Genomic DNA, 62851 nt, shown 5'->3' with positions numbered 1-62851 from the left:
CCTGTTGAAAGGTCCAGTCCATCTTCATCTTTTTGACAAGTTATCCTGAGCTCTCTGAATAGATTAATTGAATCGTTGAGTCAGTGACTGCACACTGACCATTTCCTCATCATGCTTTACAGTTAATATATGAGACCCATTTTATTGAAAGCTACCTTTGGTCTGGTGAATATATCTCCTTTTCACTCATCTGCACAGATAATTTGACTAAACTGGATTTTAATTTAGGGACGTCATGAGCTTTCCTCTATCACTTCTTATAAACAACAACCGGTGAACTTGTAAAACTGACTGTTCTGCATGAATCCTTTTATTTTAGGTAAACTCATAAAGCGGCCTTTTAATATTTAGCCTACATGCACTTGAAATTCACTTCACATATCTCTATGCATACTGCACATTAATATAATAATGTACAGTATGCATAGTGCAATCTACGTGAAAAATCGTGCTCATTGTTTTTTTTACACCCATCATCACTCTAATGCTGCTCGTGCTCGAAAAACCGGTCGGTCACGGTCAGCACGTGCCAGTGTTTTGCCACAAACTCCCGTCCGTCTCCTCCAGTCTTTGTACCTTCAAGACATTTCGCTGTGAAGGACTGTTTACGTCTCAGCGCTGTTGTGAATGCAAACGAGACATTTCCGGCGTTTCTTACTTCAAGTTAAAAGCTTTGAAATGGTGATCCAGCTTGATGCTTTTATTGTGAAGGAACTATCGGAGATGCACATAGGTGTGTTTACCGAACTTCAATAAGTTTTTCTTTTCTTTTGTCCTCAGCGCGGGTGAAAAACTCGGGCTGCACGTAACCGAAGCTGCTCACTGCAAAGGTCGGTGCTGGTAACCAGAACACGGAGGGCCCCCTCCCCCTCCACCGACTCATACAACTTTTTTGTCGTGTAGTCGTCGCCAAAAACCAAAAAAACATCTACAGCTTATACAAATTTAAATTACATACATACATTTAAATCCTACACTCCTCTTGCAGGATTGAGGAAATAGTTCGTACGTGCATGCGTGCATGGATATTTTATGGTATTTGTGTTCTTGTGTGTGAGGCTGCGTGTGCATGTGTGTGATGTGGACTCAGTAGGAATTTTTTTGTGGTTTTTTTGTATGTCTGGCTGGAGTCGTGCAGGGAACAGACAGGGTTGAAGAAGAGGTGGAGCAAGAAATGTTCTAGACAGTATTGCTAAGAACAACGTGTTCTTTCATCTGAAAATCTGAAAATCTTTTTAGGATCTCAGGATGGCCTGTGCACACGGACAGCTGTTTTCAACTGTGATGAACCCTGTCACTCCATTATCCCACTGTGCAAGACTAGTTTCTTGCACGTTAACTGCTGTAAACATGCACGTTTCAGTCAGCACAGGATAACTACATTTAAAGCACGATGTCAGCATCATCGGGAACATTATGAATCTCACATTAAAAATAAATCCAAGTAGGTCCTCTTTGAGTCGATTATAACAAGCGATTTTCAGGAGGTAGGAGTGTTCCTGCAGGTGTGTGCACGCGTGTCAAGCTGACATTGCTGACTGATGAATGCATCAGTTGTGTGTTTTTGACAATAAGTGCATGCATCTGCTTGTTTGCACGTGCATTTACTGTATATACTCATATCTGTCCGGGTAAATCTATGTTTATTGATCTGTGTTTACTAATCAATCCTGTCACTGTGTCACAGTGGACACTGTCTGAATTTTTATCTTTTTCGTTCTATTGGTTTTGTGTAAGAATATCAAGGCTGATTGCTGACCCCAGAATGTACCCATTGTAATCTTCTGACCTCTTTGGCTGAACATGAACAAACCTATGTCATTATTGCTGAAGAAAACTGTGGAAAAATCTGGTCAAGAAAGTGAAGTTATTTGGAAAGTACAAGCTCAACTCAGCTCTGAACAAATTGGATTACTGAATCAACAGCTCAGCGTGTTCAGATCATTTGGGGCCCTTGAAACATTTGTTTGTTAATCTAAATGGTCAGCACTGAAAACTCATCTTTTCTAAATGGTCAGTACTACAGTTGAGGTCCTTTTTGTTAAGACTTTATAACAATCTTATAAGAAATGGGAAGGATAAGATAAAAAATCATAGGTGCAGGCAGATGTATGTCATTGCAATCATCAAGTCATTCAATATAAAAATGTACTGAGGTAGCGTAAACCCAATAACCCTGTTCTAACTGGGTGTTTTCTACAGACCACCTTCCTTTATTGCCTCATCCTTCCTGATTTGATGCCAAGCCGTTGACCATTTCTCCTTTTATATTGTTCAAAGGAAACCTGAGCGAGCCAGCTGCAAGAAAGTCCTTGTCCACTGTCATATTCTTATATATAATTTCTTATATATAATATCTTATATATAATTTCACTGTTTTAGTGATGCATTTACACATAAGGAGCTTTTCAGTATCTGGTGTTAACTTTGCTATGCATGATTCATTTTAGTGTTCTGGATCATTTTGCACTAGTTCTTTAAAATCTTCATCTGCAAAGCTCTCATGAAGTGTAGCTGTAAGATGAATGTACTGGACTGAAAAGTGCAACAGTGGTGTCATTCACCACTCATCCACATCTTAGCTTTGACACAGAATTCAGCTGTGCTCCTGCTAACCTTAATGGTAGAGCTGCAGAGCAGGTCAAGCTAATGTATCACTAGCTTTGGCTTTCAGGTGCTGTTGTGTAATCCCTGCATGAATACGTGCAGCCCGTGTAAGCTGTGGGAAGAGGGAGTGGGAGGGTTAATGTTCACTGAAGCTTGATTCAGCAGTTGTCCTGCTCATATAAAAAGCGGGAATGGTAGAGACTCAAGTTCAAACGCTTCATCAGCGCTGAGAGTCCTGACTGCTTCTTTAAGAGATTTTTATCGGGACATTCATCTCCATTCAGCCATGGGAGTTGCATATAGCGTTGGAGAGTAAGTAGAACAAATCAGTATATCTATGAGCATTGTTATGCTGGGTGCTGGGTGATTATGGTGGTGCGAACTGCATTTGAATCAGACAAAGCTTTAGTTAGTTTCAGCTAATTCAAAGAAGTACACGTGCACTTAAAACTGCAGAAACGCAAAAGATTTTGATTGCACGTCAGATTTCAAGTGCATGCAAAAAGAAACTGTCATGTGAAAATGTTGAAATGAGTGTTCTTTATGTTGGATGCATACATTGTGACATACGCTGAACCAAAGGAAGCAGTCTTAGTCATTGAGTCACTGAGATTTCCTTTCAAGACTTGCTGGCTTGCAGCAAAGAGTCTGGCATGGTAAACCAGAGAGGGATGGAAGAGACTAGAGGGGATTTCTGAACTGTCAGTCATGTCTGATTGAAACTGTAGACAAAGCAGACTCCAACATGGACAGTTGGAAATAGTGATTTCTCATTCCCACACATGTTCCAGGATTAACTCAAAGATGATAATTGCTCAAAAAGGTTAAAACAAGTATAACTGTTGCAGTTTATTTCCAGGTACATCTTAGATTGCAGAGGCTTTTTTTTTATAGTTGTTATTATATTGTAACTTCTATGGAAAATGGAGAAAATGTAGCCTGTGTTGTTATTCAGTATGAGTAACTATTTAGTTTTCTGATATTGCCATGTCATTGTGCTTCTTAGCATTTTACTTGATCTCAGGAACCCTTTAAACTCTTTATCTAAGGTATAAGAAGTCAACCCTCTACAGCTATATAAGTATACTGGTAACCTAAAAACCTCCTAAATTTTATAATTTTTTTTTACAGGGTTGACCACCTCTACACATTCTTCGCGCAGTGGTCACCAGAGGTCTGCCACAAAGGCGACAAGAACCAGTGGAAACCGCATTACGTTATCAAAGACAAAAATCAGAACCACATTCTGGTTGTGGAGAAGGACATCGCAGCGATCAATAAGATCCTCAGCAAGCCCATCAACACCGCCGCTAAAAAGTGGGAGGTAAGATATACACAAAAACACACATTAGTATATCTCGAAGGTTAAACACACACCCTGCAGAACTCTCCAAGAATCAGCTCTCTGATGCTCAGGTGTTCTTACGGTGCTTAAAAATGTTTTTAAACCACCTTTCATTAAAACAAAAAAACCCAAATACTTTTTAGTTTGAATATTCATGGATAGTTATACTTTAGCTCTAAAAAAATATACATAATATTCATATTATGCATTATTCATTTGCACATACTGGTAGGTTAACAATTACAGAAACATAAAACATGATTTTGTTAATTACCAATACTGTTAATTTAGTGCGGCTGTGGCATAAACCTTATAATGGGTGGTGGCCTGACAAATTTGTTGGCAGTTATTGTTAAAAGTTAAAAGTGAGGCTGTGGGAATGCCCTCTGTCTATATATGGTCATCCTGTTTCCTTCTACAAACCTAACACAGATTTCGTTTTCCTGTTTAGTGAGAAAAGAAACTGTTCACTGTCAGAGTTGACTAATGAGCAAACGTCTGCTAAGATTTCCAACCAATAACACTTCAGACATTGAAAGGGAAAGTAACTCAGTGTATATAAAAGAGCTGCTGGATGGCAGTTTGGTTAGCAGACATGTGGTACAGCAGAAAGCAGCGCTTGACAGGGAAATCAGGAGCTATGAAGCGCCTACCAGAAAATATTAAGGTGCTATACATTGCCAGTGACTGTATGGAGCCTTATGTTGAGGTAAGATTACTCTGCTGAATGTATTCATGTTAGGAAGTGCAGTGAAGTTACTGTGGAGGTTCAAATGTTTTTCTGTCACCATACTTTGCTGCTTTGTTGTCATCCAGTAGTTCAGTTATTGTGGTACTTGTGCTCAGTTTTAAATAAATCAAAACTTTTTAATATGCAAGGCCCCTAAACTTTTCTCGAGTAACAAAAATGCGACAGCAGTGAGTATTACTGTGACAGTAAGCAGGGAGCGAATTTGTTTGATGACAATGAATATATCTTTGCAATTTTCTGCTTGCCTCACAGATCATCACTGTGAAAGACTCCAAACGCCGCCAGAGTCTGTGCAGCTCAGACGACTCTGAGGCAGAAGAACTCAGTTACCACGATGTTCTCCCTGTCCTCAGCGACCACAGCCTTCTGCTAGATGACCACCACCTGGAAAAAGTTAGTAAAACTAACTTTCACATTAAACTAGCTGGACATTTGGTGCAGATCACAATCATCAGAGGTTTTTCTCTGAAGGTATTGAGAAAATTATTATTAGTCTGTCAGGACATAATCTGATGAGCAACTCTTTGTCAAACAGCTTGCTGCTCAAATGCCAGCAAGGACCCAGGGTTATCAATGGCAGCTGGTCTACAGCACAGCCGTCCATGGGAGCAGCCTGAAGACTCTGTACAGGAACATGGCTGAGGTGGACAGCCCTGTGCTGCTGGTGGTCAAAGACATGCACAAAAAGGTTTGTATCCTGCTCTTTAGTCTCCAAGAATTTTCTGTACCAAGAAAATTAAACTGATTCCTCCATTACCAGCATCTCCTTTAACAAACTGGTGTCTTGGTGTATTTTCAGGTGTTTGGGGCTTTTTCTTCAGATCCATTCAGAGTCAGTAAATACTGCTACGGTACTGGAGAAACCTTCTTGTACAGCTTCAATCCCAACTTCCAGGTAAGAGTTGAACTTTTATTAATGTTTTACCTCTAGTCTATTTACAGGATGATTTTTCATGAAATTATTTCACTTATTGTAGAAATCTGCGCAGAGTTTAAGATGTTTTTATGTCTTTGTTATCTAGGTATACAAGTGGAGTGGGGTGAACTCGTACTTTGTGAGTGGAAACCGGGATTCATTGCAGCTCGGTGGAGGAGGGTAAGTTATGCAGTTATTTATTTATTTTCCTATCAGAGAGTTTTCAAAGATCTGATATTAAAGTGCTATTGTTCTCTCTGTCTTTAGGAGTGGCTTTGCCCTGTGGCTGGATGCTGATCTGTACCGTGGTTCAAGCTTTTCCAGTCCGACTTTTCACAATGCACCTCTCTCCACAAATGAGGACTTTATTGTACAAGACCTGGAGGTCTGGACTGTGCAGAATTGACTGTGAACATCTAAAAAGCCGAGCTAAAAACAAAGCAGGACCTGTTGTTCTGTGTGGAGCTCCCAGACTTCAAGGCGTGTAGGTCGTTTAGCCACTACTGTACGTATCCTGATGGAGCGCCTGCTGTCGTCTGTGCACATGGTTCAGAGTTCCTCTTGTACAGTATGAAGCCTGCTGACGGGGCTCTCGGGCTTTCTGCCTGCTGGAGCTGTGCCTATTGAAGATGAGTGCCTCCCTGTAATCGTGTAGTTCACGGTCATGCCACTTCAGCTGCAGGCTGCTCACCAGCACCTCTGTGCTAATCCCAGTCCGTAACTGGCACCTGAAGCTCAAAGACCTCCTAGACTCCTAGACAGCATTGAATGAAAAGTTTGCAGCCGCTGTAATGAGATTCAAGATTTAAGAAAGAATCTATTTTTATTTTATTTTTACATCAATGCATATTTATAAAAAGATGATTTTAAAAGGATTTTTTACAGTTTGCATCTTTGTTGAAGTGTCAGTGTGTTGTCATATTAAATTAAGTATTTAATAGTAAAATCACTGTAACACTGGTAGGACCAAAAACAGCTGATCTGGTTTTAACATTTTCCATGTAAGTGAGGACCAAAATAGGAGCGCTGAAAGTAATATAAGGACAACATTGCACTACAAAAGCTGATTGTCTGCTAGATGTGCTGCTTGAGGAAGAAGGGACCTTAAGTGAAAAATGTTCTGCTTTATGTAAATGAAGCAACCAGCCTGTGAAAAACACTTTGAATAAAACGTCAAACACATGGATTTGACGTCAAATAGACAGATGTTTATCATCTGTGCATTTAAATACGCTGTTCAGGAAATGGCAAAAAATGGTACATGACTGTCAGGCAGTGCTGGCACTGCCACTGTTTTCTTGTGAAATCACATTAAAAGTTTGTGTTTCCTGTTATACTCGAGTAGAGGTGTCATTTTTTACTATACGCACTTTCACCACATCACTGAGTTAGTTACTTGTTATGAGGAATACGAAGGGACTAAACCTTGTGTGTCATTTTTAGGTGATTTCCTTATTTTAATCGGAAGCTGAGCTTTCGTGCAAAATTATGAATGAATATAAACAAGGAAATATTTCCGATTGAAGAAGCCTAAATACACGTTTAAATTTTAAATCAAACTGGTAGTCTCACAGACATGAAAACTTCAGATACTTAAGAAAGCTTATCAATCCAAAACATTTTGTACAGTTTTGTAGTAAAATATATTTGTGGAAATTTTAGTCTCATTTCCAGCAACATCAAAATAGTTTCAAGCAACAGAGGACGAAAGAGATATTGTTGTTTGACTGTTGAAAAAAAAGGTAAAATTCACACTTAGCTCAGAGGGAGGAACTGTTTTTCAGATCTGTGGGCCAAAGTGTGTATTATCATTATTACTGGAACATTAGCTAACATTTTAAAAGTCTCTCTTATCAAGTGTGTTTTATCGGCTGTGGTGTTGATGTCAGACGTCAGAGTGTTCACATACCCACTTATGATTCTCTATATTTAGCCAAGTCATCTCAGTCGACGAGATAATAGTCCCATATCAGTCTTTCCGTATTATTCTGACTTATTTCACATGAGCAATCTTCATTGCCAAATGTTGGTTTTCCATTTATTCTTTTCTTTTCAGCTACCTGATCTTAGCTCAGCCGAGATCAGGGATGTCAAACTCATTTTAAATCAGCTGCCACATAGAGCGCACTTTGACCTTAAGTAGGCCCGACCAGTAAAAATCCCCTTTTTGTCAGTGGAAAAAAGTTTACCTACACAGCCAATCCCTGTGATATCTAAATATAAGAAAAGAAGTGCAATTTCAACAGCATTTCTCAGTTTTACCACATAAATAATGAAACATAATGAAAGAAATCTGTCAGCATGACTCTTTGGGCTTCATTTGTAAACAATACATCTGTGAAATTACAGAAAAGGTTCAGATAGCTCATTGCCCAGACTGCCTTGTAATCATAAAGGAGTAATAGCCTATCTACCTTCCTATAAAGATGTTGATTTAGTAACAAATCTTTTTACTAATCATTGTCTTTCTTTTTTAGACAATCAAAACCAGATTAGCTCCTGTTTTAAAGTCGCCCAACTGGATAATTGACAGGATTCCCTTTTGGAAAGTTGAGTAATTATGGAGGAAAACTCATTTACATGTTCATCTCCTTCATTTTATTTAACACTTCAGTTCGAGATGCGAGGGCTGCCTGTTTCTCAGACTTGGTTTCAAAGAGCAAAGGTAACCCCAAGGTACTATTTGACACCATTAGTGATATTGTTGCTTCTGCTCCACCTGTTGCCCAATTTCATGGAATGAAGATTAGATTAAAAAATTTTCTTTCTTCGTTGAAAAAGTTAGTAATGTGAGGAACAGTATCTCTCCTTCTCTGTCTCTGTTGTCTGCTCCAACTCAAGCTAGGCCTGTTATTTTACAGGGAGTGCAGAATTATTAGGCAAATGAGTATTTTGTCCACATCATCCTCTTCATGCATGTTGTCTTACTCCAAGCTGTATAGGCTCGAAAGCCTACTACCAATTAAGCATATTAGGTGATGTGCATCTCTGTAATGAGAAGGGGTGTGGTCTAATGACATCAACACCCTATATCAGGTGTGCATAATTATTAGGCAACGTCCTTTCCTTTGGCAAAATGGGTCAAAAGAAGGACTTGACAGGCTCAGAAAAGTCAAAAATAGTGAGATATCTTGCAGAGGGATGCAGCAGTCTCAAAATTGCAAAGCTTCTGAAGCGTGATCATCGAACAATCAAGCGTTTCATTCAAAATAGTCAACAGGGTCGCAAGAAGCGTGTGGAAAAACCAAGGTGCAAAATAACTGCCCATGAACTGAGAAAAGTCAAGCGTGCAGCTGCCAAGATGCCACTTGCCACCAGTTTGGCCATATTTCAGAGCTGCAACATCACTGGAGTGCCCAAAAGCACAAGGTGTGCAATACTCAGAGACATGGCCAAGGTAAGAAAGGCTGAAAGACGACCACCACTGAACAAGACACACAAGCTGAAACGTCAAGACTGGGCCAAGAAATATCTCAAGACTGGTTTTTCTAAGGTTTTATGGACTGATGAAATGAGAGTGAGTCTTGATGGGCCAGATGGATGGGCCCGTGGCTGGATTGGTAAAGGGCAGAGAGCTCCAGTCCGACTCAGACGCCAGCAAGGTGGAGGTGGAGTACTGGTTTGGGCTGGTATCATCAAAGATGAGCTTGTGGGGCCTTTTCGGGTTGAGGATGGAGTCAAGCTCAACTCCCAGTCCTACTGCCAGTTTCTGGAAGACACCTTCTTCAAGCAGTGGTACAGGAAGAAGTCTGCATCCTTCAAGAAAAACATGATTTTCATGCAGGACAATGCTCCATCACACGCGTCCAAGTACTCCACAGCGTGGCTGGCAAGAAAGGGTATAAAAGAAGAAAAACTAATGACATGGCCTCCTTGTTCACCTGATCTGAACCCCATTGAGAACCTGTGGTCCATCATCAAATGTGAGATTTACAAGGAGGGAAAACAGTACACCTCTCTGAACAGTGTCTGGGAGGCTGTGGTTGCTGCTGCACGCAATGTTGATGGTGAACAGATCAAAACACTGACAGAATCCATGGATGGCAGGCTTTTGAGTGTCCTTGCAAAGAAAGGTGGCTATATTGGTCGCTGATTCGTTTTTGTTTTGTTTTTGAATGTCAGAAATGTATATTTGTGAATGTGGAGATGTTATATTGGTTTCACTGGTAAAAATAAATAATTGAAATGGGTATATATTTGTTTTTTGTTAAGTTGCCTAATAATTATGCACAGTAATAGTCACCTGCACACAGAGATATCCCCCTAAAATAGCTAAAACTAAAAACAAACTAAAAACTACTTCCACAAACATTCAGCTTTGATATTAATGAGTTTTTTGGGTTCATTGAGAACATGGTTGTTGTTCAATAATAAAATTATTCCTCAAAAATACAACTTGCCTAATAATTCTGCACTCCCTGTAGAAAGATTTTTACCCGTGTCCTTACCTGAGCTTGTCAAATTAGTTACTTCAATGAAAGCATCCTTTTGCTCTCTTTATATTTTTAGCTGGATCTTTGTTTAAAAATGTCTTTCAGTCTATTGGTCCCTGTGAGCTTACAATTATCAATACTTCTTTGGTTTCTGGTCAGGTCCCTGTTTACTGTAAGCATGCTGTCATTCACCCACAGTTTAAGAAAAACAAGCTTGACACTTCTTTGCTTAGCAGTTATAGACCAATTTCAAAACTACCACTCATCACTAAGACTTTAGAAAAGGTTGTGGCTAACCAGCTCATAGCTGTTCTTGATGACTACAGCATTCTGGAAAAATTCCAATCTGGCTTTCGTACAGCTCACTTTACTGAAACTGTACTTCTTAGAGTCTCCAGTTACACCTTGATGGAATGTGATGCAGGAGAATGCTCTGTTCTTTTGATGTTGGACCTGACCTCTGCCTTTGATATTGTCAACCATCACATTTTGCTAGATAGGCTGAGACACTGTGTGGGTTTATCTGGGTCTGCTTTGATCGGTTCGCATCTTATTTGTGTGAACGATCCTTTTCTTTGGCTACCTCTAAGTTTATGTCTTCTTCTACTTCTTTTGCATATTCTGTGCCACAAGGTTCTGTATTGGGGCCTTTGCTGTTTTTGTTGTATTTACTCCCTCGTCCGCACCTTCTGAGCACTTTTAAGGACATTTCTTATCACTGCTATGCAGATGAAATTCAGTTGTATATCTCCTTTAAGCCCCAAGATGTTTCCAAGCTACAGATTTTGCATAGGTGCATAGACTTTATCAGAGGTTGGATGGCTGACAACTTTCTTTAACTTAATGAGGAGAAAACCAAAGTCCTTGTATGTGCTTCTCATAATTGTTTGCCCAAGGTTATGGAAAATTTAGGTCCTCTTGCTACATTTGGCAAATCTTCTATTAGGAATCTTGGTGTAACTTTTGACTCAACTCTGACTTTGGATGCTCATGTTAAATCTCTGGTTTGCTCCTGTTTTTATCACTTCCCCAGCAGGTCCCTGAGGTCATGTGATCAGGGCTTGTTGGTTGTCCAGCACACAAGGCTGAAATCGAAAGGTGACAGAGCTTTTGGCATTGTGGCCCCCAGACCCTGGAACTCTTTTCCTTTGAGCTTGAGATCTGTAGACTGAGTGGTCCTCTTTACAAATCAGCTAAAAACTCGTCATTTTAAACTTGCTTTTGGTTCATTTTTGTTTCTATGTTTTAGCTTCTGTGAAACACTTTGTGATTTTTATCTTGAAATGTGCTATACAAAGCCATCTTACAGCTGATATAATCAAAAATAAAAAGTTAACTCATGTAATTACAAACTCAAACTCATTTCTTAGTTTAGCGACAATTTTTTTGACATTTAAAAAAAAAAAAAGCATATCATATTTGTCCTTGTCAGTCGACTGGCCTGCTCCCCTGCTTCTTCTGTGTGTATGTGTGTGTGTCCAACATGCCAGTTTATGGGCAAACATCAGGCCAGAAGGATTTCCCGTCCCGTGAGTACGCCAAATTGATCATCACATTTTTTCTTCATTGGAACCTGGAAAGGAGTGTGTCACGGGAGCGGAGCTGTTGGGAATGATCAAGTGTTGGCGTTTCACCACCAGACGAGCACTGTGCAGGAGTTTGGAGCACCACAGAGGAAGCTACGTCGTTGGAAACGGTTAACTCTATTGTTCTCTATTTCACTGTAAATAAACTCACTGTTGCTAACTGGAAAGTCCTGCATTTGCATCCTGTTCTTGCACTGAACCTGACAATAATATTACATTAATCATGGAATAAAAGTACAAGATTTCTGACATAAAATCACATAGTAAAATCCAATTAATAAAAGTACTTTCCTGAAATTTTAAGCCTCATTAATTGCATTACAACAGTATAGGACAAAATTATTAGGTAATTTCACTGATTTTACACATGCAAATACATTTTTTAAATATAAAAATCTGTAAAAGAAATATACAATTTAAAGTTAAAAATCTTTACGTTATGATCCTATTAAAAGCACATGAATTTACCGTATTTTTCCATAATGGCAAATTTAAATTCTTTTTTTTTTCTTGCACCCGAGTTGCTGAAATCCTACCACTTTTTACATTTTTTTTTCTTTTTTGCTGATGTACATAATGACTCTTGGATTTAAAAATCCACTCTGGTGGTATACAGATGCAATACTATAAACAATTTTGTTACTGAATAATTTTTTCAGGAAATAATTAACAAAGGTCTTCCAAAGTTGATATTCTCAAGCTCTCTTACACTCAGGCATTTTTACACAGCAAGCCCTCCTTAGTGACTTACAGTAAGTGCAATCACAGAGCTTGGCAGTTATCCCTGAGGGTGTAGGGTCTATATATGGACATCCTCTTTCCCTCTACATCCCAGAACCAGACGTCACTTTCCTGTTTAGTGAGAAAAGAAACTATTCATTGTCAGAGCTGACCAATCAGCAGACATCTACTCAAATGTCTGACCAATAAGCCTGCAGACAGAAAGGGAAAGTAACTCAGTGTATATAAGAACTGCCTTCATGGCAGTTTGGTTAGCAGACATGTGGTACAGCAGAGAGCAGCGCTTGACAGGGAAATCAGGAGCTATGAAGCGGCTGGCAGAAAATATTAAGGTGCTTTACATTGCCAGTGACTGTATGGAGCCTTATGTTGAGGTAAGATTACTCTGCTGAATGTATTCGTGTTAGGAGGTTCTGTGGAGGTTCAAATGTGTTCTGTCACCATGCATTGCAGTTTTGTTGCCATTCAATAGTTCTGGTTTTGTGGTTTAAATGATTTGCAACCTTTGTACTTAAGGCCATTAAACTTATATATGTAATGCAGTAAAAACTTCCCAAATAACAAATAAAAGGAGAGCAGTGGATAGCAGTGTAACATGATGACACTTTTTCTGCTTGCCTCCTTCAGATCATCACAGTGAAAGACTCCAAACGCTGCCAGAGTCTGTGCAGCTCAGACGCCTCCGAGGTAGAAGAGCCCGAGTACCTGCTGGAAGTTGATGATGATCTTCCTGTCCTCACTGACCAGAGTCATCTGCTAGATGACTATCACCTAGAAAAAGTAAATAACACTCATTTATATATATGTGTGTGGATCACAGCTATCAAAAACAATCATCTAAACAATCGTACAATTGTTTAGATGATTTTCTGCTTCACCATCTCCAAATTTACAACTAAAATTTCACAACAGTCATTATTTATGACATAAGCGGCAGCATTGCCTGGAAGTTGTGCTCAGACCGTAAAGTTTTTTATGCAAATTGTAGACAGTCAAGCAGAAGAACAGTGTTGATTTTAGATGGAGTGACGCATTAGTCTGTCAGGACATGATCTGATGAGCAACTCTTTGTCAAACAGCTTGCTGCTCACATGCCAGCAAGGACCCGGGGTTATCAATGGCAGCTGGTCTACAGCACAGCCGTCCATGGAAGCAGCCTGAAGACTCTGTACAGGAACATGGCTGAGGTGGACAGCCCTGTGCTGCTGGTGGTCAAAGACATGCACAAAAAGGTTTGTATCCTGCTCTTTAGTCTCCAAGAATTTTCTGTACCAAGAAAATTAAACTGATTCCTCCATTACCAGCATCTCCTTTAACAAACTGGTGTCTTGGTGTATTTTCAGGTGTTTGGGGCTTTTTCTTCAGATCCATTCAGAGTCAGTAAATACTGCTACGGTACTGGAGAAACCTTCTTGTACAGCTTCAATCCCGACTTCCAGGTAAGAGTTGAACTTTTATTAATGTTTTACCTCTAGTTTATTTACAGGATGATTTTTCATGAAATTATTTCACTTATTGTAGAAATCTGCACAGAGTTTAAGATGTTTTTATGTCTTTGTTATCTAGGTATACAAGTGGAGTGGGGTGAACTCGTACTTTGTGAGTGGAAACCGGGATTCATTGCAGCTCGGTGGAGGAGGGTAAGTTATACAGTTATTTATTTATTTTCCTATCAGTGAGTTTTCAAAGATCTGATATTAAAGTGCTATTGTTCTCTCTGTCTTTAGGAGTGGCTTTGCCCTGTGGCTGGATGCTGATCTGTACCGTGGTTCAAGCTTTTCCAGTCCAACTTTTCACAATGCACCTCTCTCCACAAATGAGGACTTTATTGTACAAGACCTGGAGGTCTGGACTGTGCAGAATTGACTGTGAACATCTAAAAAGCCGAGCTAAAAACAAAGCAGGACCTGTTGTTCTGTGTGGAGCTCCCAGACTTCAAGGCGTGTAGGTCGTTTAGCCACTACTGTACGTATCCTGATGGAGCGTCTGCTGTCGTCTCTGCACATGGTTCAGAGTTCCTGTTGTACAGTTTGAAGCCTGCTGACGGGGCAGCTACTGTAATGGGATTCAAGAAAGAGTCTATTTTTTTTTAATTTTTACATCAATGCGAGGCGCGTGTGCCGTTTAGTCACTCAGATGTGCAGATGGAGCATTTGCGGATTTTAAAAAACAGCATTGAATGATAAGTCTACAGCTACTGTAATAATATTCAGGGTTCAAGAAAACATTTATTTTTATTTTATTTTTGTATCAATGCATATTTATAAAATGATGTGTTTTTTTTACAGTTTGCATCTTTGGTTAAGTGAGTGTGTGTTAACAATAACTGGTTAATTATATTAACCAGTTATTGTTAAAATCAGTATAACACTGTAGTGTAGTGTAGTGTAGTGTAGTAACACTGTTAGGACAAACAATTTTAACTGGTTTTAATGTTTTCCAGTCAAATCTGTGGCTGCTAGTAAGGACCAAACTAGGAAAGTTGAACAACATTGCACTACAACAGCTGCTGGATAAGCTGGATGTGCTGCTTGAGGAAGAAGTCAACTGAAGTGTAAAATGAAAAATTCTTTTTTTTTGTAAATTAAGCACCAGCTTGTCTATTTGGAGAGAAAAGTACTTATGAAAACATCAAATACACACACATGCCCAGTTGTTTATTTTCTGTCTTTTTACATACACTGTTCAGGAAATGGTTAAAGTTTTTCTATGACTGTCAGGCAGTGCTGGCACTACCACTGTTTTTTGTGAAATCCCATTAAAGGTTTATGTTTCCTGTTGAAACTGAGTAGATGTCATTTTTTACTGCATGTTACATCAGCAAGGTATTTAATAAGAAGCACGTGTTACGAGAAACAAACTGAGAATGCTAAATATCAGATCTGGGTAATGTTTCTGTGTAATATTATATATATATTATGTGTAATATGAAAGAATAGAGAATTACTGACAAATACTTGCAATGTTAAAATATATATTTATCAAAACCTGCAGTCTCACCAGACATTAAACTGTTCAGTTATTCAAGAAAAGTCATCCATCCAATAGTTTTTGTCCATTGTGAAGCTTCACAGGTTTGAGATGATACTGCTCAATGACCTAAAAAATCCTGAGACAAGAAAAAGAAAAAACAACATTATTCTGTATATTTGTGGGAGATATCGTGTTATTTCCAGCAACATCAAAATAGTCTCAAGCAACCAAGGATAAAGGAAAGTTGTGGGTTGATTGTGGAAAGGAAAAAGGTGACACAGAGTGATACAGAGGGGGGCGGCTGTTTTTCACATCTGTGGGACAAAAACAAAAGAAAGGTTACATTACTGTTACTTTAACATAAACTCAAAAAAACAAAAACAAAAAAAGTCCAATTATTCAAGTAATTCAGCCCATTTTCTGGCTATCATTTGCGGTGTTGTATTGTTGTTGTTGGTGTATCATATTCAGTGTTGGGACTAACGCGTTATTAAGTAACGCGTTACAGTAACTACGTTATTATTGTGGTAACGAGCACGGTAACTAGTTATTATGCCAAAACCCGGAACGCGTTACTCGTTACTGGGATTTAGATAGGCTCGTTATTCGTTACTTCGTGTGGTGGCTATCGCGGAGCTTCCACAGATTCAATAACATTAGCAAGTGGTGGAGGCCAGCAGGTGGATGAAGGAAAAGGGAGGCAAGAGGAGAGACCCGAAGCGGCCGCTGGTCCGAGAGTGTCAGGTGAACTGAACTTCAGGTAAGAAGTTATGACCTGCAGTCCATCTGGGTCAGATATGAACCAAGTTTAGGTGGAGTTTATTTTCGTTATGCTGACTTTTTCGTACTGCGTGCTAGCTAGCATGACGGAGTTTCTATACAGCTGGGTGGGTGCTATGTTACTAATGTTGAACTTTATTTTGTTCATAAGGTTAAATATTAGAGTTGCCAACCGTCCCGTAAAAAACGGAATCGTCTGGTATTCAGAGAAAATATTACGCGTTTCGTATTGAGGTGAAAAGGAACAGTTTGTCTCCTCTCCCTCTCCTGTTTCTACTTCAATCATGAAACTGATCAATGATCAGCTGATCGGCTTTTCTCTCTTGTTTGTTTATCGCCCACTTTGCGCCAGAAAGAGGAAAACAGCGGATGTCGCGGTAAACAACAGCAGCACTTTTAAGCTTGATCAGCTGTTGTTAGAATTTATTTAATATTAATTTCTAGTATCAGCTGATGTTTGCTGGAGCCACAGCTGTAAACCTGCTGGTCATGATATGGTTTGGTTATGTGATGAGAGGGAAACATGAAGATGAAACCAGGAGATGTCCTTACTGAATCATCAGAGCTGTGATGGAGAAACAGGTTTACCTTTTAGGTGACATGAATGAGTTGAAGGGAAGTTATGAACTGTTTCTGAGAGATAAATAACACCAGGATCATACACACACACACACACACACACACACACACACACACACACACACACACGTATATAAATGTCTCCCTCTGTCCCTCTGACGAAGCAATCCTTTTTCTTTTCCTGAAACTGCAGATTTCAATTTGACAAAAAGTAATTCTGAAATAAAACTGCAAACTTAATGTTTCTAATTTGAAGCAAGCAAAATCATAGCTGTTCATCCCAGCTGGCAAATAATTCAAAAACAAACAAACTGTATTAAACTAATAAAGGTTGAGATCAAAAATGTCAAGATTCAACTTTCAGAATTAACTCAAAAAGAATCTGTATCAATACTAGAAATGAATCAAACAAAAGCATGATTTAATTTAACAATCAATTCAATGGTAGTTATCTCAGAATCAAACAAAGCAAACATGACAATGAATTTAGGAATTGACTCACTCAGTTAACTACATATTAAACAGATAAGAGTCAAAGAAAACCATTAGAGTAAAACAGAATAGCAATTAACTGTTAATGGTTATCAATTAAATCAATTATAAGATCAGGCTAAGATCAAATGTAAAAGCGAAACAACTAACCCCAAGACCACTTACTTGTCATCAACCAGTAAAAGAAAATAATCTAAGATCACCTACTCTATTAATAAGATCAACTGAAAGGATCAGAAACAAATACAGTTAAATCTATAGCTGTCAGTTGATTACTGACTGATAACAAAATCAATTGAAACCAATCAATATTCCAAGACAGGCAAAAAAACAAAAAACAGTTAACTTTTTAGCTGTTTCCCGATATCAGAGATCAACTTAAGAGAGAATCAGAATACAAAACCAATTATGAGTTAACTTCTACTGGTATTAACTGATAACAACTGATGGCAAATCAATAGAAGAATCAGAACACAAAATGAACATAAATCAAATACCAGTTAGTTCTATAGCTGCCAACTGATAACAGAAAACAAAAATGTAAAGGAAACTCAGAATACAAAGTCAAATAGCAGTTACAGTAACTCTGTATGTATTAAATGATAACAACTGATAACAAATCTTACCCATGCGCTCCAGAAAAAAACTACACTGAGAGCTCTCACAACTCACCCACCCACACACACACACACACACACACACACACACACACACACACACACACACACACAGGTTTGATCACGTGATTTAGCAATTTAAAATTGCTTTTAAAACCAATTTCCTTGTTAACCATAACCTAAACTTGTAATTCCAACTTCATGCATAAAGCATGTATCATATCATATAAACACTTTATCATTTTGACTGAGAGGACTTTGACCACTCACCGCTCACATTTAAATTTGGTATGTATGCAATTTTGCAGATTTCGATAGAAACAGGCTCGGCTTGCCGTTTCTTTGAAGGCCTTCTGTGACAGTGACCGGAATCAGGTGTCTCTTTAGTTCTGGCGTCTGACAGCAACTCCATCAGAAGCCTTCCCAGTTGTCCTTTTCTCCTTTCCAACTGAAAAAATCAGGTTGGGGTCACCAGTTTGTCGTGTACAAATTTTTTCAGAAGGAAGTACAGGAGAAATATCTGTCGTTTAAAAGATTTAATTTGCTTTGGCAGTTGAAATTACAAGTTTCAGTGCTGGACCTCTGTGTGAAATCAACCATCTGTCTTCACACAAAGCATGACCCTCATTGCAGTTTTTGTACTGCGACAATAGCAAATGATTATTATGGCTATCTTCTTCCAGAAGCAACGTGGCAGTCATGCTGTTTCCTTACAAATCCTCTCTGTTCACGTCCACTTCTTGTCAGCCTTCTATCTGCTCCTTTTTCCTGGAATCAAAAAGACAGGCATAATAAAGGCTCTCCCTGCCCAGCCTTTATTATTTAATATTACTGATTCTAATATCTAGTTCAGGACATTCGTTTGGACTCCGTTGGCCCAGAGAATGGCCCAAGTGTGATATGTAAGCATGCTGCAAATTCCTCTACACTACTATGTCAACCCCCAATATGTCAGCCAACTCATAACGCTAGACGAAGCTTTTGACCCTAAAGACACATTTATGAAAACACTGCCTTGTGTACACAAAAAAATGAAAACTGCTTTTTAAAATCATTTTCAACCCTAACAAAATACACAGTAATTTCCCCCCTTCCAAAACCTTTGCGTGCCCTTTGTAGTCGACAGCTGGATTTTGTTGTGGATTTTTTTGCGACATATATACCTGTATACACTGGACATATACTCACATATATACTATGTAATCATATATGCTCGTATACACCATATATGCCTACACTGGAGTGTATAATGGAATCACTGTGATAAGCATTTAACCTACATGATTGAATCACAAGAGCCATGTATTTAGGTCAAATATTATCTACAATTATATTGATGAAGCTTGTTGTTTTGTTTATTTTTTTATTCTTTCATAATCACATGTTGATTAATACTGTTTGAAATGTAGTAATTAGGATAAATAATGGGAATAGTGCTTGGATAGTTGTGTAACACAAGTGTCGGAAATGAAAAACGAACAACGTGACTCAACAACCTAGTACCTTTTAATGCTGTCAGAGGATGAGGTGGAGAATGGTCACACCTCTGAGCTTTCTCAGAGGAGGACAGCTTTTGAGGACCCTGAGCAGAGACAGTGTGACAGCGCCTAACATCCATAAGAAGAGGAACTGTTTAATATAGGAGACACAAGATTGTAGCCATTACAATATCATCTCGAAGGAGATAAAGAAAGCTTTTTAGTTGAATACACACAGTTTGATTCGTTTTTTATCCAGTTGATTTATGCAATTTATGTAAATCTAGACGTCTCCTGTCTTTATCACTTTACTTTCAACTATAATGAAATTGCGTTGATAATTTTCTAGGATGAAACATAAAAACAGGACAAGCAGTCCATCGAAGTAACAAATGATCTCTTGATGGGGGGAGGAGAATAGAGCCCCTTCAAAAGTGAGAACTCTAAAACAGAATGCATGTTGCAGGCTGCCATGGATAGGAGATCTCCTTTTCCCCTCACAGGCTGGTGTCCAGTATGATAACTGAGAAACCAAATCCCACAACTTCACAGCCCTACTTCTTGTCCATAATGGACTTCGGCTGTCATCATTTTGACTCTGATCAGGCTGCTCAAAACCTGGTGTGTCCTTCATCTGAACTCTCACCTTCTTTCTTTGATATCTGGCCCTCCTCCACCTCATCTCCTGGCAGCTCTGAGTCCACTTCCACATTTCTGAGTAAAATTCCTTCTACCTGACTCAGCCAGCATATCATTCTGTGATAAGACAAGACCTAATGTCCACCTCAAGAGACAGAAGATAAAAAAAAAGAATGACAATTTTGAAAAACAAAACAAAACAATAATGCAACATGTTTCTTTGAAATACAATACTTAGATTATCTTAAAATAACAGAAAAGACACTGAAGGAGAAACACAAGGGAGGCATAAAATACAAAATGTAAACAAAACTATAAGCAGGAACTAAGAGCTTGAGGCTAATTATAAAAAGGAAAATACACAAAGAAAATAGAAACACTAAAGAAACTAAGACTATACAGTGGGGCAAAAAAGTATTTAGTCAGCCACCGATTGTGCAAGTTCCCCCACCTAAAATGATGACAGAGGTCAGTAATTTGCACCAGAGGTACACTTCAACTGTGAGAGACAGAATGTGAAAAAAAAAATCCATGAATCTACATGGTAGGATTTGTAAAGAATTTATTCGTAAATCAGGGTGGAAAATAAGTATTTGGTCAATAACAAAAATACAACTCAATACTTTGTAACATAACCTTTGTTGGCAATAACAGAGGTCAAACGTTTACTATAGGTCTTTACCAGGTTTGCACACACAGTAGCTGGTATTTTGGCCCATTCCTCCATGCAGATCTTCTCGAGAGCAGTGATGTTTTGGGGCTGTCGCCGAGCAACACGGACTTTCAACTCCCGCCACAGATTTTCTATGGGGTTGAGGTCTGGAGACTGGCTAGGCCACTCCAGGACTTTCAAATGCTTCTTACGGAGCCACTCCTTTGTTGCCCGGGCGGTGTGTTTTGGATCATTGTCATGTTGGAAGACCCAGCCTCGTTTCATCTTCAAAGTTCTCACTGATGGAAGGAGGTTTTGGCTCAAAATCTCACAATACATGGTCTCATTCATTCTGTCCTTAACACGGATCAGTCGTCCTGTCCCCTTGGCAGAAAAACAGCCCCATAGCATGATGTTTCCACCCCCATGCTTCACAGTAGGTATGGTGTTCTTGGGATGCAACTCAGTATTCTTCGTCCTCCAAACACGACGAGTTGAGTTTATACCAAAAAGTTCTACTTTGGTTTCATCTGACCACATGACATTCTCCCAATCATCTGCTGTAGAGAGAGCATCCATGTGCTCTCTGGCAAACTTCAGACGGGCCTGGACATGCACTGGCTTCAGCAGCGGAACACGTCTGGCACTGCGGGATTTGATTCCCTGCCGTTGTAGTGTGTTACTGATGGTGACCTTTGTTACTTTGGTCCCAGCTCTCTGCAGGTCATTCACCAGGTCCCCCCGTGTGGTTCTGGGATCTTTGCTCACCGTTCTCATGATCATTTTGACCCCACGGGATGAGATCTTGCGTGGAGCCCCAGATCGAGGGAGATTATCAGTGGTCTTGTATGTCTTCCATTTTCTGATGATTGCTCTCACAGTTGATTTTTTCACACCAAGTTGCTTGCCTATTGTAGATTCACTCTTCTCAGTCTGGTGCAGGTCTACAATACTTTTCCTGGTGTCCTTCGAAAGCTCTTTGGTCTTGGCCATGGCGGAGTTTGGAGTCTGACTGTTTGAGGCTGTGGACAGGTGTCTTTTATACAGATGATGAGTTCAAACAGGTGCCATTCATACAGGTAACGAGTGGGGGACAGAAAAGCTTCTTACAGAAGACGTTACAGGTCTGTGAGAGCCAGAGATTTTCCTTGTTTGAGGTGACCAAATACTTATTTTCCACCCTAATTTACGAATAAATTCTTTACAAATCCTACCATGTGGATTCATGGATTTTTTTTTTTCACATTCTGTCTCTCACAGTTGAAGTGTACCTCTGGTGCAAATTACTGACCTCTGTCATCATTTTAGGTGGGGGAACTTGCACAATCGGTGGCTGACTAAATACTTTTTTGCCCCACTGTATATATACTGAAACCAAAACTTGAACAGAGAAAAACACTGAATCAAAGACTCATAACAATTAGGCAGTTATTGACTGTAAAGGATTTTCATCCAAGTACCGTATTTTCACGACCATAAGGCGCACTGTGCTAAAAGGCGCAGTCTCAGTTATGTGTGCCCTTACTGTATTTAACACACACATAAGGCGCACTGGACCATAGGGTGCATACAAGTACCGTATGCGTATTTAAAAATAAAGCGGGAGCAAACCTGAATTCGGTACCTTACTCACATTTTTATTACCAATAATCGTCATCATCAACAACACAGAAGCATACAAGTGTGCGTATTTAAAAATAAAGCAGGAGCAAAACAAAGTTTGGTACTCACATTTTTATCATCAATCAAACCCATCGAAGTCCTCATCCTCTGTGTCTGAATTGAACAGCTGCGCTAAATCTCCATCAAACATGCCAGGTTCACTGTCTTCACCGTCAGAGTCACTTTCCGTGCCGTGCGGCTCCTCGGAAACGATGCCGGCTTTTGCGAAAGCTCGAACAACAGTGCCAGCAGACATGTTAGCCCAAGCATCTACAATCCATTGGCAAATTGTGGCGTAACTCGCCCGGCGCTGCCTTCCACTCTTAGTGAAACTGGTCTCCACCGGTCATCCATCGCTCCCAGGCCGCTCGCAGCCTTACTTTGAACGGGTGGTTCACACCGATGTCCAGCGGTTGGAGTTCCTTTGTCAGGCCTCCCGGAATGACAGCAAGCTCACAGTTCATTTGCTTCACAAGTTTTTTCACATCGGCTGTGAGATGGGCACGCATAGAGTCACAGATCAACAGCGATGGTGATGCGTGGAAAAAACCACCTGGTCTCCTTACATACACCTCCCTCAGCCAGTCTTTCATCATTTCCTCATCCATCCAGCCCTTTTCATTTGCCTTAATGATGATTTCTGCTGGAAACTTATCTTTAGGCAAAGTCTTTCGCTTAAAAATCACCATAGGCGGCAGTTTCTGTCCATTAGCATGGCAGCCAAGCACAACAGTAAAAGAAGACTTTTCATACCCCGTTGTGCGTATCGCTACCGTGCTGGTCCCCTTCTTCTCCACAGTGTGACTCACCGGGATGTCAAAAGTGAGCGGGACCTCGTCCATGTTTGTGATGTGGCTGGGCTGGATGTTTTTGTCGCCGATGTGTTTGCTGCAGTAGGAGCGGAAGATGGCCAGCTTTTCCTTATAATCCGCTGGAAGTTGCTGCGCTACCGTAGTCCTGGTCCGGATGGAAAAATGGCACCGTTTCATAAAACGAAAGCACCAAGATGGACCTCCTTGGAAATGTTCAATGTTCATCTCTTCAGCTAGTGAAACTGCTTTTAGCCGAATGGTGACCGTCGAAACGCTTCTCCCGCTCGCTCTTTGCTCGATGATCCACCGCTCGAGTCTTTCCTCCAACTCGAGCCACCTCGCCTTATGTCCGCGGAAACTCAGCTGCGTTTTCTTGACCTGCCGGAGCTTGTTTTCCAGCTTCCTCCATTTGCGAACCATCGATTCGTTAATCTTAAGTTCTCTCGCCGCTGCTCGATTTCCATGTTCCTCCGCGTAGCTGATGGCCTTCAGTTTAAACTGTGCTTCGTAAGCGTGTCTCTTTGCCATTTTCAGGGTTGTTAAAACAACGATGTCCTGCATAATGCACATACCTGTTCTTTTATACAGGTATGTGCGATTGTCCCGGTATATACGATCAACGCCCACACTTCACCCTTTAACGTTCTCATGGTGTTCTCTACTACGTCCTCCTTACAACACATAGGGCGCACCGCGCTATAGGGCGTGCCGCACTTTTTGATGAAAATCTAAGACTTTTAAGTGCGCCTTATGGTCGTGAAAATACGGTATTTAGAAAAAAAATAATTCGATTCAGTGTGACGTTCGTTTGTACAATTACTTTTGAGTCTGTCTAAGTGACTTTTGCACGTTTGGCAATGCAAAGTTGACCACCTCTACATTATCTTTGTGCAGTGGTAACCAGAGACCTGAAGCTACAGCAAGAAGAAGAAGTGCAAACCACATCATATCATTAAAAAGAAAATCAGAGCAAAATACTGGTTGTGGAACACCACGTTGCAACAATCAACAAGCTCCTCAACAAGCCTTTCAACCCCACCTTTAAAAGCTAGGAAGTAAGATTTGCACCAACCTGCTCCACTAAATGTGGAAATAATTAACAAAGGTCTTCCAAAGTTGATATTCTCAAGCTCTCTTACACTCAGGCATTTTTACACAGCAAGCCCTCCTTAGTGACTTACAGTAAGTGCAATCACAGAGCTTGGCAGTTATCCCTGAGGGTGTAGGGTCTATATATGGACATCCTCTTTCCCTCTACATCCCAGAACCAGACCTCACTTTCCTGTTTAGTGAGAAAAGAAACTATTCATTGTCAGAGCTGACCAATCAGCAGACATCTACTCAAATGTCTGACCAATAAGCCTGCAGACAGAAAGGGAAAGTAACCCAGTGTATATAAGAACTGCCTTCATGGCAGTTTGGTTAGCAGACATGTGGTACAGCAGAGAGCAGCGCTTGACAGGGAAATCAGGAGCTATGAAGCGGCTGGCAGAAAATATTAAGGTGCTTTACATTGCCAGTGACTGTATGGAGCCTTATGTTGAGGTAAGATTACTCTGCTGAATGTATTCGTGTTAGGAGGTTCTGTGGAGGTTCAAATGTGTTCTGTCACCATGCATTGCAGTTTTGTTGCCATTCAATAGTTCTGGTTTTGTGGTTTAAATGAATTGCAACCTTTGTACTTAAGGCCATTAAACTTATATATGTAATGCAGTAAAAACTTCCCAAATAACAAATAAAAGGAGAGCAGTGGATAGCAGTGTAACATGATGACACTTTTTCTGCTTGCCTCCTTCAGATCATCACAGTGAAAGACTCCAAACGCTGCCAGAGTCTGTGCAGCTCAGACGCCTCCGATGTAGAAGAGCCCGAGTACCTGCTGGAAGTAGATGATGATCTTCCTGTCCTCACTGACCAGAGTCATCTGCTAGATGACTATCACCTAGAAAAAGTAAATAACACTCATTTATATATATGTGTGTGGATCACAGCTATCAAAAACAATCATCTAAACAATCGTACAATTGTTTAGATGATTTTCTGCTTCACCATCTCCAAATTTACAACTAAAATTTCACAACAGTCATTATTTATGACATAAGCGGCAGAATTGCCTGGAAGTTGTGCTCAGACCATAAAGTTTTTTATGCAAATTGTAGACAGTCAAGCAGAAGAACAGTGTTGATTTTAGATGGAGTGACGCATTAGTCTGTCAGGACATGATCTGATGAGCAACTCTTTGTCAAACAGCTTGCTGCTCACATGCCAGCAAGGACCCGGGGTTATCAATGGCAGCTGGTCTACAGCACAGCCGTCCATGGGAGCAGCCTGAAGACTCTGTACAGGAACATGGCTGAGGTGGACAGCCCTGTGCTGCTGGTGGTCAAAGACATGCACAAAAAGGTTTGTATCCTGCTCTTTAGTCTCCAGCACTTTTCTGTACCAAGAAAATGAGACGGATTCCTCCATTACCAGCATCTCCTTTAACAAACTGGTGTCTTGGTGTATTTTCAGGTGTTTGGGGCTTTTTCTTCAGATCCATTCAGAGTCAGTAAATACTGCTACGGTACTGGAGAAACCTTCTTGTACAGCTTCAATCCCGACTTCCAGGTAAGAGTTGAACTTTTATTAATGTTTTACCTCTAGTCTATTTACAGGATGATTTTTCATGAAATTATTTCACTTATTGTAGAAATCTGCACAGAGTTTAAGATGTTTTTATGTCTTTCTTATCTAGGTATACAAGTGGAATGGGGTGAACTCGTACTTTGTGAGTGGAAACTGGGATTCATTGCAGCTCGGTGGAGGAGGGTAAGTTATACAGTTATTTATTTATTTTCCTATCAGAGAGTTTTCAAAGATCTGATATTAAAGTGCTATTGTTCTCTCTGTCTTTAGGAGTGGCTTTGCCCTGTGGCTGGATGCTGATCTGTACCGTGGTTCAAGCTTTTCCAGTCCAACTTTTCACAATGCACCTCTCTCCACAAATGAGGACTTTATTGTACAAGACCTGGAGGTCTGGACTGTGCAGAATTGACTGTGAACATCTACAAAGCCGAGCTAAAAACAAAGCAGGACCTGTTGTTCTGTGTGGAGCTCCCAGACTTCAAGGCGTGTAGGTCGTTTAGCCACTACTGTACGTATCCTGATGGAGCGTCTGCTGTCGTCTGTGCACATGGTTCAGAGTTCCTCTTGTACAGTTTGAAGCCTGCTGACGGGGCAGCTACTGTAATGGGATTCAAGAAAGAGTCTGTTTTTATTTTATTTTTACATCAAAGCATTTTTATAAAATGACAATTTTAAAAGGAATTTTTAAAGTTTATATCTGTGTTTAAATTCAGTGTGTCTTCATATTATATTAACTATTTAATTGTGAAATACTGTAACACTGGTATGAACAAAAACCGCTGATCTGAGCTGGTTTGAACATTTTCCATGTAAGTGAGGATCGAAATAGGAGCACTGGAAATAATTTAAGGGCAACATTTCACTACAAAAGCTGATTGTTTGCTAGACATGCTGCTGGAGGAAGAAGGGACCTTAACTGTAAAATATAAGTTCTGCTTTGTGTAAGTGAAATGCCAGCCTGCCTGTTTGGAGAGAAAAACACTTTGAATAAAATGTCACATACATTGCCTAGTTGTTGGTTATTTGTTTATTTAAATACACTTTCAGGAAATAGTAAAAGTTTATATATGACTGCCAGGCAGTGTAGGTGCTGCTACTTTTTTCTTGTGAAAAAGTTTCCTGTTGATACTGTCGCTGTAGTCAGCAGTTGTTACGAATAACGTCAAAATATCATGTTACTGATAGTCTGATATTGCCTCTGTTCCTTTGTTAATTGTTCTTTCTTTTGAAGAACTACATTAAAGTTTTTTCTTCCTTCTTACAGTTGCTTTCATGTTTCGCTGTAACAACTTTCACCATATCACTGAGATAAAATGTGTAAACAAGTAAAAAAGTATTGAACATATCACCAATTTTCTCATTAAATATATTTGTAAAGGTGCTATTCACACAAAACCCATCCAATCCACACGTTATGTGTAATAATGGGGAAAAGTATTGAACACACTTTCAAAGATCTATTCAAAAGCCTTTGTGCAAAAGCCTTGTTGGTGACTACAGCTTAAAAATGAATCCTATATAAAGAGAAACTAGTCACATACGTTGCCGAGGTGTGATTTTGTCCCATTCTTCCACACAAACAGTCTTGATGGTTCAGTGGACCCCTTCTGTGAACTCTGACCTTTAGTTCTTTCAATAGAATTTCATTTGGATTTAGGTCAGCTGATTGGCTGGATTATTTTACCAGCTTTATTTTATTCCTCTGAAATCTCTTTGGCTCTGTGTTCGGGATCATCAGTCTTGACGAAACGTCCACCCTTGTTTCATCATCATCATCATCCTGGCAGCAGATACATTTTTTCATTCATCCTTCCGTTAAGTTATATGAAGCATGCCAGTGTTGTGTGCTGATACGTATGTTCACGTAGTTGCCAACATCTGGTTAGAATTTCATGTCAATAAAATTCTAAGAAACATATTTACTTAGAAAACTGTTGACATGTTCAATATTTATTTTACCTGCTGTAAATACCGAAAGAACGCACTTCAGATATTTAAACAGAGAATCCATCCAGGAAGGAAAATGGTTCAATGGCCTACACTCTACATTTTTGAAAAAAACCAAACAAACTGTAAAAAACTGTGGACTTTACGGAGCCCCGCAGGGGACATGGGAGAAAAAAAAATTAAGACGGACTTTTGCGAGATCTCGCAAAAGTCCGTCTTAATTTTTAGTCGCAAAACTAACTCGGGATCTCGCAAAACAAACTCGGGATCCCGCAAAAGTTGAATTCCAACAATGGCGGCAGCTACTTAGTTGTAATATTACTCTTTCTGGGTCACAAAATACACTTTTAAGATATTTTGAGGCGTGAATTTAGTTGTGTAAACGTCAGATACCTGCTCGGTTAACAAGACATCACATATTTGCAAAAGTGCTCCGACGTTTTCGGAGATCTGACACCCACTATCTCGAAGCTAACGGGAGATCGAGACCTACTACAGCCGGGAGGAACACCGCTTTCCCGGCACATCGTGCCTCGACCTCCCGGTCGGCTTCGAGCTGGCAGCCTCTGAAGAATGCGACTAAAACTTTTGCGAGATTTCGCAAAAGTTTTAGCCCTGCGGGGCTCCGTAGGACTTTGAAAACTGACTAAAATAAAAGTATAACAGAAATATCCTTAATTTTATAATCTGTTAATTTAGTAAAATGCATTTCCAACTTGCCTGATGAGGCACTGCTAGACTTGATTATTGTGAATCAGGATGTCTACAAGCCTGTGAGTCAACTGTTTTCAAGAAGCATGTGTTTTTTGTAATACCTGTACTTGTTTGACCAAATTTTTCCTCTGACATAAAACTTCCATATCGTAATATTTGAAAAAAGAAAACAAGAATAAACTAAAACTGGTACTGAAACTAATAAAAACTAAAAAAAAAACTAAACATTTTTAAGCAATAAAAAGTACAGTTCAAACTAGAATATCCATCCCTGGAAATTAACTGAAAATAAAATGAACTAAAAAAAAATGTCAGTACGAAATTAAGAAAAAGTACTCCGAAAATACAAAATCATAATAACTGTAATAATTGTCAGTCTGTCGCAGGGCTAACACATTGAGATAGACAACAATTCACACTTACAGCCAGTTTAAATTCACTAAACAGAGAACACACACAGAGAGGCCCGAGCCTGGCTTTGAGCCCAGAACCTGTGCTGATCACCACGCTACAATCATCAGCCGCTTCTGTTTCAAAGAAACTAAACAAAAGCATTGTGATGAGAAGCCATGATTAAAAGGTACATACAGTAATGACTAATGATTTTAATTTGTTATTGTGTTGCACAGAATACATCAAGCCCAGCCCAAACAGGCTTTCAAGACCCCCCGCAACCAGACATCACAGCCAGAGTAGCACCTGTGCCAAGATGGTAACTGAAGTCAGCTATGAGGTGGGGCCTCCATGGATCAGAACGAGATGTCTAGCAAGTGGATTGAGATGTGGGGGATTTGGGGGGCCAAGTCAAATGGTAAATGGTCTGTATTTGTATAGTGCTTTACTTGGTCCTAAGGACCCCAAATTGCTTTACACAATCATCCACCCATTCACACACTGGTGATGGCAAGCTACATTGTAGCCACAGCCGCCCTGGGGCACACTGAGGCGAGGCTGCCGGATATTGGCGCCACCGGGCCCTCTGACCACCACCAGTGAGTTTGAAGTCAACACTTCAAACTCACTGTTGTGCTCTTCAAACCATTCTTGAGCCGTTTCTGCTTTGTGGCAGATTGTGGGAAGGCCCTGCTGAAAGAGGCCACAGCAATCAGGGAATGTTATTTCCAGGAAAGGGTCTGCAACAATGATTAAATAGGTGGTACGTGTCAAAGTAACATTCACATGGACCTAAGTTTTCCCAGCAGTACATTGCTCAACACTGTGAAAGAAAAGAGAAAGACCAGGTCATCTTCTTCCATTGCCAGTATGGATGTAATATATCCCACCCACTAACAGGTGCTGTGATGAGGAGATGATCAACATTATGCACCTGTTATGATATTAAGCCTGATCGGTGTATAATAATATCATGGCATGCTACAGCTCACTATGTGATTTAGTCCAAAGAAAAACTTTTTTTCACATTTTTGCCTGACTGCTCAAGAAATCCATCTCATATCACCTTGAACACCTTGAACTACAGTCTTTAGCCTTGCAGCATAGTTTAATGCAGAGGAGGCGCACTTGTTTGCAAACACCTAACAACAGACCATAACGTATATGTACCCATTGCATGTGTCACAGGGGAAAGGAACTAAGAAAGACCAACAGTAAGGGAAAACCACGGCTAACCACATGAGTAAATGCAGGGGCGGGTTGGTAGGTGGTTAGTTTTGTTTAAGTTACAAAGTGGAGCAGTTTCACTGCAGCCTTGACTAACAATATAGCATCACTTAACGTCTATCTCAGTTAAGCTTTGTGCTGTTGACTTTAGACCTCAGAGTCTTTAATGCAACACTTCCACTTTAATATTCTCTAGCCTGAGCAAATTAACTCTTAGTTACCCCCTTCTATTTGGATCATATAGTAAGATAACTGACTGGTTTTGTTCTCTGACAGTAAGTGTTGGGTTTATTTTTATTTATTTATTTATTTATTTATTTATTTATTTATTTCTGTGAGACAACCATCCAGAGAGTGCTGAAAATACGACTTATATAAAAAGTTACATATGAGGGCCCTTCTGTTTCCATCAGAGAACATCAAAGGTGCGTTTGACACAATTGTTAGTGTGCGACAGATTCGGTCACCAGAGAAAACTGACAATATGTCGCCCTCTTCTGACAATTCTGTTCCCTGACATCTGCAATAAGGATCGACGAGCGATCGAGCTTGATGCGTTCGATGTTCCTTGGATCGACTCAGCATGCCTGATTGTTGACAGCTCCGTACAGCACAATGGCCGAAATCCAGGATACACAACCTGCTCGGGTTGATATTTCCAAAAGCAGCAGCAATGTGCCAGCCGAAGGATATGATAAGAAATGTATTTTCTGCAGGATTGTAAACAATGAAATGGGCACAGAGCTTCTTCACTGTGTAAGAAAACTGTAATAAATAATTACGAATGCGTTGCTAGCTAGCCTAAGACACTTTAATTGTCAATACCTGCGTTTACAAGTAGTAAAAGCTCTAAAACTAGTCCTTCAGAAACGTTTAACTTCACTGTATACGAGTGTAATTTAGTGGTATTGTAGCTAGTTAGTCCGATAGCTGTAGAGTTATTGATTTACTGTGTTGAAAGGTGTGGCTCACCCCCGACATATACCGAAGGCTGGTTGGTTAAACCGTAGCATAAGTTCATATTAAAAATACAGAGAATAATAAGCATATATTTATACATATACATAAATCAGACTCCAATAAATTGCATTATATTCAGTATACTAATTGCATTTGGCACCAATGCTAGAGGCATTCTGTAATGTCGTTCACGTTTAAAGTGTAAATGTGTGTGTGTGTGTGTGTTATATTGTGTTATTACTGCAGGATGAAGAGATCTCATGTTTCAGGGACATCAAACCTGGAGCCCCCCATCACTACCTTGTTGTCCCAACCAAACATGTAGGAAACTGTAAATCCCTCACTAAAGAGCACGTATCCTTGGGTAAAGTTTAAACTGCATACTTTTTAAGTAATGCTCATGGATTTTCATTTTACATCACCTCAGACAATATTGCTGACATATTACTGACTAATGCTATGGATGGTTGGAAAGTATTTTTTAAAAAGTAACTGTAAATGTTTGAAATGGATCATCTTTTTTATTGTTTATGTCCAGTGAAGCGGATGGTCGACAAAGGGAAGGAAATCCTGGAAAAAAACAACATAACGGACCTCAGTGATGTCAGGTGGGTTTTATTTTGGTACTTCACAGCTCTCTATGGTAATTTACATTAGTGGGTTATGAATGTATGACCTTCAGACAGTTTTAGTCAGTCATCTTTTGTTGCCAGACCACCAAATATTCACCGTTTTGCAGTCAGTTTTGTTTTTTAGTTACTAATAGAACAAGCACTTAATCTAGTCAGAATTATAGTAGATCATTTGTAATGCAGTTTAATTGCTGATGACTAGCTTAACCTTAGTTACAGTTTGCTTTGTTGTTATATCAGATAAAATGAGTTAAAAAAAACTAAAAAATAAGTAGTATTTCTAAACCCTTTTCTTTGTCTGCAGATTTGGTTTCCACTGGCCTCCATTCTGTTCTGTCACACACCTCCACCTTCACGTCCTGGCACCTGCCAGTCAAATGGGCTTTATGTCACGTCTCTTCTACAGACTCAACTCCTACTGGTTCATCACAGTAAGCCCTGTACTTCAGTACTACAAGTTACTGTGTAGAAACTTTATTTAAACTTTTTGTGTGGAAATGGAAATTTCAAATGAAAAAATGTAGACCAGTGTCAGTCTCTAACTTGTTCTGTATAAGGACATTGCTGTGTAAACCTGGTTTTAAGTAACTTGATTGCATCAGTGAACTGCCCTCTAGATTTGCATTGTCAACACATTAATATATTCAGTTCAGTAACTCCTAGTGGCATCATCTTAGTTCACCCAGCTGACGTTTTAGGGTCTCACAGAAAGATTGCTGACAGTCTGACTTCTGTTCTGTCTGCCTTTGTTAATGTTTTGCAGGCAGACCAGCTGGTTGATCTTCTCAACTCTAAAGGCGAGACAAACTGATCACTGGATCTGGATCATTGGATCTTGCCATACGTGACTGACTGCACTGAGGTGACTTGCAGATCAGGCGTCTTGCAGATATCATACTGGAAACTACTTTGCTGACTGTTTGTCTACAACTAATGACTGTATTTTAAACAGGTGCTATACCTGCGTGAGATTTTATATCCTAAGTAGTATGAGACATAAAGCCTTAAAGCCTCTTTTAAAATCCCTAACAAGTGCTGTAAGGAACACTGGAGTTTTGACAAGATAGGTAAATTTATTTAAATCTGCTCTAATAAAATTGTATTGCTTTTAGGGACCAATGAGCAATCAACTTTGAATTCCTATAAAATAGAACAGTGTGTTCATTATCATCCTGTTACAGAAACACTTCAGTACGCGTTGCTTCCTTCTTCCTTCTTAGATTTCTGTATAGTGAGCTCAGTTAGACAAACACACTTGGGACACTTGTTTTTGCATTAAAGGTACTAGATTGTTGGCTAAATATAAATACTGACATGAATGTTTGTGATAAGTCCATATTATACCAAGCATATCTCAGCAAATTAATGAAACGTCTTTCTCTCTTTCTTTTAAACTGACTGTAAATTTCCCTTTGACACAGTGCAAGATATTATACAATGTGGGTAATGGCCAGCGGTAGTGTGCTACTTTCTGTGAGGCATTATGGGCTACTTAGAGTGCCCTGTACACACTGACACAGAGAGAGCACAGAAGATACAGTGTAAAACCCACTGTATAGTGAGTGTTCTGGGATTTCAGATTTCTCACAGGCCGTTTGATTTCCTGTCTTGCACAACTGCTTTCATGCCTTGTATGTCTGCTCTATAACATGAAACTGCAGAACCCCCCCCCCCCCCCCCCCCGAAAGTTTGCATTATTGATATCAATCATATAGAAACTGATAATCTTGGCTATGCGTTCTTACATCAAGCTTGCAATTTGTGAAAACCACTCAGTAATCCTCTGATGCTGATAGTAATGTTAATTTATTTTGTTATCAATGACCTCATCAAGCAGTGAAGTACAATGGGGGGGGGGGGGGGGGGGGGGGTTCAATGTCATGTGGAAAGATGAATGAAAGTATGTGCTGTGAAATGATGTTATACTTTACAATGGTAATTGGAATAAAACCAACAACAACAAAATGTACTGTACAAAAGGTATGCACTTTAAGAATGGTTTTAATTTAGAATAAACAGTATTCTGTTGCTTCTCAGTGCCTTTGTAGTATCTCAGTATGGTTTACATACAGACCCTTTTTCAGTTTCACTCTTAACTCACCTGCAGTAACACTTTAACACACAAGACATCGTTTCTTATCTTTATTATGATACAATTAGGAGACAGTGTTAATCTATTAATGCTGTGTGTTTAAAAAAAATATTCCTGTACTTTCATACTTTCAATAAGAGCTGGTACTCAGTCTATAGTTCCTTATGATGTGGTTCTTATTGCTTTAAAGCTGCACTATTAGTTTCAAAATTTGGAACTGTAGCAATATTGTGTCATTGCAAAGCACACTTACACTTAAAATAAATACATGTTGAAGCAGTCAGGCCAAGTCGGGTCAAGTTCATCCTATAGCACCATTATGTCTGTCACAGGCAGCCTCATGTTCTCTTTGGCTTCGGTTCGGTCCCATTAGCAAATCTGATGTCATCTCAACTGCTCACTGCTCCACTTTCACCTCGTCAACAAGCTGCTGGAGGGAAAAAAAATGCTCAGGTTTGAAGTTACCTTTTCTCATTTTGACTGACATTTAGTGGTTTCCCCATGTTCTTTGTCTGCACGAGCTGCCACATCAAGTGCCTGTGTACCTGCGTGTACTACACGTACAATGAATCAAGGCATCTAAACATTTCTGGTCACTGCAACAAAGTGATAACTACGTGATCATCCTTCCCCTGCCACAGCATCTCCCCTTCGAAGTCAACCAGTCTCTGTTTCCTTGCTCGCAGAAGAATCCCAACCAGTTTATTCGAGATAGTCACATAATGCTCAAACAGCTTTCCAAATCTTACAGTAATCACTTTCCCATCGCTGCCCCCCGACTCCCCAATGCTCCTTATGACCTCACACAGCTCCTGAACCTCTCTGCTGATGTGTGTGTGAGCATCCCTCCCACGTTGCTCTGTCAGGGAACCCTGCAGGGGTTTCCCATACTCATCCCCTCCCCTCGGAGGGACCACCGTGCTCGGTCTGGTGTTGTGACTGAAGGGATTGTGCTTCTGGTACTCCTGGTGTTCGCTGGACCATTTCTGCCAGTTTTCCTTCAAGCCTTTCACAGAAACGATGCACGCCGCAGGAGTTTGGGCGTTCTCTTCTGTTTCCACGGTGGTGCTCTGGCTGTTTGTTCCCATGTTTGACTCTGTTCAAGACAAATTTGAATATACAATCATTTCTCAACAGAGAAATGCACCATCTTAATCTTCCTAATGTTACTTTATTGTTTCCAAATTCTTTAAGTCTATCCTACTTATTTTTCACACAACTGTTCTTGTGATCCAGCTGTGTGTATGATCACATCAGTTATGACTGGCAGCCGCAATCTTAAATCGTAAATTCAGCTGACAGCTCATTAAAACGAAATTACTTATTTCCCACAGTTAATATAATATCATTATCAAAACAACGAGTGAACATCTAGCTTTGTAAAGTAACCTGGAAGTTTTCAGTCCTTCAGATTCTCGTAGTAAATATAAATAGTGACACACTGACCTGATCCTCCCTTCACCTGCAGTTACGCTTCATTGCGACCAAAGAGCAAGAATCCTGGTTACACTGTTACTAAGTAATACAACTTAACAACACTGCAGCAGTGCTGACAGAGGCAAGAGTGCGGATGGATGCCTTTTTGTCACCAGACAAAACCACTGTGATGGACATCAACTTCAGCCAGTGACACGGCAGAGACAACCCGGACAGCCAATCAGTAGGAGGGGCGGTCTTACAAGACGGCTCTGATGTAAAGCAGATTACAGACTTTATCCACACATGTATGACCAGAATAGTAAAGCATACCGATGTGTACTGATGACAAAAATTTGCTTACTTGTGACATTAAAAAGACACATACACACAGGTTTATGAAAAAAGTGATAAGGAGTTTTTTTTATGCAAATAAAGGTTGCAAAATAACATTAAAAACGAAGTATTCACCTGTGCTTATGTATGATAATGTTAGCATAAAACAGCGGCAGTACAAAACTTAATACGAGTGTATCATAGCTAAATGAAACACAGTACCTAATTTTTCTGCCATTTATAGAAATACAGTCCCCAAGCGGTACTTTGCGTCAGAGCTCGGTTTCAAGCCGGACGTATTTTTAAATTGCGACAACAATGGCTGCCTTCAGTAGTCGATCATGCCTCCAGTATTTATTGCATCTTGCCCAGGATAATCTAGACTTCAGGTTACCGGTAACAAGCATCAGATATTGTCGGTTTCTCTTTGGTTCAGAGTGATTAACTGTTCGTGTAAAAAGCGATAATTTGCAGACTGGAGTCTCCTCTGACTCTCGGTTTGTGTTGGGCTCATTCAAAGTATGAGCCCATAACAAACAAAAAAGTAACCTACTTTTGGAGACGAGATGTCTACAATTTGATCACAGCAATACATCAAACTTGAGCAATGGTCTGGCAGATAGAGCATATTGCGTTGTTTTATGGCATTATTTTATGCCTACATCACATAGAACCAGTTTGTAATCATTTAATTTAATATTTCATATGTGATTCTTCTGTTTTGTGTAACATTAGTATTCTCGCTTTATATGCCGTCTTATGCAGGAAATAAAAGCTCTGCTGGCTCTCAGAGGGAAACCATTTCGTCCCTGTGAAAACTTCAGAGAAAAGGTTTGCATGTTGAGGGGCTTATTCTAATCTGACTCTCTATTCTAATACATTGATTATTGGCAGCAGAATGGTGATGTTTCTCTTTAGTAGATCTCACATTTCCCGGCAGTCACTCCACATCTCTCCTCTTCTCCGTAGTCTCCTTTCTGGTGCCTGGATGGTTTGTCTGAGGAAGATGTCCGCAGCATCATGGCCAGATCTGTGTGTGCAAAGTAAGTGTTTAAGCTTTGCAGTTAGGAAAGTGAAAGAGCCACATCTCTACTGATGGAATAACTGTATGCTGCACAGATTCGAGACTAGCTGTGGCTTTACTTCATGTTGGGTTGTCCTTCTAGGTCTGCTTTTGAACTGTGGGGCCACGGGCAAACACACAGTGAACTCAGAACATCCCTTCTGAACTTCCCCTCAGAAATCATGGTTTGTTGTTTAGAGTTTGTATCATACTATTCTGTTGGAAAGACAGATTTTTGCAAGTGTATGAAATTTAATTTCAAATGTTTACGTTACACAATAACACATTTCATTTCTGTTTCTGCTCTTCATTCCCTGCAGAGTCCATTCATGCACAAAGACTCCACATACAGGATAAACGTCTACACATTCAACAAAACTTTGCTGTTTGCAGACAGAATCAAAAGGATCGATGTAAGTATTTAGATGTGCGAGTGCATGTAAAAACATATAAATATGCACATAAAATAATAATAATACTAATAGTAAAATGCAATCTCACCAGGCCTTGGAGTATCTTCCCTTTGAGGGGACAGTAAGCCTTAAGAATCCCCAGCACATCTTCTGCTTATTAGAGGATTACGGCACAGACCCCAACAATATCCCCGAGGATCCCAATTACATCTACTTCGGCAGATGGGTAAGATGCATTTTGCTACTTGTGTACATTAAATGAATGTGGAGCGATCTACAGCTGAACTCTTCCGTTTTACAGATAGCAGACGGTCAGCGTGATCTGATTCGCTCCCACAGTGTGAAGAACAGACACTTCATAGGAAACACCAGCATGGACGCTGGCCTCTCATTCATCATGGCCAACCATGCCAGGGTCAAACAGGATGACCTAGTTTTTGACCCATTTGTAGGCACAGGTAAGTTAATCCAGTCGTTGCTTCCCCCCACAGACAGCTATAGACAGCAAAGTAAATACTTTAATGTGAGTCAATGTGTTTTAGGGAGCCTGCTGGTTGCGTGTTCTCATTTTGGAGCTTATGTATGTGGAACTGACATTGATTACAACACTATTCACGGGAAAGGTAAGCTCTGCTCATTAGAGATTACACCCTGCAGCAGTTGAAGTCTTACAGGTTAAGGATTGCAGTTTTATTTTATGCTGTTTTTCTATTTGAATCAGATCAGTCCCCTGTTCAGATTTTCTGATGGTGCCTTTTGTCTTTTAGGTCGGTCAAGCCGTAAAAACCAAAAGTGGCGAGGGCCCGACGAGAACATCAGAGCCAACCTGCGGCAGTACGGGGCACAGAAGATGTACGTGGACGTGATGGTGTCTGATGCCTCCAAGCCTGCGTGGAGGGATGCTGCTCTGTTTGATGCTATCGTTACTGACCGTAGGTCCTTTAGTTCACCCTAACCAGACCACAAGGGATTTAACATCTCCTTTCATTAAATATCTCTGTTATTCTTTAGATTTGATTGTTTCTTTGAGCTGTTAAAAATAAATAAAAAATGTTGTGAAAATATGCAATTATCAGGATTCTGACAGGGAGTGAAACGCTTTAGCTATGGTTCAGGCTGTAATTTGAAAATTATGTGCTGCTCATTAGAGTCTATTGAACACATTATTTCTGCCTGTTTCATGGATCATCTTTTTATGTTTTGTGTGGCTCTTCAGCTTATGGACACTCCAAGATTTTTGATGTTTCTTTAGAATTTGAGTAGCAGTACTGCAGCTAGCATGTTCCTCAGCTACATCTATTCTGTCTGTGTTCTTCGTAAACAGGAAGAAAACTCTTCTTGTTTTATTTTTTTGATACTCACTGTGTGACTTTTCTTGTTAGCTCCATACGGTATCCGGGAAGCCACGAGGAGAACAGGCTCCCACAAGGACATTGCTAAACCTGCTGAAGGCGTGTAAGTTCATCACATATTATAGTTATACCAACATCCATCTATCTATCTATCTATCTATCTATCTATCTATCTATCTATCTATCTATCTATCTATCTATCTATCTATCTATCTGTCTATATACATATACATATATATATACACATATACATATATATACATATATACACATACCGGTATACATATATAAATAACTGGGGAATTAGTCCAATGTTTAGTCCTGAGGAAACTAGTACATGAAATGCCAAATAAAACCACAAAGTTTTGCCATCACTGCTCTGTTCTAAATGTTGTATTTTTATTTCAATATTCTGCACAGTTTTGAAGAGTCTCACGTCCCAGTCTCACAGGCGTACCACCTGAGTGACATCTTCACAGATCTGTTAAACTTCTCCGCCCACCACCTGGTCATGGGAGGGAGGCTCGTCTACTGGCTGCCTGTCTACAGGCCAGAGTGAGTAAACAGACTTGGCATCATCACCTAGTCATAAACATTTTCAGAGTGATGATAAATCTGTTCAGTGTAGGAGGTAACTTACCAGTTAACTTGTCAGTACTTAAATTTGTAGAACTTTGTAATTGTTAGCATTTTGGGGTGGCGTCAGAAAGACATCTGATGCCAATTTCTGAATAAGAGGGGAGCTGAAAGCTTCTGCTTTTTCAATGCATTCAAAGCAAATATAATATACAGCAGTGTTTCTGGGGCATTTTCACATATCTTTGCTTCTTTGCATGATAGAGCTGTAACCTGCATTTATGGATGGCATGGCTGACTGTGTTTACACATAATGTTTTTAATGCAGTGTCACCCGAGGGCATCAACAAGCTAATGTTTTTTTGAAATAGTAATAACTAACTAATAAGCATCATTTTTGCTTCTTGTTTATGCCCTATCCAGTCATGAATATGTCCTTTTAAACTTGTTATGTGTATTTGGATTGACATATATACATATCCATACACATGTGCAAACACAAAGTGTATAAATAGTGGGTCAAAGCCCTAACTTCTCGCTATACCGTGTAAAAACAATATTTTTGTACATCTTTGACTTAAACTGATTTTAATTCATCATGTATCTTACAAATACCATTTATTTAAATAATGATCATGTGTGGAGCCAATACAGAACCCTGGAGGAAACCACATACAGAGTCCAAGCAGTTACAGGAGTATTCACACAGCTTCACAAAAAACATGTATTAATTAAATGTTTTTTTTACTCAGTGCAATATAACCCGTAATTAATATGTCATGACTGATTGTATCAAATGTTTTTAAAAGACCTTGAAGTCCTCCAATTGCATACCGTTTCTAAACAATAGCATCTGTAATCTCTTCGATTGATCCAGTTAATGATGGTGATGTTGATCTGAATCCATACTGACCTGTCTGGGAGTAATTTAAATGTATCGAATAATTTGTTGAATCGGTTATTGAACAGTTTTTCTAGAGGCTTGGAGAATTGTGGGAGTTTAGAAACAAGCCTATAATCTTTGAAGTGGTGTCTATCCTCAGTTTTATACAGTGACACAATTTAAAATATTTTTATATTGTGTGGACTTTTAGCGGCTCTGAGATGCTTTTAAAACCTTCATAGCAATCTTCATATCAGTATCATTGCAGTCAGTGGATGCTTTGTAATTATACTTATTTACAACATTAGTAATTTCTTTTTCCTTTATTCCCCTTTTCACTGCTGTAAAGAACACTGAGTTAGGATTTCAGGATTCATTGCAATATTCTTGGACTATAACAAGTTATAAGGAAACACCCGGGCTTTGTAAGGTGAGCTGGTGCGTCACTGCCAAGATAAGATGGCAACTGCATGTTTAGTTATTGTTGATTACCAACAACAGTTTTGAATTCGGAATTCAGATTTTAAGCTCAAACCTCATTATCTCAGTTTGGAAATAGTTTTGTCTTTGCCTTTCTTTAAATAATGATCTGTACAATAGGGGGCAGGCTTACGCCATAAACCAGAAGTGCACAATGCAGGCCTGTTGTAAGCACAACCGACGAGGTTTAAATTTGTTTTTGGCCTAATTAATTACCCAAATAACTAAACAATATGAAGCAAAGAGGGAATACATAGCAGACACTATTACATTTTATAAAAATGACTGATTACTGTCTATAATTAAAACTGGCTTTGTGATTTTTATTAAGGGAAAAGTGAACCCGAGAGACAGACGACAGTGTTTTACTGGATTTGTACACTCACAAAGGACCTTCTACTATCTTAGGGTATTTCCCTTTATTCTGATTCCCATGTCTAACCACCTGTGTGGATTACAGTAATGTTCAGGTGTGCCGAGGCTTTCTTGCCCATACAGCTGGGCCGCGGCAAACCACAACTGACAGCAATGTGCACTTTATATGCTGCCTAAGACGGCTCATCAGAGACAAAGTTGTGTATTGTTAAAGGTTCTGTGCGTTTGCAGAAAGCGAAGTGCTGACTCTCAGTGCAGGTGTTCATTTGTGTAGGTATGAACCACAACAAACTAAGGCAGAAACGGACGTTAGGCGAGGAAAAGCGCCACGGGGCTCAAACTCTTTCTGGTCACTCATTAAAAGACCAGGAAGCAGATGGGATAATCACGGATCCAGTCACCGGCTATTATTGTATCCTTGTGACTGAGAGACATCAGTTTGCAACCCTTTGACTTTTATCCATTTAGCCGCTTTGTGTTTCTGCACGCATCGAAACATATGCACGAATGTGTGTGTGTGTGGTCCCGTGTATGCGCACGTGCACACGTTTGTGTCACCATGTTCACACATTTGTCTTTGCTACTCATCTCATCGGTGCTTGACCCGGTGCCTGTCAGAGCGCCGTGCCAAAATAAACATCTGAGGCCAGGCAAGTCACATGTATGAACTATGTCTCTATGGTGTGCAGGCTGATCTGCGAGTGTGTGTGTTTGTGTTGTTGGATATGTGTGTCTGTGTGTATAAACCCAGACGCAGCCTGTCTCCTGGGTCTAATCTGGGGCTCTACAGGGGAGATATCAGGTTTCCAATACCCCCACATACGTGTGTGTGTGTATCTGCGGCAGTGGCTGTGATAGAAACAGTGGGGACTGTGTGTGTGTGTGTCCGTCTGCCTCATGAAAATGGGGGCAGTGTGTGTGTGATGACAGGGGACACAGAGTCCTGTCAGCAAAAGACAGAGCCTAGACCAGGTCAGACCGCTTAAACTCTCTTCCTTTTCTGCCCTCAAAAAATAAATGAAGAAAAAGTATCGAGACGGATGATGTGTTATCCATCATCAAAGCCATAAAGTGAGCTAATTACAACATAAATAAGGGAAGTAAAGATATGAATCAGCTGCATAGTCAGAAGTAATATTAGATGAATAAATGAGTAGTGGTGACATTTTCAGATTGTAATTTCTTAGTCGAGTTTAAGTTTCCAGAGAAATCGTATAGCAATAATTAAGCTTTTGCATGCTTCTACATTCAGTGTGATGCAACAGCACCGTTGTAATTTTTAGTTAAACTGTTGAACTTAAACAGCAAGTCTTCTCTGTCAGTTACAGTAAAGTAGACACTTGGAAGCAATACCTGTAGTACCCAGAAGCTGCGACCTGTCTATTGGCAACGTGAACATCAGTCTGTAAACAAGAAAGACTTGCAACTAGCAACTCAGACCTTGGTGATAGATTAAGGGTGCAGCACTGAAACGGGTGCAAAATAATGTGTCAGTGCAAACCCCATATAGCTCTCATAGGTGTGGTTAGTTTCTGGTTGATTTACAGAAGTTGCGCTGTTTTCTAAGCACAGGCACGGTCGGTTCATTTCAAAACCAAGCGCAATTAATAAGACGTGTTTTTTTTCTGTTATAATTAGTAATAAATTCTGTTTTGCAAACATTAGTAAATAAGTTTGCGCACTTGGTGCAACGGGGTCCGTCACAAAAATCTGAGTTTCCACCATTTAAATGCAATTTTGTCTTTATAAATACAAACACTACTGTTTCTTCTTCTCTTCTTTTTTTTGTTCGTGCTGGTGGAGTGTTAGTAAATCTGGCCCCGGAAGTCTACAGCTATCATTTGTATACAGACTGTGTTTGGACTATCCATTTGTTCACTCTGTGGTGAGTTATAGTGAGTGAGCCAAACTGTTTAAATCTATTGATTTTTTAAAAAAAAATCTTTTTGTTTATTTACTAATTTATTACAGTTTCCCATTAGAAATGTGGGAAATCTTAATGTCGATAAGTCTCGAACCAGTTTTACTGTGAATCTTAAATACCTGTCCAGACAAAACAAGAATGTCAAACACACAAAAATGGGCTCGCATCCACGATGAAAGTTAAAAAAACTGATGTGAAAGGGGAAAAAAGAGCTAGGGCAGGAGATCAAAGCCATCTCACCTTTTGAATCTCAATAATTAAGAATAAGTAATTTAAAGGAAACAAGTCGTTAAATAAAATAGGCTGTTAGTAACATGGTACGTTGTAATTACAAAGAGAAATAGGGATGGAAAAACAAGAAACTCATCCTTGTCATGATGCAGTTCATTTGTGCGGTAGAAATACTGAGCACCTGATTGGCAGCTCAGAATTGCTGCCTGGCTGCATCACTGCCCAGTCACCACGACAACCAAACATCCCATTACCCCAGAGCCCCAACTGCCGCCATGGCAACAAGGCAAACAGTCATGCACAAATCAGACTGAGTTGCTGGCCTGACGGTAGTTCGGAGAAAGTGCTACTGACACAAATATGCAAACACATACATCAGCTGCCGTTAATACGCCCTAACCCAGCCTGGCCGGCGATGACAGAGCCAGCAGCCAACCCGACAGGTCACCTCACTTTTTCCACCTTCATCTTCGCACAAAACGAGCTACCTTAGCCTCGCCAGCCGTGGTGGCACCGAACCTCTTGAATGTTTCGTGTTTATCTGAGAAACAGAAAGAAGCACATACAGAGCAAAGAAAGACATTAGAGCGCGCTGAAAAACCCCCAAAGAGCTGGCAAAAGTTAGGTAGTAATCTTGACAGAATTACTGTGTGTCCTGGCAGCCTTTTAATGGCCTCCAGATGACATCTGTAGCGCATTGTTATCACAAGGGACTTACACTTCCTCTCATTCAGACTTTTAGATGCGTACAATCAAAATTTATTAGAGTCAGATGATGGATATTGGTTTAGCTTTATATTTCTGTCTCTTTGTTTCCTCCTCATTTAAACTGATCTGTAGCATGTGTGTGTGTGTGTGTGTGTGTGTGTGTGTATCTGTGTGTTTGTGGGGACTCTTTCCAGGTACTGCGAGGAGATGGTTCCTCTTCATCCATGTCTCCAGCTCATCAGCAACTGTGAGCAGACACTCTCAAGCCACACCTCACGGCGTCTGATCACCATGGAAAAGATCAAAGAACCAGAGGTGTGTCCATGTGGGTGTTTGTGTAAGAGATGAAACAAAATGAATCAGTTGCCTAATTTACAGAGAAGGAAAATATTTTCCAGTTCCAGTGCGAGGACATGCTGTTTGTCGTCACATGATAGCAAATGCAGTAAATCAGGCTGCGTTGGATGCTGATTAGAACAACTAAATAGATGGCATTTGTCATTATTTTTCATTCTGTTAGCTGTTTGCTTCAGGTGATGTCATTCATCCAGTTACTGTCCAGATGAAGCCAAGGGATTTTAAAGTGCACATTTTCATCACAACTAGCTAAATATGTTGTTTTTAGGTTATCTATTGTGGTTGCATCATTACAAATGACCTCATATCTTCACAGCAGACCAAATTTGTGTCCGTGCTGCAGAATTTGTTTATGTGTGTGCATGAAACACACATAAACTGATATAACTTCTTTTTCTTCTAGTAAAATGAGAACATGTGTCCGCCTGCCTGTTCCTTCATGCGTTTAATGTTTTTTCATGGAGTTTTTTTTTTTTCTTGTCATGAACGCACGCGTCATGAGACGGATGTAGTATGCGCGTATGTGTGTTCTTTTACATGTCTCCCGCTGGAAGTGATGGTGTCTCTCTGTCTGTCTCGGGTAAATCCTCACCATCTGGCTGTGATTGGCTCATTTCTTTTATACTGGAACCCTAAAAGGCATAATCACACATTGTATGGAAAACAATCCATCTTTGGATCTGACATCCATTCCGCTTCAAAACCCCAAATTGCTCCCATAAAGCGCCTGGTATGACACGCACACACCGAGACACGTTGTGTGAGGTTATCTGACTGGTATCTGTAGCTCAGGTCTGTAGAGTTTTTTTTGTTTTGTTTTGTAGTTTGTTTGTTTTTTCAAATTGGCCTCCGTCTGCACCTATCTGCACGCGCTCGTCAGGATTCGCAGCCTGATGTGTGTCAACACTTTTCTATGCGTGTGTCTGCAGTTTCCCAGTTTTGACAGTGGAGGAGTTGGCCTCATTGTTTTGAAGGTTTCCTGTAAAGCTCCGTAAAGAAACCTCACCTCTTCTTATTTATGTGGTGTTAGAAAATTTGTTTGGTTACCCAGACCGCTTGTCATTCACCTCATTTTTCCATTCAGTATATGTAACTCTCCACCTGAAAGAGTAAAGAACCACTGTTTTCTTCTGTGCCAATTTTGTAGTCACGTCTTTTTATCCTCATCACTCTGGGGTCGTGCTTATGTTGTCAGTCTTTTTACCTTTTAAACCTGAATCTTTTCCTCAGAATGGCAATAAAAAACGTTTCCAGGTTGCTTGGCAGCATCGGCAAGCAAAGAGGGGGTGTCTTTGACAAATTACAGGCCCCAGGATTGGAGTCATCATTTCTCAACTCACCTCATTTACCTTAATAGTGGAGGTAAAACTGAGATTCACAACAGCTGATTTTCAGCTGCGTAACAGATAAACGGTCTTGTGTGCTTGTGAAGCACTACTGGAGGGATCAGCCATTTTTCCCAGTCCTGTTCCCTCAGTTGGTGTTTTGATGATGGTTGTGGAGAGTTGTGTCCTACGGGTGTTGAGTTGGGTTGAGATTTGGTGGCTGCAAAGGCCACAGCATATGATACACATTATTTTCATACTTAAAGCACATTCAGTGCTCCCTCTCTTTTGCTGCATGGATGGGGACATTCTCATCAAGGGAGAGACCACTGCAATCAGGACGGAAATGTTTCATTTATGTGATAAAGACGATCAATCAAAACAAACTTGGGATGACTGATGTCACGTTAGCGCAACAGAACCCCTCATTTTTGGGGCTGTTTATGATACTCATGCACTTCTCAGCAGTATGGCTAAGGATGCCTCACAGGCTGTCAGCACTTTTTCCACATGCAGCTTCTTTTCTTCTGACAATAATATCTAATGTCATTAATGCACAAACATCACAAAGCCATAATTTGTTACCCACTATGTACACTTTCCTGCAGATCTAAAGCCACATACCACTGTAGTCACTGTTCCTGTTAAAACACTGCCTACCTGAGAAGCCTTTGAGACTGGCACGCTTGCCATCTGCACCTTAGAAAAATCCAATTTTCCAGAAGCATTTAAGTCTTTCCCTTCTCCCATCCATACAAAACCTGGAACACCTGCTCAGCATTATTATACGTGCCACGAGGCGTCTTTTGTGTTGAGTTTTCCACATCTCCTTAGGTTTTTCCTTTATTTCATCACCTGTGTGTGTATTATTAATATACGCATAACTCTTCCTATTCTATAAACATGCCAGACATGTGCACACCTTGTGAGAGAGTACTGTGTTGATTTGTAGGAGGAATTTAGCAAAGCAAAAATAAAAGCTGCCTTTTATTCAGGTGTTTCTGATTTTGTTCGTTTATTTATTTACTTCATTTCTTTGTTTTCAAGATGTAATATATGTTATTCATAATGAAAACTTTATTAGCAAGATGTCATGCTGGTTGGAGCAGCAAGAATATTTTAGTAAACTGAATAATTTGTTTCAATATCTGTGGGAAACTTGTAGATTTTTAAGTTAAGCAGGTTCAACAGTAACCTCTGCGTCTCTTTCCAGGAATTTGATAGCCTGGCCCATCTGTCAGATCCCCGCTTCAGCGCCTACCAGGGTCACAATGCCTTCAGAGAGAAGTACTTCAGTGGACTTAACAAAAAGTCCACCAAGGAGAACAACAAATCTGACGTTAGCGGGGACTGAACGCATCAGTGGGATGAAGATCATCAAATTTCCTCAGTGTCTTATCAAAAAAGATGAAACTTTTTAATCAGCGCATTGTTGTCAGTGCTCTCAAAAGAAAAACAAGATATCCCATTTTTAAAAAATCTATTTGTTTTTTATTTCTTTGCAAATAAACCAAAAATGTGCGTGTTCTTTCTGAGTGGTACTTTTGAGAGTCTGAAATTGGGTAAGAGAAAGGGAAACGAAGTGCATCTCTATAACAAATATTTTCTAATGTAACATTTATAATTTAGCTGTTAATTGTAAAATGCGGTAATTAAGAATTGACCAGACTCCCTAAAACATGGATCCATGATGCAGGTTGTGCATAGTTCATAATGTGGAACGTTCTACCTGGAAGACACCAGTGTCCATGTATGTATGTCACATGCTCAGATACTAGAAACCCAAATATAAGATTGCTGATGTCATTGTCATAACACAGCTCTGCCATAACCACATTCCAAAAGTGTTTTCACACTCTCTGTTACCTAGCAACTGGTCTTTATGTGTAAAATTGATAAGAGTCTATATTTTCTCATATTTACTATAATTTTACCCCCATGATGCCAGTGCACCTTATACAGATGAGGTCAAAATGATTACCCGCCCTATAAAATTGAAATTTTCTGTCAAACTTTTTTATTAAAAAAGTGTTTTTTTTAAGCGTAGCATTCCTAAACATACTGATTTTCCCCATAAAAGATAAATTATTCCAGAGAATAATTCAGAACAAACAAAATTGACCAGGATCAACATTATTAGCCCCCTGAGAAACTGACCATTTCACTGAGCCATAGTACAACCCACAGCTGTGTCTAAGAATCCAAAATTAAACTGGGATGTTTGGAAAACCTGTCTTAAAAATGACTTGCTCTGTTGAACAGCGCTTTGGAAATCCTTAAACAAAAGATTGAAATTTCATAGGGGTGCTAATAATTCTGTCCTCATCTTTACATTAGCTCTGTCAGTTTAACCGACTTTAACTCTGTCATAGAGCCCACATATTGAACAAAACAGAATGGACACTTATATCCACGGTTCTGCTTTGGCTCAGAGTAAGGGAGCATGTTTAGGTGGCCTCCCTGTGCAGGCAAGAGCCCAAATCACAGGGCGTCCCCACTTCTCCACCACTACAGTTAGTCAGCAGCTTTTGTTGTTTTCTGACCACAGTTTACATGCAGCCTGGCTCATTATTCATCTCCTGAGAGCGACGTAGCTGGCCCTCATGTGCATTACCCCTTTGCTCTGTTTATCAGTTGGGCCTCTGCCTTTCCACCACACTTCCCCTTCGCCCTGCTTCACAGGGAGAGTTCCTGGCACCATCACATGATACCCGGCTCACCATCGTTTGCGGTGCGTGTTGTTTACAGTTCCCACAGCGGCCTTTTGTTGTCCATCATCATCAAGCGAAATCAAATTATTCCACAAGACAGAGACCTCGGCTTTCCTTACTTTTCACTTCTGCCCTCTCGCTCTTGGTATTTTCCTTCCCATATTCACCACAACAGAAGAACACTGTTAGTTGGAGATGGTAGTTTTAATGCACATGCTGTCTATTACTGTGTGTGTGTGCTTCCATAATACAGTGATAAAACAAGTTCTCAGGAGCCCTCAGACTCCAGTGATGCAGACTATAATTAGGGAGAGAGAGGGAGGGTATGTAGGGGGGGTTCCTCTCTACACACCACGTAATGTTGTCCAGACGCTGAGGAAATTCTGTTTGTGCCCATGTTTATACATGTGTGTACTTGCGAGATCTGGTTTTGTTTTATGTTGGATGCTAACTGCAGCAGAGCAGTTTCCTGATGTCGGTCTGTGATAATAAAATGATTCGAGACCTAACTTGTAAATATAATCATACTCCAAACACTGGTTGGATTGATAATTACAGAGATGCCTCCTTCTTTACTTTCTCCTTTTGTAGTGATATACATATTATTTAATGGGGTTTTAAGCAATGGTTCTCTTCCTGCTCCATTCATCTCTTTATACTAAATCTTTTATCCCTCTCTTTTGACCTGTAGCAGTTCTTCTCTTCAGCTCCTCATTTGGTCACCTCTGCCCCTTTCCTCCTCTCTTTTGTTTCTCAGAGGGGAACCCCCTGAAGGAGTGGAGGTCCACTGTTTTGGAACAATGACTCCTGATTAAACTCCCTTCAGTCTGGAAGTGACCTTCAGCCTGCTGAATCAGTGACAACAAACGGCACACTTAGGACACTTGCATGCAATCGATGACTTAAATCTAATTATTAGCATCAGAACAAACTGACTCCCAGGTTCTCCACACAAAAACAATTTAGAAAGCAAATTTTGAATCCAAAGGAGAAGGTGAATGCAACTGGAACTGAACAAAAAAGTTATTTGACTCATTATTGCTATTACTATTATTATTGGGATTTTTTTTTCTATGCATGGCAATAATGTCATTGATTGTGGATATAAAATCTGATGCCTTTGCACCCCGTAAGTGGGACACAGTAAAAATGAGACATTTCAGTCAAACTCTGGGCCACAGCAAGATGACTACATGAAATGTAGTCTATTCGTGACCCAATAAAATACACTAGTTTCTAACTAGTTGTCTGTCTAAAAAATATGAATTAACACATTAACAAAATGTTTTGTTGTACTGTACCACAGCGTAAGACTTGAATCTTTGTAGAGCCTACAACAAGCCCACATTTTCGCTCGCATTCATGGTTGTGCGGGTGCTGTATGTGTTAATTACCATGTAGGTTGCTTTCCGATAGGAATTTGCTGACATTTGTGAGTCCTTGTGTTGATGCTATCAAAATGATTCCTTATATTTAGACAATTATTTTATTCTCTCACTGGTAAATTCAAAAACTGCAACGAAAAAGTAGCCAGAAATGCACAGGAGGAATCGATGGTGCTAAACAGACCGGTCCGCAACATGATGGATAGTTAGAATTATAGAGAAATGCACATCAGGTAACACTAAGTTGCAGTATAAGGTTTCAGAGGGGTTTGCAGTTAAGGACTGGTAGCTCCAGCATAGATTTCCCGCTGAAGCAGAAAGTGTCCAGCACATAACAATGACATTTCCTTTTTACCCATTTGTTTTTTATCCACTGCCAAACGCTTTCTAAAATGTTAATAAGAGACATCTAAAGTGTGGCTGGAGGGCTTAATTTTGTTAGCTTTGTTCTTTTCACTTTGTTCCCTCGTTGTTTCAACATCTTCTCATTCCTCTGATCCCTGGTCAGAGGTCACAGTATTGTCTCATGATGTCCTCATCAGATCTGACTTGAAGATGTGCCACGCATTTGTTTGCTAGTGACAGATAGCAAGTGATTATACACCTACTGACCCATGACACGAGCTAACACGTTGGCCTTTTTTCACAGAAATGTGTGGCGCACCTGATGCATGAGGGCTTCAGTATGTATGTAAATCCTGTGTGGGTGTGTGCGCTTCAGAAGGGGTGATGAATGTGTGAAGGCGAGAAACTTCATAGTGCACAGCTGGTGTACAGGATTGCCTAAGCTAACACACATGCACACACACACACTAACATATGTGCTGCAGGTGCTGTGCACCTGTCCATAGCCAGGGGAGTTTGAACACCTGCAAGTCCTCCACCCTTTCTCGCTTTGCATCACCCACCCTCAGGTCAACTTGGTGCCCTCATCCACCCCGTGAAACCAGGCTTTGCTCTTGTAAGTAATGATCAAGGTAAGGTGAGAACTGTCATCTTAATGTTTGGGAGGAGAAGCACAGCAGAGGAAGAGCCATTATAGTGCTACAAATCACCACCAGTCCCATCTCACACAGCTGTGTGAAACTCAAACCATGCTCAGAAAAAAAGCACACAGAAAAAAAACAGAGGAAAGAGGGCGTTAGGATAACATCGTGTGATTAAAGATACGCCATTATTTTGCAATCAGCGATACAGCACATCCTGTGTATTTTCCTTCTCACACTGACTGAACATGGTGCCACTAGATGACAGCCTTGAGCAGAGAAAATGAAAACGATGTTCCTGTGTGTTATACATGTACTGTACTCTAGAATGCAAACTAATTCTGTACAATCAATGGTCTGCAGCTTGTAAACAAGCAGTTCAGAGGCGTTTGAAGTGATAGAGCTGTGGTTGAGAAAGTGCAGAGCAGCTCTGAACACATAACATCCTCTTTAAGACAATCGCATGGAAGTGATGAGGGTTGTCGACCCAGGAAATAAAGGGGGTGACTGAACGTCTTGTCACACAACTTCCTCATCCTTCTTTCACCTTTCCAGAGTTCACTGTCAGCAACCACATCCGACTGTGATATCACAATCATCTGCGGCTCTATCACACATTAAAGCTCACTGAAGCTATACTCCAAAAACTCATGCTTAACTTAGAAAAAACAACAGAAATTCCAGTTTGTGGTTTGGGTAACCCCTTGTTTTCCTACATGTGAGCCTCTAAGTTCTTAAGAGGACTTCACACATGCATTGTTGTTTTTGCAAAATGACTTGTTTTTCTTTGTGTGCACTTTTACAGTGGTCTGAAAAAGTGTTTGCCCAGATTGTGATTTCCTATTTTTTTTTATGTTTGTCATACTTAAATGTGTCAGATCAAACCAATGTACTTATTAGACAAAGATGAACTAAAGATAACAAACATGTGTGAAAAAGTGAATGCCACCTTAACCTAATAACTGGTTGGGCCACGCGCAGCAGCAACAACTCCAATCAAGCATTTGGTATAACTGGTAATGATTCTTTTATAGCACTGTGGAGGAATTTCGGCTCACTCATCTTTGTGGAATTGTTGTAATTCAGCCACGTTCTCAAGCACGAACCTCCTTTTTAAGGTCATGACTTTGACTAGGCCACTACAAAGTCTTCATTTTGTTTTTCTTAAGCCATTCAGAGGTGGACTTGACTTACTGGTGTGTTTTGGATCATTGTTCTGCTGCAGAAACCAAGTGCACTTCAGCTTGAGGTCATGAACAGGTGGTCGGACATTCTCCTTCAGGATGTTTTGGTAGTCGGCAGAATTCATGGTTCCATTTACCACAGCAAGTCTTCCAGGTTCTGAGGCAGCAAAACAGCCCCAAGACCATCACACTACCACCACCATATTTTACTGATGGTACGATGTTCCTTTTCTGAAATGCTGTCATTTTTACGCCAGATGTAATGGAGAGACACCTTTCAAAAAGTTCAGCTTTTGTCTTGTCATTTCACACAGTATTTTCCCAAAAGTCTTGGGGATCATCAAGATGTTTTCTGGAAAAACTGAGATGAACCTTTATGAACCTTTTGCTCAGCAGTGGTTTTCATCTTGGAACTCTGCCATGCAGGCCGTTTTTTGCCCCGTCTCTTTCTAATGGTGGACTCACGAACACTGACTTTAACTGAGGCAAGTGACGCCTGCAGTTCTTTGGCTGTTTTTCTGGGGTCTTTTGTGACCTCTTGGATGAGTCATTGCTGCACTCTTAAGAAAATTTAGATCGGCTGGCCACTCCTGGTAAGGTTCACCACTGTTCCATGTTTTTGACATTTGTGGATAATGGCTCTCACTGTGGTTCGCTGGAATCTCACAGTTTTAGAAAGGGCTTTATAACCTTTTCCAAAATGAGAGATCTCAGTTACTTTGTTTCTCATTTGTTCCTGAATTTCCTTGGATCCCTGTGTGATGTCTGGCTTTTCGGGATCTTTTGGTTTACTCCACGTTGTCAGGCAGATCCTATTTAGGTGATATCTGGATTGAGAACAGGTGTGGCAGTAATCAGGCCTAGGTGTGGGCAGATAAACTCAGGTTTCTTAAGATGTGTTGCACCACAGTTAGTGTAGTGTTAAAAAATGCAAACTTCCTATACAAAAAATATGAAATCAGAAAGGCAGCAAACGTTTTTTTATACTGCTAAATGTGTTTGTGGAGGGCATCACACTTATTACCACCAAAAATGAGAAGGGAGGGGAAAAAACGTGTTTGTACCAAAGAGCAGCAGGGAGCAAAGCGAGCTAAAGACAAACAGGCAGTGGTTATGTGTGTGTTCTTGTGTTTGTCAGTGCTGTTCTTCATTAATGACAAGTAACCACTCAATGGCTCCCTAACGCCCTTTTTTAATGACTCTTAACAGCCAAGTGGGTACTCACACACACACACACACACACACACACATACACACACACACACTCGCATTCCCACACACACACATGCAGCCAAGATGGCAAACAGGGTGGCTGTGACACATTTCCTCTTCTACTCTTGCAAGGATTATAAAGCCATAATGTTGCGAAGCAAGCCTAATATAAGACACCAGTGAGGATGTATCATGAGAGCATTTTTATATCCATTCATACAATTTCCATTGATAACTAGAGATTCTCTGAGCCAAAACCAGCATGTACCAAGGCTCAACGCATGGAAACAACCTGGACAGGAGACTAATCTGCCGTAAAATAAATACATGCACACACCCACTCACTGACATTCCCACTAACGAGCAAATTTGCGTCTTCAGCCTCAGCAGACCTGCATGTATTAGCAAAGTGAGAGGAAATGGACTGGCCAAAGGAAATATGCGCAAACGCAGCGATAATTCCACAGAGAGGAAATATTAACGTTTTCTGCTTCATGTGATTTGCAGGTGTTTTAAAATCTGCGTTTTAAAATGCACTCTGTGACTCCTGCTAGAACACCTCTAATTGCACTTTTAACTGCTACATTTTCAGACTTTATCAACCACACGCTGATTAGGAAAAAGACCCAGTACATGCCCATTCCTCCATGTTCCCTTAAGGTCCCTTCTTTATCTCTCTTCCACCTCCAGCCTACTTTGCACGGTCCCTGCATCCCCCACATCATCCCTCTCCCTTAGAAATTACATCTTTCAGGATGAGCTGCTCTGCCTCTCAGCAGTGAAGTGCTGTCTAAGCAGGGCTTGAATTTCAACGATGCACCTCAGTGCCTCTTGGGAGGGTCTGATTGAGGTGTAGGGGTACTCTGTGTATGTGTGTGTCTATGCTTGTGTATACCGGCAGGTTGTGTGTCTGAGAGCATCCCTTGCTGCGTATACACTTTGCTGAAGTCACTGACAGCTCTCATGGCTGTTTAGCTGAGCGGAATTTGTTATCCATGGGGGTGTGCGTTAGTCGAGGCCAGGATACAGGCATGACGCTCAGATGTTTTCTCCTGTGGGGCTATCACACCCGTATGCCTGCTGGGTACATTCATGAGGTGCCTCCTCCACACTCACACCTGTCCTTTCTGCACAGGTGAGCTATCTGAGCTTAATTACGTGCCTGCTGGTCTGGCTGTGTGTCTATGTGAGTCAGTGAATGTATGTTTGTGTGTCTGTTTTGTTTTGTCTTTGTCTGGCTGCACTTTCTGTCACTCTGCTTTTGTTCTCTTAAACTGCTGGAGGAATAAACTGGAGCCACTTGGCAATATTTATTAATTCACACAAAAAAGTGTCTAAAGATGTGGAGCATCTTTAATAAGTCAGGCCAAAGTAAAGATAAGGAATAGAACAGCATCCCCTAGAATCTAAGCACCAGTTTTCATGGGAGACATCCAGCGGATGTATAAGAGAAACTTTCACCTGCAAGTCCCAGGATGGAGGGAATATGGGGGCAGGGAGGAGTTGGGTTTTAATGAATTTAAGAGCAGAAAACAGCCAATACCTGTCTCAGAGAACATGGGCAGAAAGATCATAGATCATGTTTCAATTGTAAATGGTGGCATTTTAAAAATGTGGGAAAGTAGCATGACAGACAAGCAGAAAAGCAGCAAATATATATATATAAAAATCACTAACAAGGAATGAAGGAAGAACACGAGGAACTGGATCTTTGCTCATCTGTCACCAAAGGTCACAGCTATATGTTTTGTTCATAGAAATGCGAAATGTACTTCAAAATTATGTTACCAGATATCAGACTATTTCATCTAAATGCCAAATGTAAGTGCATTGGGAAATGCTTCCAGGGGTTCCTGGAAATTATTCATAAAGTTAATCATATTTTTATTGTATTAAACAAATAAATGCTACAAATTTATAGATGAAGCCACAACCAATACCTTACTGTACTTATATAATACTTGTCCTTATTTTCAGTGCAAACAACTTAACTGGAGATAATTTATGTGAAATTCAGGAACAAGACCATACCTCACACACTCCCCTTCTGGTTTCCTTTTATACCGTCCTGTGCTCCAAGCTGTTTGCTCTCATTTTCGTACCCTTGTCCTTTTTCAGTTCATTCACCTCTCATTAGTACATGAGGATCTGCCTGGCCCGGGAGCTGCTGCCGGTCCTCACCGAGGCCTTCCCCAAACCGCAGCCTCAATTCATGCTTACTTCGTTTGTCATTAACTAATAGAAATGCTGTTAAGTCAATATGGGGACGTGGCCTCAGCTGTTGATTGTCTTCTTTTGTTGCTATCACCTTTTTGATCTGACAAAAAGTACACATGAAAGCAGTTGGGTGAAGCGCTTCTCCAGCGTCATTTTCCCTTTAGCTGTGCTGTAGGGCCAAAACCTCCTTGCCAGTATACGGACAGTGTGGAACTCAAACCAAACAAACCTGGTAGATTTGACTTAGTGCTTGCTCTTGTTGTTACAGCTTTTCAGCTTGGCACAGGGCAGTACCCAACACAGACTCTCATCCGTGTAGCGTTGAGAGCTGCCCGCAGCTGTAACTACTTTATTATATTTTGCAATACGGCAAGAAAAACTTCAATAGTCTGAAAGATATATCTTTGTTGCTAAACCCAAACATGATAAATAAAAATCTCAAGGCATCTCAAGCCTTAATTGACTGTAAAAAGAAATTTAAAGGGACTGATACAACTTGGTCTGTCGGGCATAATGCTGGAGGTTTAAATAGCTGATACTGAATTAAATGTTATGGGCGGATTAACATAAGCACATCGTGTTCTCCAGCAAACCACAAGAAATGCTGTTTATTTTTCTTCCTTTCTTATGATTTTTAAACAATGTTGCTATGCTACTTTGTCTTGCTGTAACACCATAAACAATTTGCAGACCGCACAAGACCCTGCTGGTGGCTGAGGGCTTACTTGTTTGGTTGCCAGGTTGCTGGGATATCCAGTACATATAAAATACAGTCATATAAAAAGATTTTGTTGTTTTTGCCCTTCGATATTCCCATAATTCTTTTCCTACACACTGACTGGAGTGATGTCAAGGCCAAAGAACTACAGGAAACCTTGAAAGAGCCCATTAAAAAGACGCCCTTGATGTTGAATGTTGGGTGCATATTACAATCTACATATAGTGTATATACAGTATGAGGGCGAGGGGAAGTTGGTTTAATTTGTTTACCTGGTGTGTTTGGATATTGTATGATGGAAAGTTTGTTGTTGTTGTTTTATTTCATTCTTGCTTAGCTTTTGTTGAATATTTTGAGGTTATATGAATCCAAATAAATAAGAAGTGTGTTTGTGTAAGCTTCTGCGTGTGCATGCGGGTCCATGTTAGTTTGTGTAGCAGCCCGAATACCCACAACAGCGTTCGCACGCCTGTGTAACTTTACACTTTATATCATGGGGGCTTTCCAGAACATCTCTGTATTTGCTTGTACATACTTCCTCCAGTTTGCACACACTGGAATCTACACTGTGCACTACCTCCCACCTGCTAGACCTGTGCAATGATTCAGCAACCACGGAAAGCTCAAACTTACTACCCCTTTTTAAACTATTTCAAGTTTAAGATTAAATTGTGTGTTTCTTTAATCGGTAATTGTTATTTGTTACTGAGGGTCATGTGCTCATATGCAATCATTTCTATAACAAAAATCATTTTATCTGCTTGCACACTGTTACATTTGTGTAAATCCTTGAAAAACAAACCTGTTAATATCTGCAAACTGTAACATAAGCTTTAGTTATTGTAGTGTTCTGTAGTTTTTCTGCATACCTTTAGCACCATACACTAAAAATTGCTGCTGGTTCCTTTGAATAAAGCCAGATGGCTGGGGGATTTTGGCAACCCAGCAGGGCTCTGAGAGAGACATCCCAAAGATTTTCAAAGTTCTCCAAAACTAGTGATGTTTGTTTACTTACTTATGATAGGTACCCAAAAAAAGGAATTCTCCATTTGGGGGTTGTGAATTTGTGTCTGCTAAATAAAGATATTAACTAGCCTGTGTAGTAACAAATGAAATCTCTTTGTCAACTCTTAAATTGGACCACCAACGAGCTCCCCACTTTCTCATACCATGCCATAAACACAAGATCTCGCAATGCAAACAACAACTGGAGGTGGTCGCACTTTGCGACCCATTCTGGTAATGCAGTAAGCAAATGACCAACTGGGCTTTTAGATGCTCGGTTTAGTTGTTTAGAATAAACAGAAACTGAAACGGGTCTATGGGCCATCTGACTGCCACTCGGGTAATTCCTTGGTAAATGGTTAGTCTCTGATTGAGCTTACTAAAGGAGTATAGGAAAAGCTGTATACTGGCACCAGGAGTTTTATCTATCCCTTTATTAGACTCTTAACACTTCATCAGAACTTTCCAGATATTGTGGCTGTTAAAAAAAATGACTGGAGGCATGCCAACCTGCAGCCACGGTAAGTATGACTAGAAGGTGTTGGTGAGTGTTTCAGTGGCAGTTCCTGGAATGGGCCACACTTTACTGGGAACAGTCTGAATCTTTTATACCATTATCTGGAGGTCAAGGTTATTTGTATCAGTCGGCTAAATTTAACAGACTTAAGATGGCAGCTACACTCCATGTTTGCCTTAAAGTATTAGATATTTCATAATATTTAAAGAAACATCCATATTTTCTCCACACTGCATGCTTTCAACCAGATAAATTGACTAATATACCTTTCAGTGTCTTATTGAAACTGGTCTCAAGAGAACCTTTAATTCCTACCTCTTCCACCAATAAGGATCAGACCTCTGTCCCTCCGTTTCTCATCAAAAGGTACATGTGTCCGCATTGTAACACTGTGTGCTTCCAACAGTCATTTATTATCATATACTTATTTCCAAAAAGGAACCATTTGGGCATTGAAAGCTTGGAGGGGAAAAATGGGAGGGGGAAAAAAATTTCAACCTGTAATAAAAAACAGACATGCCATGTTGGAGGCAAGAAGCTGACGTCTCATTTGCTGCCAGCACTCCCCAAGGTGGTGGCGGTGGGGGGAAACGTTACATTATAAGGAATGAATTAAGGCTTGGATGCAAAGAAGGCGCTTTAGATGCTCTTCACTTTCATGAAGCCACAGGCAGAACCGAATGCACACTGTTAGGTTGGCTCTTAATAGTTGAATGCTCTTGCAAAAATGGCATCACCATCAACTGCCATGTTCCCAGAACTGAGCTACATTTTTCCACTGTTAAGATGTCCCCAAACAAATTTCAAGACTGCAAGCCCAGCAGAAGGCAGATGTCTCTGGAAAGTACACTGAGAAGCAGAAAAAGCTGTTGATGGAACATCACAAAAGAATTAATGCTGATATTAGACACTATATATATATATGTAGATCTACATTTTGCATATTTTTTTTTTTTTTTAAATCTGTGACTGTGCAAAACTAGAACTTACATTTGACAAACGAAGCAAGATTAAGAGCTAAGCTGGTGTATATGGAGAACATGTCAGTACTTTAATCTTAGTGCCAATGCTTTCCATGCCTGCAGTGGCAGTGCTACAGTGCTAATGCTACTGTTAGGCTCATGCTCATTAATTATCACCATAACTGAAGTGTGGTTTAGCTACTAATATTAACTCAGTCATACAGTGTACAGTGCTAGTTACAAAATAACACGTTACTGTAATCATATTACATTTTTTAGTAAGGTTGTAGCATAACACATTATTGTACTAAATTCAGCAATTGCATTACAGTTACGATTATTTCATAAATAATAATGGGTTGGATTTATATAGCGCTTTTCAAGGCACCCAAAGCCCTTTACAATTCCATTATTCATTCACTGTCACATTCACACACTGGTGGAAGCAACTGTGGCTACAACTGCCAGGGCAGACTGACAGAGGAGAGGCTGCCATACCACGCCATCGGCCCCTCTGGCACAAGTAGGCGGTCCCTACCGCCTACTGGCGGACACAACGACCAGGACAGAGAGCCCGGGGATCGAACCGGCGACTTTCCGGTTACAGATGCGCTTCCCAACCCCCAGCGCCACAGTCACCCCATTACTTTGTCACAAAGGTTCTTCAGTTAACGAGGAATGTGGTGGAGTGGTCTACAGTGATGCAGCTTTTAAGGAGTGAACATAAAGACACTACTTTTATTTTAATTGCACAAAAGAACACGAGTGTGATGGTAAAGTGGAAACTGCATCCACGACAGACAAAACTGTATTATGCTGCTAACACAACTTTGGCTACAAGCATGCTAACTCAAAGCTAGCAAAAACCCAGAGTGGTTTTAAAGCTGTGATTGCTGACCTCAGTCCATGGGCCAGAGCCTGATCTTCATCAGGTAACAGAAGCAATGATGAGCAGTCAGGCTGTAGCATCCACCTCTACCTTTTCATGTTTCTACCATGCAATCACTGTGGGGATTTTTGTTGTCGGCTTTGTGTTCAAGAATGATAGTATGTGTTGTCATTGGAACAGGGGTTTGTGTTGGTGTGTGAAACTGTTGTTGCAGGTTTATATTATCAACTAGTAATTATGAGACGTTTCAGGCCATTTTACGGCCTTTACTTTATTTTAAGTAGTGTGACTAATTACTTACTAAGAAAAGCAACAAATAATGTGTAATGCATTCCTTTTCTTGAGTAACTACAACACTGTTGGTGATATATGAAACTATTGTCGCCACAGACAATTCTCACCATGAAGGATGGGTCGTCCTAGGACCTAGAGATCCTCTTTAACTGCAAATTGTCACGTGGAAGCTATCACAAAAAACTTGTGTAAATCAGATCAGAATATGCATGATAGCACACAGAGTGCAATGTTAAGAGCAGGGAAAACAGTCTCAACTTTCTGAATCCATCTTGCATGGTGCAAAAGTGTGAAAATTTTAGCAAGAGTTAGAGGAAGCAGGGATGTGATGTAGAGGAGACAGGAGTGGAAGAACAGGTCATTCTCATAAAAGTGGTTTACACTTAGGTCAGTGCAAACAGATGTGCAGCACTGTTTTTGTCCTACATGGATTTCTAAGCTCCATTAGCTTAGATAATCCTAAACAGGTGAGCAGTGGGTTCTCTTTAAGTGTTGCAAAATTTGAACAATAGGCTTAGCAAAGCAGGTTCTTTTTTATAAGGAGACCTCCATGAAAGACTGCAGCATTTTTTTTTAATATATGTTGAGATTAAACACGTTTACCAAATCTTCACAGAAAATAAAATACTATTGTGATTTTTCATTTTCACCTGTTTCCATTCATCGTGCTTACTAAGCCAAGTCGGCAAAATGAAATACCTACACTCTTTTTATGTAGAAAGAAACCACCTAAAATCAACATCGTTCCTGTTATTATAATAGTGAAGAAAAAGATTTAAAGCTGTGACCAAATGGATTATTGTGCTGTATTTTTTCATTGATAACAGGGGAAGACATTGAAACCTCTGTGACTTTGTGTGCATTTAACTGCCAGTAAATGGACGGTAATTGATCATTGATGTAATTTATTGACCAGAACACTTTCAAAATTTAGCCAGATCATGTTTTCTTGCATAATTCTTTTGTGCATGTGGAGAGAATAATAGCCATGAACTTCAAAAATATATGAACGTTATGTGCAATATGCAACAACTTGCAGTTTGAAGGACAGGTTTTTGGATAAGGAAGAATAAAAGTTCTTTTTTATGCATGTTTTATGTGTAAATCAGTCATGACAAGCAAGGAGAGCAGTGCTTGACCACTTAAAATATTACCAAAATGAAGGCGATTTGTCTTCACAGATTTAAGAACAGCTCCAGGACCACATGTAAATTACTGCCATCTTGTTGCAGATGGTTATTATCTCAGGAAGCTACCTCGACTACCAGCTGTGAAATCAGTCATTTTTGTGGATGTTTTCGTGCTCCACTTACAAACCTTAGAGCTCGACAAGCTCAGAGTGGAAGTTCGGCAGTCCACATGCAGACCTGTTATTGACACCGACGGCGTGCTATTGTACTAGTCAAACTGCCCATGCCTTAGCTATGCCCACTCTGACATGAGTTATAATCTGCACAGTATTATACAGGTGCACAGGTGTGTGTGGAGGTAGCAGTAACAAATATACAAGGAAATCACTGTGATTTATCATCTTAGCAGATCTAATCTACTAGAGCTAAGCTGATCAATGATGAGATAACAAAAGTTAATGCTGAGTGCGAAGCAGCTTTTAATAACTCACTTGTTAGCTTTCTGAGAAGATTCAGATAATGGAAAGAGGACGATTAACACAGACAAGTTTAACATGTGGAGGCTCCATCAGAGATCTCCCCACATGACAAATCAGCAAATTAGCTGTGCTAAGCTTAACCAACTAATTAGTGGATAACACCACCTTATTTTCTTATTTAAATTTTTAATACTGAATAGATATTGACAGTTGACTATGCCGCACAGGATTCAAGTCTTTTATTTCTTTCACTTTTTATTATTTTTATTGTATCAGAATAGTTTAATATACTTTGGTATTTCAGGTTCAGGGTTATTTTTGATTGAATGCTAACCAAAAATAATATTCTGAACCCTCTTTAAGCCAAGAAGATGTGTGTAAAGATGATGCCCAGACATTCAGCGCAGGATAGAAAGGCAGGTTGCACAATAACAAATGTTTTAGTCTGGTATTTGTCTTGGAGTGTTAAACAGTAGAATTATTATTATTATTATTATTATTATTATTATTAATAATAATATTAATAATAATAAGATTTTTTCTTTTGTTTGTTTGCTTGTTGTGTGTGTGTGTGTGTGCATATATCTTCAGGCTAGCATGCTAATTGGTGTAAACTTTACGGCATCCAATCTATTGTGGGCTTTTATTTTAGTACTTTTTGCACTAAACATAGTTTGTATATGTGAGATACAGGATATTCACAGCTGCTACTCTGTTTATAGTCCATCCATAACATCTAAGTTTCCCTTGTTTAATTTTACGTTCCAACTTGCTAATCATAGTAATCATAATCACCGTAACTTTATTCTCTGCTCCCAATTATTTTCTCCTTTATTTGTGCTTTATTTCCTGCTGCTGTCATTATGGATAATGAGGAAGTTAAGAGAAGCTTACTGATACCGTGAGACAGACTCAGTGTTGCTGTTAAAAATCTTTAAGTACAAATTGTGGATTATTTTAAACAGTTGAAGGTTGTTCCCACAGTGTGTTGTGTGGTGTTACAGCTGATCATAGCAACATTACAGGTATAATTGTAGAAATCAACCCACCAACAAATGTGTAGCGGAGCTCACTATTTCAGCTTTTCATTAAAAGTATATGAAAAGACACAAAAACTGAAGCCGCTTTTGCATTCTCTCCTCTTTGCCAGCTATTCAGTAGTAGTATGGTAAATATATTTTTATGCTGTATGGATCAGAGGATTAAATCGAATAAATCACATATATGGTGTTTTGCATTTAAGCATGTCGTATGTTTCTTTTAAATGAATAGGCAGTTAAATAATGAGCTCCTGCACATATGAATCCAACTGAGGAGGAATAAACAAACGATAACGATCAACACCAACATGGATTAAGTTTGAATGATGTGACAACTGATATATGTGGAATAAAGACTAAATGCTACATCCTGAGACATGTTTGGTTTCAGTTTCTAAACACTACAGCTAGCGCCAGGCTGATTGATGAAACATTTATGGTGTATGGCACAAACTATTTTCAACTATTTAACATTCTCACAACATTTATCATTGCTTGATTGTTTCCATTATCAGTTAATCTTTTTATCCATGAAAGAGTATCTGTCATATTTGCAGAAAAAAAAGTTTACAAATATCTATCTATCTATCTATCTATCTATCTATCTATCTATCTATCTATCTATCTATCTATCTATCTATCTATCTATCTATCATTTTGAACAATTGGCAGGATGTAATGTAATATGTGGATGGGTGCAGTAGATATGCATGCATTTATGCACACACTTGGAGGTGGAACAAATAAAGCCCCGAGGCCTCAAAAGGGAGAACAGGTAATATATTAGAACAATAAATGTCTTATTTATAACTTCATAGAAATTTCCTCCAATGGGAATGAATCTGCGCTTTGGATATGGTTCATGTCCTTCCAATTACATATTTGAGAGCTGATGATGCCACAGATAGTGTCTGAGAAACCAAAGCAGACGTTGGATCAAGTGAAGATCAAAAGTTGCAGAACGTGCCAGACTCTATCATGACCAACTCTGCTCGCTGACCAAGTGGAAAACATTACCTCAGTTAGT

At 39.9% G+C, this 62851-nt stretch overlaps 5 protein-coding genes across 9 annotated transcripts; 4 read left to right on the top strand and 1 right to left on the bottom strand.

Annotated features, from left to right (window-relative positions):
• The first annotated feature begins 2792 nt into the window (after window positions 1–2792).
• LOC120722223 (nuclear receptor coactivator 7-like) lies at window positions 2793–14269 on the top strand. 4 transcript variants are annotated; one of them, XM_040013117.1, is made up of 7 exons: window positions 2793–2919; window positions 3739–3931; window positions 13007–13159; window positions 13459–13611; window positions 13723–13818; window positions 13946–14019; window positions 14107–14269. In XM_040013117.1, exons 1-7 carry the CDS (start codon window positions 2894–2896, stop codon window positions 14243–14245), a joined length of 834 nt encoding a protein of 277 aa, XP_039869051.1. In that variant the 5' UTR covers window positions 2793–2893; the 3' UTR covers window positions 14246–14269. The 4 variants fall into 4 exon arrangements, with proteins under 4 accessions (XP_039869051.1, XP_039869053.1, XP_039869055.1 ...); XM_040013119.1 differs by lacking the exons at window positions 13007–13159; window positions 13459–13611; window positions 13723–13818; window positions 13946–14019; window positions 14107–14269 and adding exons at window positions 4956–5096; window positions 5239–5391; window positions 5503–5598; window positions 5726–5799; window positions 5887–6953; XM_040013121.1 differs by lacking the exons at window positions 2793–2919; window positions 3739–3931; window positions 13007–13159; ... (2 more) ...; window positions 13946–14019; window positions 14107–14269 and adding exons at window positions 3938–4661; window positions 4956–5096; window positions 5239–5391; ... (1 more) ...; window positions 5726–5799; window positions 5887–6953.
• Window positions 14270–24326: 10057 nt separating this feature from the next.
• Window positions 24327–26952, top strand: LOC120722224 (nuclear receptor coactivator 7-like). Its single transcript, XM_040013122.1, has 6 exons — window positions 24327–24608; window positions 24862–25014; window positions 25314–25466; window positions 25578–25673; window positions 25801–25874; window positions 25962–26952. Exons 1-6 carry the CDS (start codon window positions 24474–24476, stop codon window positions 26098–26100), a joined length of 750 nt encoding a protein of 249 aa, XP_039869056.1. The 5' UTR covers window positions 24327–24473; the 3' UTR covers window positions 26101–26952.
• A 3585-nt stretch (window positions 26953–30537) lies between these two features.
• Window positions 30538–33592, top strand: hint3 (histidine triad nucleotide binding protein 3). The gene is made up of 5 exons (XM_040013156.1): window positions 30538–30728; window positions 31179–31296; window positions 31471–31540; window positions 31869–31995; window positions 32328–33592. Exons 1-5 carry the CDS (start codon window positions 30588–30590, stop codon window positions 32373–32375), a joined length of 504 nt encoding a protein of 167 aa, XP_039869090.1. The 5' UTR covers window positions 30538–30587; the 3' UTR covers window positions 32376–33592.
• On the bottom strand, window positions 33374–35217 carry si:dkey-29b11.3 (actin-binding Rho-activating protein-like). Its single transcript, XM_040013157.1, has 2 exons — window positions 35103–35217; window positions 33374–34752 (listed from the first exon to the last, which is right to left on the bottom strand). The coding sequence occupies exon 2, from the start codon at window positions 34742–34744 to the stop codon at window positions 34250–34252; it is 495 nt and encodes a 164-aa protein (XP_039869091.1). The 5' UTR covers window positions 34745–34752; window positions 35103–35217; the 3' UTR covers window positions 33374–34249.
• Window positions 35218–35234: 17 nt separating this feature from the next.
• trmt11 (tRNA methyltransferase 11 homolog) lies at window positions 35235–46623 on the top strand. 2 transcript variants are annotated; one of them, XM_040013155.1, is made up of 13 exons: window positions 35235–35349; window positions 36174–36239; window positions 36378–36451; window positions 36575–36656; window positions 36792–36884; window positions 36976–37110; window positions 37186–37342; window positions 37427–37507; window positions 37652–37816; window positions 38267–38339; window positions 38657–38791; window positions 43608–43728; window positions 46309–46623. In XM_040013155.1, exons 3-13 carry the CDS (start codon window positions 36429–36431, stop codon window positions 46447–46449), a joined length of 1206 nt encoding a protein of 401 aa, XP_039869089.1. In that variant the 5' UTR covers window positions 35235–35349; window positions 36174–36239; window positions 36378–36428; the 3' UTR covers window positions 46450–46623. The 2 variants fall into 2 exon arrangements, with proteins under 2 accessions (XP_039869089.1, XP_039869088.1); XM_040013154.1 differs by lacking the exon at window positions 35235–35349 and adding an exon at window positions 35678–35804.
• Window positions 46624–62851: the final 16228 nt, after the last annotated feature.

The sequence above is a fragment of the Simochromis diagramma genome, unplaced genomic scaffold (assembly GCF_900408965.1).
Source record: "Simochromis diagramma unplaced genomic scaffold, fSimDia1.1 OVJJ01000618.1, whole genome shotgun sequence".
Classification (NCBI taxonomy): Eukaryota; Metazoa; Chordata; class Actinopteri; order Cichliformes; family Cichlidae; genus Simochromis; species Simochromis diagramma.
The sequence above is the reverse complement of the archived record's forward strand: the minus strand, read 5'-3'. Positions and strand labels throughout refer to the sequence as shown.

Bases quoted from the DNA above. Each gene is read 5' to 3' on its own strand.
- LOC120722223 (XM_040013117.1), top strand. From the start codon at position 2,894: ATGGGAGTTGCATATAGCGTTGGAGA. The intron at 13,160-13,458 runs GTAAATAACACT...TTTGTCAAACAG, and splicing joins ATGACTATCACCTAGAAAAA to CTTGCTGCTCACATGCCAGC. The intron at 13,612-13,722 runs GTTTGTATCCTG...GTGTATTTTCAG, and splicing joins TCAAAGACATGCACAAAAAG to GTGTTTGGGGCTTTTTCTTC.
- LOC120722224 (XM_040013122.1), top strand. From the start codon at position 24,474: ATGGCAGTTTGGTTAGCAGACATGTGGTACAGCAGAGAGCAGCGCTTG. The intron at 24,609-24,861 runs GTAAGATTACTC...TGCCTCCTTCAG, and splicing joins GTATGGAGCCTTATGTTGAG to ATCATCACAGTGAAAGACTC. The intron at 25,015-25,313 runs GTAAATAACACT...TTTGTCAAACAG, and splicing joins ATGACTATCACCTAGAAAAA to CTTGCTGCTCACATGCCAGC.
- hint3 (XM_040013156.1), top strand. From the start codon at position 30,588: ATGGCCGAAATCCAGGATACACAACCTGCTCGGGTTGATATTTCCAAA. The intron at 31,541-31,868 runs GTGGGTTTTATT...CTTTGTCTGCAG, and splicing joins ACGGACCTCAGTGATGTCAG to ATTTGGTTTCCACTGGCCTC. The intron at 31,996-32,327 runs GTAAGCCCTGTA...AATGTTTTGCAG, and splicing joins ACTCCTACTGGTTCATCACA to GCAGACCAGCTGGTTGATCT.
- si:dkey-29b11.3 (XM_040013157.1), bottom strand. From the start codon at position 34,744: ATGGGAACAAACAGCCAGAGCACCACCGTGGAAACAGAAGAGAACGCC.
- trmt11 (XM_040013154.1), top strand. From the start codon at position 35,727: ATGGCTGCCTTCAGTAGTCGATCATGCCTCCAGTATTTATTGCATCTT. The intron at 38,792-43,607 runs GTGAGTAAACAG...GACTCTTTCCAG, and splicing joins CTGCCTGTCTACAGGCCAGA to GTACTGCGAGGAGATGGTTC. The intron at 43,729-46,308 runs GTGTGTCCATGT...GTCTCTTTCCAG, and splicing joins AAAAGATCAAAGAACCAGAG to GAATTTGATAGCCTGGCCCA.